General features: G+C 39.9%; 2 protein-coding genes across 2 annotated transcripts in view; both read left to right on the forward strand.

Annotated features, from left to right (window-relative positions):
- The first annotated feature begins 7605 nt into the window (after positions 1-7605).
- Positions 7606-43167, forward strand: tada2a (transcriptional adaptor 2A). Its single transcript, XM_047392542.1, has 15 exons — positions 7606-7784; positions 8442-8548; positions 10391-10450; positions 10536-10627; positions 12267-12424; positions 12890-12978; positions 13183-13255; positions 13353-13416; positions 16419-16462; positions 24410-24520; positions 26357-26428; positions 31293-31425; positions 31805-31848; positions 35286-35365; positions 42851-43167. The coding sequence occupies exons 1-15, from the start codon at positions 7760-7762 to the stop codon at positions 43034-43036; spliced, it is 1338 nt and encodes a 445-aa protein (XP_047248498.1). The 5' UTR covers positions 7606-7759; the 3' UTR covers positions 43037-43167.
- A 19353-nt stretch (positions 43168-62520) lies between these two features.
- dusp14 (dual specificity phosphatase 14) overlaps positions 62521-72089 on the forward strand; it is a 10249-nt gene continuing 680 nt past the window's right edge. Inside the window, exons 1-3 of the mRNA XM_047390835.1 lie at positions 62521-62605; positions 63656-63979; positions 71258-72089. The exon at positions 71258-72089 is cut by the window's right edge and continues 680 nt beyond it. Coding sequence (XP_047246791.1) covers positions 71359-71994 — 636 coding nt within the window. The 5' untranslated portion in view covers positions 62521-62605; positions 63656-63979; positions 71258-71358 and the 3' untranslated portion in view covers positions 71995-72089. The remainder of the gene's footprint in view (positions 62606-63655; positions 63980-71257) is intronic.

Below are 72089 nucleotides of genomic sequence, written 5' to 3' on the forward strand. Positions count from 1 at the left end.
AAGTTAAAAAATCTCTCTTTCATCACGTGATCCTTTTCACATCAGTTTTTTTGATCTGGATTTAATGTTCTGGTGAACAGCAACATTTGCATCATACAATCTTACAATCTGATTGAGGTGTGGGAAGTAAGTTATACCATCCATCCATTCATCCATCTATCCATTCATCCATCTATCCATTCATCCATCCATCCATCCTTCCATCCATCCATCCATCCATCCATCCATCCATCCATCCATCCATCCATCCATCCTTCCATCTATCCATCCATCCATCCATCCATCCATCCATCCATCCATCCATCTATCTGCACCTGCTTAATTATCTTCAGGGTCGCTAGGCTGCTGGAGCCTCCCCCAGCATTCCTTGGGCGAGAGGCTGGTTACACCCAGTACCTTACAGAGATGAACAGGACAAACAAAGCAAAGAGCTTTTATCAACATAACATGCAAGTTTTTGGACTGTGGGAAAAAGTCAGAAAACCCAGAGAAACCTACAGTTGCATGGCAAGAAGATGCCAACTCCAAACAGAAATTGCTGAGCTGAGCTTCATATTAGTGACTTATAGCTGTGAAGTGGTTGAGTTTTGCTTTTTTACTTAAATTAGATGCTAGAATGTTTTTTTTTTTTTACATTTCTTTCATCAACAGGTCAGTAATATGATTGGGTATTGAAAGAGTTTTCACATAACCTGAGTCTATCAGAGATAAAGACAGAGGTGTGTTCATCTTCAGTTCAGTCCAGTCATCTTTCGTTCATCATTTGGCACTTTATGGGAACTAAAAAATATCTTTACACCAGAGACTGGACTGAAATCCTACAATGAATGGGCTTTGCTACCTTCAGCCTCTATGGAGAAATTAAAAACAGGAATAGTTCTATGGTTCAAATGCCTGGATGGTCTGAGGAGGTGAGATTCTCTATCCAGCAAACTGGTGGCACCCAATACCAAACCAAGAATCCATCAAGGAATAGTCCAAATAACATGTGCAGTTTAAATACAAAGGACAAAAGAGTTAGTTTAGAATCATCCTTGAGGAACCAAAGACTTTGTTAGAGTGTACACGGGGAAAGGCTGGCTTAATTTGCTTAAACTTCAAACTGCCACATAAAAAGGAGTTCTCTTCAAAGACACACAAATTCAAACGCTCCCAGAGGATTGTTAAACAAACAGTTTCAACGGTGAGCTGGAAATAACACAGAGAGGGGAAGTACATCGCTTTTGCCCCACCCACTTTATTATGCACTGTTTTGCGTGCTGGACATGTTGGACTTTGTTATCACTAATCTGGTGTTTCGAGCCCGCGCTCTGAATGAATCAATTCAACGAGTTCTGATGTAAATCCAGAGGGTTAGGAGATGGGATGTAAGCTATGCTGTGGCTGAACACGCTTGTCGCTGTAGATTGTCTTCACAGAGAATAGGAGGACATTCATTTAACCCAATGTGCACTTTAGGTTCATACACAACCTTTACTTTCTAGGCTCATAGCTCCTACTGCTTTTATTTGCTCTTATTTAGCCAACTAAACAAAGAAAATAGAAACAAATAACCCTTTTTCTAACTAACACATGCAATTAATCAGAGGGTACACTTAAATATAAAAAATATATGTCTCCCTTATACGTTTAGTGGGTCTAATGCATGCAAAGCTGCAGTTTTAGGCATTGAGTTGTAGAGGTATTAGTTTTGCTGAAGCCCCTTTTGTGCTGACATCAATTCTCCTTGATCTGCTGCTAGAGTTCTGGGGCCAGAGCTGGAGGCGAGCTCTGGAAAATATCTATAACAGGATATTTATTACTTTATTATATTAAACTGAAGTGTTTTCAAACCATTTTCAGGCCAAGCAAATCTTTGGGAAGAGCGTTATTGAGGACAAAAAACCGTATTGGGGCGTGATAGGGTGAACTGTAACATCCATCTCATGTCTTTCCACTTTGCAGCCTAACAACACAGACACAAGGCTCAAGAGGCGGCCTGTGCTGTGAGGGAAAACAAAGACTTGCAGGCATTCAAGGTTTCACACCTGGGCAAGGGTGACGCCTGGTGGCAAGATGCGGAATTAATACTTTTTTGTCAAATAAGTGTTTTCTTTTTTGTTTTGTTTTGATTGTAAAATTATTCTGTAGGAGTTTGTTAATGGAACTGAGAGCAAAAAGCTTGAGACGTTTTTTTACTGTCTGGCATTTTAAAATGTAATTAATCTGATTGTTTTTGGTTGTAATAATTTGACAATAAACAGCAAGTTTAATTTTTTTTTGCTAAAGACAACAGCTGACACTGAATGAACTATAAGAATCTGGCAACCCCAATCTATTAGTGGAACTTCATATTTAAGCACAATGCACAGAAACAAATAATCATACATATGATATAAAAACAGCACACACCCACAGACACACCTAATGTGCAAGTGTTAAGACTTGGAAAAAAATACCATAATGCTTGTTTATTTTTTTATTTGATATATACATCAAGGATATATATATATACAAATATATATATATATATTTTTTTTCTAAATTAATTGCACATGCTTAAATATACAGGGGTTGGACAATGAAACTGAAACACCTGTCATTTTAGTGTGGGAGGTTTCATGGCTAAATTGGACCAGCCTGGTAGCCAGTCTTCATTGATTGCACATTGCACCAGTAAGAGCAGAGTGTGAAGGTTCAATTAGCAGGGTAAGAGCACAGTTTTGCTCAAAATATTGAAATGCACACAACAATAGGGTGACATACCAGAGTTCAAAAGAGGACAAATTGTTGGTGCACGTCTTGCTGGCGCATCTGTGACCAAGACAGCAAGTCTTTGTGATGTATCAAGAGCCACGGTATCCAGGGTAATGTCAGCATACCACCAAGAAGGACGAACCACATCCAACAGGATTAACTGTGGACGCAAGAGGAAGCTGTCTGAAAGGGATGTTCGGGTGCTAACCCGGATTGTATCCAAAAAACATAAAACCACAGCTGCCCAAATCACGGCAGAATTAAATGTTCACCTCAACTCTCCTGTTTCCACCAGAACTGTACGTCGGGAGCTCCACAGGGTCAATATACACGGCCGGGCTGCTATAGCCAAACCTTTGGTCACTCATGCCATTGCCAAACGTCAGTTTTAATGGTGCAAGGAGCGCAAATCTTGAGCTGTGGACAATGTGAAACATGTATTGTTCTCTGATGAGTCCACCTTTACTGTTTTCCCCACATCCAGGAGAGTTACGGTGTGGAGAAGCCCCAAAGAAGCGTACCACCCAGACTGTTGCATGCCCAGAGTGAAGCATGGGGGTGGATCAGTGATGGTTTGGGCTGCCATATCATGGCATTCCCTTGGCCCAATACTTGTGCTAGATGGGCGCGTCACTGCCAAGGACTACCGAACCATTCTTGAGGACCATGTGCATCCAATGGTTCAAACATTGTATCCTGAACGCGGTGCCGTGTATCAGGATGACAATGCACCAATACACACAGCAAGACTGGTGAAAGATTGGTTTGATGAACATGAAAGTGAAGTTGAACATCTCCCATGGCCTGCACAGTCACCAGATCTAAATATTATTGAGCCACTTTGGAGTGTTTTGGAGGAGCGAGTCAGGAAACGTTTTCCTCCACCAGTATCACGTAGTGACCTGGCCACTATCCTGCAAGAAGAATGGCTTAAAATCCCTCTGACCACTGTGCAGGACTTGTATATGTCATTCCCAAGACAAATTGACGCTGTATTGACCGCAAAAGGAGGCCCTACTCCATACTAATAAATTATTTTGGTCTAAAACCAGGTGTTTCAGTTTTATTGTCCCCTGTATGTTCAACTAGTGACATGCAGACCACTTGTTTCACAAGTACAGGTCCTTCTCAAAATATTAACATATTGTGATAAAGTTCATTATTTTCCATAATGTAATGATGAAAATTTAACATTCATATATTTTAGATTCATTGCACACTAACTGAACTATTTCAGGTCTTTTATTGTCTTAATACGGATGATTTTGGCATACAGCTCATGAAAACCCACAATTCCTATCTCACAAAATTAGCATATTTCATCCGACCAATAAAAGAAAAGTGTTTTTAATACAAAAAACGTCAACTTTCAAATAATCATGTACAGTTATGCACTCAATACTTGGTTGGGAATCCTTTGGCAGAAATGACTGCTTCAATGCGGCGTGGCATGGAGGCAATCAGCCTGTGGCACTGCTGAGGTCTTATGGAGGCCCAGGATGCTTCGATAGCGGCCTTTAGCTCATCCAGAGTGTTGGGTCTTGAGTCTCTCAACGTTCTCTTCACAATATCCCACAGATTCTCTATGGGGTTCAGGTCAGGAGAGTTGGCAGGCCAATTGAGCACAGTGATACCATGGTCAGTAAACCATTTACCAGTGGTTTTGGCACTGTGAGCAGGTGCCAGGTCGTGCTGAAAAATGAAATCTTCATCTCCATAAAGCTTTTCAGCAGATGGAAACATGAAGAGCTCCAAAATCTCCTGATAGCTAGCTGCATTGACCCTGCCCTTGATAAAACACAGTGGACCAACACCAGCAGCTGACACGGCACCCCAGACCATCACTGACTGTGGGTACTTGACACTGGACTTCTGGCATTTTGGCATTTCCTTCTCCCCAGTCTTCCTCCAGACTCTGGCACCTTGATTTCCGAATGACATGCAGAATTTGCTTTCATCCGAAAAAAGTACTTTGGACCACTGAGCAACAGTCCAGTGCTGCTTCTCTGTAGCCCAGGTCAGGCGCTTCTGCCGCTGTTTCTGGTTCAAAAGTGGCTTGACCTGGGGAATGCGGCACCTGTAGCCCATTTCCTGCACACGCCTGTGCACGGTGGCTCTGGATGTTTCTACTCCAGACTCAGTCCACTGCTTCCGCAGGTCCCCCAAGGTCTGGAATCGGCCCTTCTCCAAAATCTTCCTCAGGGTCCGGTCACCTCTTCTCGTTGTGCAGCGTTTTCTGCCACACTTTTTCCTTCCCACAGACTTCCCACTGAGGTGCCTTGATACAGCACTCTGGGAACAGCCTATTCGTTCAGAAATTTCTTTCTGTGTCTTACCCTCTTGCTTGAGGGTGTCAATAGTGGCCTTCTGGACAGCAGTCAGGTCGGCAGTCTTACCCATGATTGGGGTTTTGAGTGATGAACCAGGCTGGGAGTTTTAAAGGCCTCAGGAATCTTTTGCAGGTGTTTAGAGTTAACTCGTTGATTCAGATGATTAGGTTCATAGCTCGTTTAGAGACCCTTTTAAAGATATGCTAATTTTGTGAGATAGGAATTTTGGGTTTTCATGAGCTGTATGCCAAAATCATCCGTATTAAGACAATAAAAGACCTGAAATATTTCAGTTAGTGTGTAATGAATCTAAAATATATGAATGTTAAATTTTCATCATGACATTATGGAAAATAATGAACTTTATCACAATATGCAAATTTTTTGAGAAGGACCTGTATTTGTACTACAATGAGCTAATACAGGCAGTAGCCTGGGTGTTTAGAGTGCTTTAAAATGTTCTAAGCTCTGTTCAGGTACCATGGCAGCGGAGTGTTGAGAAGATTGGACAGAGACCTATCTATGATTTATTCTGTAGTGTGAATCGCGTGATGCAGTCACTTTTTGTCTGCTGCTGTGCAGAATGTGTATTGTAATCGCACATGGTGCAAGTACTTCAAATCTCCACTGTGTGAAATTGTTTTGCACAGTAATAAATTATACAAACAAAATATGTAGACAGGTTGTACCCCGTTGAAGAAATGTGTTTTCCTGTCAAATATAAAAATGTTAGTGCCATAAAACCTTTAAGTGATAGGCAACAGAAAATCAGATATTAAGAGAAGCCGATACCGGTTTATTTAAAACAATAATCAAGCCTTGGTGCAGGCAGACAAAACCTAAGTTGGAGTCTGGAAAGGATGACAGCGGACAGGCAGACAGGGATGAAGCTTGAGACAGGTCCGTAAGACAGGTGTGATCTCTGACAGAATTGAATGTCCAGAAAACAGAAGCCAATGAGGTGTCCAAACATGGGCAAGGGGAGACAGGAAAATCCAGACAAAAAAGATTTGGTCAAAAATAAGCAAGGCAGGCAAGGAACGCTGGACATTTACTCAATTTGAAGCTTTCAAATAAACTGGCAACATTGAACTCTGGAAGCTCAGTATACAGAGGAAAAGGAACAAGTGTAGAGATTGAGCTGCTGGCAGAGAATCACAGGTGCAGCCGATGAACCTGACTGCTGAGTGCAGCAGCAGATACCCAGGCCAGAACATGACAATTAAGCATTAGATAACAGTATAAACAAAAACACATTGGAATAACTTTCTGGGTGAGGTGATTTCTGTTAGGTTAACGGTTAATAAGCACAAAGCTTGCATTATGTTCATTGAGTATAACTAATGTGTAATGTGACCCCTACAAATGTCTTATTGTTGCATTTACTCTCACAGATCCAGTGTGATGTATGTGACCGGTGGTACCATGCCAACCGTGTGGCAAATCCAAAGCCCAGCAAGGTGTACATATATACAGCTTGCTGAGATGGAATCGTCTTTTCTTCCCCTACTTTGTTGTCATATATTTCAATGTTGTTGTTCATTTTTATTGTATTGTTTGATATGTTTATCTTGAAAAATACCTTTTTATTATTACTGTCATTATTATCATGATTATTATTATTATAACTGTACAGTTATGAGGAATTACTTTACAATTTTTATTTGGAAGAGTAGATGTGCAGTTACATAAGAAAGAAATACTTCTTATTTTGTTTTGATCTTTTAAAGATGATTAATTTCAACTGAAACCTTTGTATGTTTGAAACTGTAACTTTTGAATAAAAAGTACACGTTTAGGTGAAATTCTGTAATTTCCAATGGCTTTTGTATTATACTTTGCTGCATGTAAACGGGTTAATTGTACATGGAGAAAATTGAGTCATGATATAATCTGTTATTTATAGTTTTTTTTTTTTTTTTCATACTATTTTCAGTAAGAGTTTTGAAGTCAGTTATCAAAAGTGTTTTTTGTGCTTTGTAGGAAATAAAAAGTCACCAGAAACAGTTTGGTTCACTTATTTAGTGTTTTACTATAAGTTACAGTACGGTCACAATATATGGTAACTGCTGTCATATCCTGTGACCGTTTATATTTCAATAATAATCAGGATGTTTGTGGTCAAATGTTACTTTTTAGTAAATATAGTAAGAAAAGAGTCACCAGAAACAGTTTAGTTCAATTATTTAGTGTTTTACTATAAGTTACAGTACGGTCACAATATATGGTAACTGCTGTCATATCCTGTGACCGTTTATATTTAATGTCATTGTAAACAAAAGCAAACACAAGTGTCAACACAAAAGAACTACTAGAATATGTTTTGACAATAGCAATAATAATACGAATGTGCATGTGCACTAGTCCTATCGTGTGAGAACTGAGTTTAGAATTTTCTATGCAGGTTACCTTTTCAAAAAAAACAAGGATTGCTCAGATTTTTCTTTGCGTTTGTTAGCCCCACTCTCTCTTTTTTTTTTGTTTTTTTTTTGGCCAAGCTTACGCAAGATACGGTTTAAAAACGCAACAGCGCCTCCTATGGTCACAGAATATGGTGTAACGCCGGACTCCTTAGAACCCCACAGTGTCCACATCGATCGATAGGCACTCGATTAGCTTTGACTCGAGCTTTGAGAAATAGATCCTTCCTAAACCTCCATTCTGGGTTTTATGTATCTTCAAAACTTCATAAAATGGATTGTTTAGCATCTTTTGCAAGTAAGTGCTCGTAAAAACATGCAGGCATAAATAAAGCACAACAGCGGATCTTGAGTCTCGCCATCTTTTCTGATATTTTTGGTTAGCCGTTGAAGCTTCACGCCGTTAGTTAAGCTAACAATAGCTTTCAGCGATGGAAAAAAAAAACGCTGTAACTGTTTAAAAATAACAATCAAACAGTTCAGAAATGCTGCCGCTGTTTATATGTTACTCTTACCGAGTTATGCTGGGATCAAAAACCTCACAATCAAATCTACGTTACCCCCAAAAAATAAGTTAAACTAGACTAACTTAGCATTTAGCGTTAATGAACTCTGTCAATGTTTAAACTAAAACATTAAACTATAAAAGCACATAATTCATGGATGCCACCTTTGATTGTATGTAACTTTTATCTGTTGAAGATATTTAGACATCAGGCTAGAACCAAGACAGAAAACTGAAGCTTAGTAACATCTAAAAAACATTAGCTAGTGTTAAGATTTGCAGCCAAATGTTATATTATGGCCTGAATTGAAGTCCGTTGTAAGTTTAGCTGACCAGTGAAGTTTTATTTAATGATCGTATTCTATTTGAACTTAAGTCAGCTTATTTATACAGTCTATAATCTGATTAAACTGTAACCATGACCTTTAATTATGATGTCCCTAACTGCAGATGACCCCTTTGATAAACCACCCTGCAGAGGCTGCTCTTCATATCTGACTGAGCCATACATAAAATGTGCAGAATGTGGACCTGCACCTTTCCTACTCTGCCTCCAGGTCAGTGGCTAACAAACATTCAATGTTAAACATGTGGTTCATCAGCAGATCACTCTGACTGAAATCAGTATGGCTGATTGGTTGTATTTGTCTTCTTTGCACTTGCTATTGGTCTAATTGTATTGGTTGTGAACAAGGTTTTTTGTTTGTTTGTAATTCATTAAAGAGATTAACAGGTTGTTGCCTCTTTGATATTTAAATTCCTCATACTCCCAAATTATCTCTGGACTGAGATAAGAAGATGCTTCTGGATGTGTGGTTTGCAGCCAGTGGCTCCAGAAGTGGCTCTGGTTCTAATAATAAAGATTAAATTACTGTACCTTGACTCATGTAGTTATTATATTAGATTATAATGCCTATATTCCTCTAAACATATTTGTCCAGTCTAGGTCTGGGTCTAGGTCCATCTTTTCCTTATACTGTGTCTGCTATTTAAAATCCTTTTACTAAGATGTCTGATTAAAAACTTCAAGTGTGACTTTTTCTCTGGTTTTATGGAACATAGTGTGGCCTATCCCTTCTCTTTCCCCACCTGTTGCTGATCAACCTACTATAAGAAGGTTGGCCAGAAGAATATTATGTACAATAAAGACTTGAAAGCTATTGCCAAATTGTGCAGGTGCTTCTAAGTCAGTGTGTTGAAATCAAAATAATAAATAGATGTTATCCACCATATTCCTTTGTGTTGTACGTGGTGTGAATTCTGTTGGCAGTTTCCGGTCAGCCATTTTTACGTTTGTACCCGAAGACAAAAACTTTGATTATGTTTACCCACATGTGTGTTCGCCAAATTAACCCCCCTACAACAGACGAGAACGGAGCAAAAAATATTTCTTTCTATATTAATTTGGTGTTTTCTGTGCTGTTAAATCACAGAGGGCACGTTAGTTGTATATTTGACTTGTTTACGTGATCATTTTCTGTTGTATGTTGCGAACGAACGTAAATATGTTACTTGTTATTTAAGTGAACCAATTTATGGAAAATAATCCACTAGTCGCAGGAAAAATCCACCTTTAACGCGCACCTGGTGAACCCACAAGTAAAGCTTTGCGTAAATGAAAATGCAGCCGCAAACAGCACAACAAGTAGCCGTGTTTGGACGCGTCCAGGCTGCGTAAAGACGTAGGTGTGGGATTATCCTAGTGGACTAAAGATACGAAATTTAGCTCAACTGCTAACCAGTCACTGCATGCTAAAACAAACAGCTTTTCTGCAGCCGCTGTTATTATACCAGATGTTGCTAAAATGATCAATGATGAAGCAGCACCGCCAGGAATAAGGTGGATCGATAGTATTGGTGTAGCTGCACTTCAGCAGCAATAGGATTAATTGTTGCTTTTCCTTTTAAAGCAAAAGCACGTAGACCAGGTTCTAAATTTGTTTCATGTTTTGGTATAAACAATGTGAAATCATATTTGAACACAATTATCATACGGTAAGATTCTCTTACCAGCCCATGCGTCGTCTAATCAAAGGTTGATGGTTATTCTCTAAAAGTGAAGATTTCTGCATTGAGAAAACTTCTGTTATATAAATGCAGATTATTCGAAGTAAGGTTATAAAAGAGCTATTTGTAGGATTCATTTTCTCAAATTGTGCCAAAGGAGGTTGATTTTACTGGGATCTTGTTAGATAAGCACTGTCAATAAATCCTTGTCAATGCAAATGTTATGGACATTAAATAATCACGCATACGTAGGTCCTGAAGTTGTTTTCAGAGGTGATTTTCTTTCGATCTAAACATCTGATGAGATATCCTAAACATCTACTTTAAGTGTGATTTTTTTCTTTTGCATAAACAGTTTTTTCCTCTCACTCCAACTGTATGAATCTTTTCAGTGTTTCACTCGGGGATTTGAGTACAAAAAACATGAGAGTGATCACAAATATGAAATCATGGTGAGTATCTATTTTCCTTCTTAGCTTTGCACACACTAACACACTTCTTTGAGATGTGTTTTTGCCATGTTTCCCGACCTCACAGACATCAGACTTTCCTGTGCTGGAGCCGGGGTGGACAGCGCAGGAGGAGATGGCGCTGCTGGAAGCTGTTATGGACTGTGGTTTTGGGAACTGGTAAGCAGTTACTCACTTTAATTTCAGATGTGAACAAAAGTCTGTCTGCCTGATTGTTCAAAGAACAACATGTGTGTTATTTTTCTCCCCTTTCCCACGTTGTCATTATTTAAGGTTTCAAGGTTTGTTTCTGAGTTTCATCGTCTCAGGGTTGAAACTCTTCATCACGGTGCTCAAACTCTGCTGTAGTTTTCTCCCAAGTTAAATATTAAATGTTTATCTTGTACAGTCAGTCTTTTGGGGACATGAACTGAGGTTTATAATGCTTTGATATGAGTTTAGGGTTTTGGTCCTTGAGGACATTTTCTGCTGTTCTATTGTCTAAGTATGGTTTCCATTTGTCTGTCTATCCACCTATACATTAGCCTCTGTTCATCCATCCAACCATCAATCCACCTGTTTGTTCATCCATCCATTCTTTGTCCTTCCGTCAGTCCATCCATCTATACATACACTAGTGGTCAAAAGTTTTAAATACACTTTCTCACTTAATAGGTCTCTTTATTTTCATGACTGTCTACATTGTAGATTTTCACGAAAGGCATCAAAACCGAATGAACACACATGGAATTATATAGTAAATAAAAAGTGTGAAATTACTCTAAACATTTTTATATTTTACATTCTTCAAATTAACCACCTTTTGCTCTGATGACTGCTTTGCTCTCTTGGTATTCTCTCCATGAGCTTCAGGAGGTGGTCACCTGCAGTGGTTTTCCAAAGAGTCTTGAAAGAACTTTCCAGAAGTTCGTTGAGAGACGGCCAAAGGTTAACATTTCAGTCATTGCAGCAAAGGGCGGCTACTTTAAGCAATCTAAAATCTAAAACACATTTAAAGTTCTTTTTACAATTTCTCATTTGCTGCATATTTCCATATGTGTTCATTCACCGTTCTGATGCCTTCAGTGGGAATCTACATACAATGTAAACATAGACAAGTATTAAATGAGAAAGTGTGTCTAAAACGTTTGACTAGTAGTGTACATCCATCCAGTAGATTTATTGTGATCTGTAATTTTTGTTAAAATTGTCAAAACTGGATTGAGCACCGAAGAAGCCTTTCATCACTTGCACTGGAGTCAGAGGATGATCTCAGTACCTTTTTCAGGAACACTGTCTGCCTGCACACTGGAATCTGGATCATTACTTGTTTGGGTTGTTTGCGTTGATTTCTTCATTTCAAGCGCCATAGCTTGCAATATGCTTTGTGCTTTGAATACATCATCAGGAGGTAAAAACTTCAATCTCCTGAATCTTAGATCAAATGCAGCAACAATCAAGATAGTGTTGGGACATTCTGGCTTGAACACAAGGATTTCGTCCCACCTTGATTTAATTTCTTCTGCCGTACGGGTCTGGCCAGCCTTTACTGGTGCTGCTTCAAAGTTTCAATCCTGTGTGGCTTTAAAGTTATAAACCAGTTGTGGGAGTGCAGACTGGGTTGCATAGTTTTAGTTGGCTGAATGCAATCTTGTCCTCTTCTACTCCTAACTTAAAGAAAACACAGAAAATATAAACAATCACAATGTTTGCCTTGTTTCCTACACTTGTCAGCCTGGAGTATCCGTTTATAAAGCTGAGCAAACCTTCCTGAGTGGACTTAAATGATGATCTTTTTCTTTCCTTCTTACCTCTTCAGGCAGGATGTAGCATATCAGATGCGCACGAAAACCAAAGAAGAATGCGAGAGCCACTACATGAAGAATTTCATCAATAACCCGCTCTTCTCCTCCACCTTGCTCAGCCTGCGGAAAACAAAAGACTCCCGTTTTGCAGATGGAGCTATTCCCTTCAAATGTAAGCATTCACATGTTTTGTTTCTTTCATTTTTCTTCCCACACAAAGCTGCAGCAACACAATATCCTGTTTTCATTTTCTTTTAAAAGTATGGTAAATAGTTTTGGTTAAACTTCCACTCATAGAGTTAAGTTGCTCAACTCCACTAGTCTCTGACACCACTTTGATTATGTGTCTATGAGATTAGTCCTACGTAGGATTTCAAGGTAGTCTTAAAAATTATGGAAATATATAACATTTGATCATTTTATACAATAGAGTATGAAAAATGTTTACAATTAGAGAGAACTGAATATACCTAGAAGCTCCATCTGCCACGGCTTCTGAGCTCTCAGCATACTTTCCATTTTTTTTCTGACTAAAAAGACTAGATTATCAGATTTTGTACTGTAAATCATTAAAAGCAACTGAAGCATTTTTGTTGTTTTGTATTTTATTTCGTCTTGTATTCCCCTTACTTCACAGCCTCTGATGATCCCCCTCGGCCAACATTTGAGTCTGTGCTGTCTCGAGACATGGCAGGTTACATGCCAGCCAGAGCAGACTTCATGGAGGTGAGGGGATCCAGTTCTTTAATCACTTGTCCACACGAATGGATCAGTTAAACCGCCACTAGAGGGCTCAGCATTAAATGTTAGTGAAACAGTGACTCACCATTGTTGGCGCCTCGCAGTGAGAGACTCACTCTGTCATAATATTGTCATCATTGATTGGCTGCGTGAAAACTTGACTCTGACAGTCATTTTTATCTCTCCTAGGAGTTTGACAACTACGCAGAATGGGATCTGAAAGACATTGACTTTGTGGACGATGACTCAGATATACTGCACAGTAAGTGTATTTGCTTTATATTTTTTAAAGATCATTGTGTGTTGTACCTGCTGCCTAACTAAAGACTTAAACTTTCTGCTCTGGCCTTGTTTCACAGCTCTGAAGCTTGCAGTCGTTGATATATATCATTCAAGATTAAAAGAAAGACAAAGAAGGAAGAAGTAGGTGTTTTTTATTTATTAAAAAAGTTATGAAGCTGTAGTAGGTAGCATGCAGTGACTGTAGTCTTGCAGCAGATGGCATCAGAAGCTTCTTTATTCACCTTTCAGAGCCTCCACTACCCTAGTGTATTTTACACTTGGTTGCAATTTGCAACAACTCTTTGCTTACTTAGTATCAATTAATTCAATGCACTGATCTATTTCAACATTGTAGGATTTTCTGTCAAAAGAACCAGTCCTAGGAAGATGGGATTCTCACTGAATGTATTGCTGATAATATTCCAATATTAACCCTATCTCTTTAATTGCTGCTGCAGATCAGGTCTTTCAGGTTGAATTTATAAGTTGCAGGGTGTATGTTCAATCCCTGAAAATATTTGGAAGTCAGGATAATTCATTGTTCTTCTGCTAATATGTGAATGCCGGTCTGTTTGACAACACACCCGGTCTTAGAAATGGCGAAACGTTTATCCTCCCAGCAGGAGGAAGAAACGTCTTTTATCACGAAAACTGTCTCCTCACTCATATCCCTGAATTATCTCCTTTTTTTTTTTTTACACACCAAGATTCTAGCAGTCCTGATTTACTCCCACTTTATTGGTTCCAATACTCAGATATACATTTGATTATCAAAGTTTTTCTTACTCCAGCTAACTTTGTTTTATATTGGCCAAACAAAAAAAGTCTGAAATCTGAAATGATCATTTGATTCCGTCATCATCTCAAGACGTCACAACAAAAACTAAACTTCTTTTATCGCTGGACTAAAACTGAGTGCCGGACAAACAAATTACATCTTGAGCGTCCATAAGTACAATGCTATGCCAAATTATTCATGACCTTTTCATTTCCGTGCCTTTTGTCAGATTAAAGCCACAAATTTCACAGTATTTCTTTGTACTTCAAGTGATAAAAAAATACAAGTTAGTGCATAATTGTGAAATAGAAAAACAGTCATGCAAAAATGTGTTTTCAAATAGAAATCTGAAAAACGTGGTGTGCATTGAGCTCCCTTCACTCTGATACCCCTAAATAAAACCAACTTCACCTGATTGCTTTGAGAAATTCCTTAGAGATGTTTAAAGCAGGACTGGGTTATGAAACAAAATCCCAGGCTTTGGCCATTTCATAGAGCACTGCTCAATACATCATCCCATAATAGCAATAAAATCCCACAACTGCACACCTACCTAGACATGACATGGCTGTCCAGGCTGGACAAGGAGACCTTAATCAGAGAAATACCCTAGAGGCTTATGGTGACTCTGGAGGGGCTGCAGAGATGCACAAGTTTGGTGGAAGAATCTTTCAGCAAGACAATTATTAGGCACACCTGTTAAAAATCGGCCCCGTATGGAAGAGTGGCATGAAAAGCCAGAAGGTCCTGTTTAAGATCTGCCACACACCATTTAGGGGACACAGCAAGTATGAGGAAGAAAGTGTTCTGGTCAAATGAAACTAAAAGGAATTTCCAGGCCTACATGCTAAATGTCTTGAGTGGCAGAAAACTTAAACTGCACATCACCCTGAACACACCACCCCCACCTTAAATTGTGGTTGAAGATTTATGCTGTCAGGTCAATTTTCTTCAGCAAGGAAAGAGAAGCTGGTCAGAGTTAAAGAGAAGATGGAAAAAGCTAAATGCAGAACAGTCCCAGCGGAAAACCTGTTATTGACTGAGGTGGAGGTTCACCTTCCAGCAGGAAAAGAACCTGTTACGCAGAGCTACGATGAAAGGGTTTCGATTAAAGCATGTTCATGCATTAGAATGGTCCAGTCAAAGTCCAAACCTGGATCCAATCGAGAATCTGTGGCAAGACTTGAGAATTGCTGTTTACAGATACTCTTCACCCAGTCTGACTTTTCAGCAAAGAACAGACAAAAAGTTCTCTAGATATGCGCGAGTTATGAATAGTTTTTACAAGACACTGTGTGACAAAGTCCTTGACTGTAAACTGAGTGAAGATTTCACTTGGTTTTAAAATAACACAGCAGATATATTGATGTATATGTCTTAACAAACACGTTTTTAATGTAAAAAAAAACAGTTTTCTCCATCCTCATCCTGCTAGCTTTCCCTCTTTGTCACAACACAAATAGGTCCAAGTGCAGTGCATCCTTCAGCAAATCAACTTTAATGAGTTTGTGTTCCCTGAACTCTGTGGAATGGCATCCATGGCTGGGAAGGCGTTTTCCAGCTACTTCCACCAGTAAAGCTCCTATTTCATCTCTGCTAACTTGTCAGACAATCCTGTCTGACAAGTAGATGTTTAGGATATCCGATCAGACTTTTAGACCTCGAGACCAATGAGTGATTTAGGGTTAACTTAAAAAAAACAGATTGGCATGCCTAATATAATAACACTATAAAAAAAAAGATTGTCATGTGTTAGAAGTATACACCGACTTGTGAAAGTATCTGTACCCCACAGCATTTATCATGTTACAACCACAAAATTCAATGTATTTATTGGGATTTTATGTGATGGATATTTATAATATGATTTAATTACGCCCAAGTGGATTTTATTTCTTGGTCGCACTGCGTTTTATTTAAGGGTATCAGAGTAAAGATGACTGAAAACAAATGTGTGCCACACTTCCCAGAATTTAAATTGTAAACAAGTTTGAAAACCATATATAACTTTTCTTTTTTTTCATGTTTATATGCTATGTTTTGTCCGTATATTGCATAAAATACCGAAAAATTCATTGTGGTTAACAAAATGTGGAAAAGTTCATGAGGTATAAATAGCATTTTAAAGGCATTGTGTGTAGCTGAAAAAATCCTATTATTTGTTTCACATTTAAATTGTCCTAGTTGCCATTTGTGAATGTTGCCAGAAATGTGGAGTTGCTCTCAGAAGTGCAATTTAACCCTGATTATATAAATGTTGTTAATGCGTTATTACCCGCACAAGTTAATTTTGAGGTTCTTTTTTTGTACGTCTCCTCAGCGATCAAAGGATAGTTTTCTAGATTGATCTGTTCATCTCTTTCAGGATCATCCGAGACCACGGTTTGATCAACCTGCGCAAGTTCCAGAGTGAGTTCCCTCTTGAAGCTCGTATGAGCTCTGCTGAAGCATTCACAAAGGCTTGGACAGACATTTCATAGCTGACGGCCAAATTGCTGCTCTGCTTTCTGATGAATGTGTGCAAACAAAACTCTGCTGTAACAACCTTTATTCGCCTTTCAGGGTTGCCACACAGTCATCAAGTATCTAAATAGTTTTTTGTGTTTTTTGGGTCTGGATAAATATGAAAAATAGATGTTTCTTTCTATTCGTTGTTTAAAAGACTAAAAAGCTTTGTTTTTAACCTAAAGAGTGTTAAAAAGTGTTCTTTCAACTGAAATAGTCACTGTTTATTTCTTGTACCTCATTGAGATTTCTGTTCATTGTCTGCGTTCTTTGTTTAATGACACAGAACCAACACAGATCCAGACAGCTGTAAATGTTCCAGTCCATTTCAGGAATAAATATTAATATCTTTTTAACTCTCAAACCTTTTTGTTCACTATGAATCATTTACATGCACTCAGCATGGGCTTAGATGACATATACGTTTGGGGCTTTTTATGATGCATTTGAATTGCTCTTTTTTCAGGATGAACAAACCTGAAAAGCAACTTCAATGAATTTGTTGTGAATTCTGTGGACATTTTGTTGTTTCACTCCCTGTTTGTGTCTTGATTATCATTCTGTACATTGGTTTGGTCATAATGGATGTGTATGACCTTAACTAACTATAGCTATGAATGGCAGCATAATTATAGGCAATGTTTAGACCTGAACATAAAATCTAATTTTTGAAATAAACAGAAAGAAATCTGGAAAGCTTGGTGTCAGGCTGGCGGTATAAAGTCTGTTGGAGTGAGCGTCTATCGGTATAACCTCACTCCCTGTTTGAAGGGCGTTGCTGCAGAGATCTCTGCACGGTTGCATGATCCACCTGTTACAGGATGGATTCCACTGAGCTCAGTGATATAATTCTTTGCATCTCTGGGGTTTTGATTTCATGGCAAGCCTCCGCTATGAAGGGATTTTATCCAATTATAGTGCCTCGTAACTTTCTCCACTGTGACGTCTCCACGAGTTGCTCTGTGGAGCTGTTTGTGGCTTGGGAGTTGGAATACTTCTCCTCTCATGTTTTATTGATGTTTCCCTTCAGCCCACCGGTTAGCCCTGCTCCCTTATCTCTGCAGCCTTTCAAGACAAAAGCCAACTCAGTCTCGAGCTGCACACTGGTTGCCATGGAGACTGTCAAAGTGTGTGCGTGCGTGTGTGTGTGTGTTCATGCGTTTGTCACATGCAATAATGGAAGTGGAATCCATAGCCCGGGAGGCTGGCGGTATCATGTCTCAGTGATGCTGGAGGCAGAGTGACCAGGTGATCAGCTTGTTGTCTGCTGTTTGCAGTCAGAGTTTGGACGCTGGTATAAATCTACACAGAGGTCTCATCTCCTTTAAATCGTCGCTCTGTGTGTGTCCGGTGTTTTGTTAGGAGCATGACTTCATATTCTCCGCCTGAGACGGCAGCTGTTAATTAGTGCTCACATGTCGCAGTCTGAACTCACAAAGAGCCTCTCCTCTCGGGCTTCGCCGCTCGTCTGTTACTCAGCAACGCGGCCGAAGCTTTCAGGCGAACACAACAAGTCTTAGAGTTTGTGTCCATGTTCAGGGAGTTAGATGTGTGAACACACACCAGGAGAGCGTTGCTCTTGCAAATTATGCGGACAGGGATGTGTTTCTGTTTTTCATGCAGGAGAGATGCTGAATGTTTCATTGAGTATAAGATGTATTTTTTCTGCAGTGGATTGTAATCTGAAAGGATAAGAAAAGGAAAAAATCTGAAAGGAAATTTTGATTTACAGTTTATGTGTCCTCTAAGCTCAGTTTGGTTGTTGGACAGCTTGTAAATCTTGAATGTTTACGGTTTATTTGCAAAAGTATTTATCCCCCTTGAACGTTGTCACATTTTGGACCACAAACCTCAACGTATTTAATTCTGATTTAGATTGGTTTATTTAATAGACCGTCTCAAAGTACACATATTTGTAAAGTAGTAGAAAAACGGCACAGGATTTTCAAATTTTATTTTTATAAACCGGAATCTTAAAAAAGTGACAAGCATTTATATTGCCTTTAAGCCAGAATTTTGTGGAATATTTCAGGATTCAAGGATTTTTATTGTCATACCAGCTCACATTTACATGTTAAGGTATGAAATTTGGACTCAGGTCCTGATTAAGAAGGCTAATACGTAAGTAAAAAGAAAACTTATTACTTAAGTATTTCTTTGTTCTAATTTCATCTTTTGGGACATGTCGATCCAACTTTGCACATCTAGAGAATGAATATTTTGCCAATGCATCTTCGCAAAACAGCTCAAGCTCAGTCAGAGTGGATGGAGTGCATCTGTGATTATCAGTTGTCAAGTACTGCCACAGATTCTCAGCGAGATTTAGGTATGGACTTTGACTAGGCCATACTAACACATGAATGTTCTTTGATCTAAACCACTCCAGGTTCTATAGTTAGTGTTGTTCCGGGTTTAATATTTCTGGATGTTGAGCTTCACCACTGTAGCCTCCATCAAGTTTTCTACTATGATTGCTCTCTCCCTCTCTCACACACACACACAGTGTTTTGCATGTAGACAGAAAAATTTCGTTTTGGTTTATTGATCACGATCAATCCGTATTTTCGTGGCTCTTTTATTTCATTGCATTGTGTCTATCACAGTTTGTGAGCTTTAAGATCACCACTACCAGAAATGTACATCAAATGTGGGCATTGAGGACAGTGATAATCTATCCCACAGGCCAAATATATCAGTGCCACGCACAATTCGCCTGCATGACACTTAAAAAATAACATCCTACCAGATATTGCATTTAAGCATTCCTTTGGGATCGCAGTATTGTACACGAGCATTGTAATGATGGTCGCAATTTGATACTTTGTGCACCTTTGCTGCCCTGCTGGTTTTCTAGTCAGTTGTAATCAAGACCTCTTTTTGCTTTCTTCATGCTAGCCTTTGATTGAAGCCATGTTTGTGGGTTGCGTAGCAAATAGTTGTCCTGTCAACAGATTCTCCCACCTGAGCAGGGGATCTCTGCAGCTCCTCCAGAGTAACATTTCTGGTTAACGCTCGCCTTGCTGGACCATGGAGGTTTAGCTGAACAAATGTCTTGGTTGGATTGCAGTCGTGTCATATTCTCCTCAGCCTTCTCTGCTGTGTTCTTTTGTCCTCTTGATGCCGCAAACCTCTGAGGCCTCCACAGAACAGCTGCATTTATGCTGAGATTAAATTAAAATTACTTTTTCCCAACGCAAATATGGACTGGACTACTTTGTGTTTGTTTATTACTTAAAATCTAATTAAAGAGCACTGTGGTTTGTGGTTGAATACTTTTGTGAGGCTCTGTAGTGTACACGTCATCCTCTGTTATTATTTACCTAAAAACAAATCCACAATACCTGTCAAGGATTTTAAGCAGGTTTCTCTGATTTTGGTTGCTTAAGATGCAAATAAATGTCATATGAAAAATCTATGTATCTGTGACAGTAAATCTATCTTTTAGAAGTTTTACTGCGGTGTCTCACCGTGCTGGAACTAATGTGTCAATAACAGACGTATGCTGGAGTGGATCACCACTTGATTAGCTGATTAGCACTTGATTAACTCATCAGTTATCCGTTCCTTCCCGGGGTTTTGGCAAACCTACTTCAGGAGCATTTTATGTGTCTGTTCCCTCCCTCAGTGTGACTTTAGGACCAGGTGGTGTTTTTACAGGGAACAGTTGTAATCAGTTTTAGTGCAGCAGGTAACTCCCAGCTGACTGGTTCAGTTGGCCTTTTATTTCCTTCACCAGATTAAAAACGACGCACCTTGGAAATCAATATTTCTGATAACGTCTTCCTCTCACATTGCAAATAAACAATAAACAATAATAAGCAATAAACAAAAGAGGAGAAATTCAAATCCCCCGTTATCAAGCAGTTACTGATGTTATTTGTTTGGCATTAACGAAGCTTATGATCATCTTAAAATGTTACTGCATTAATGATTTCAATATTTCCCCACTCCAAATTGAGTGCTTCGAGAGGAAAACTCATACATAGTGTTGAAAATTTAAGATTATTTCTTTGTATTGACTGTACTATGCAAACAGAGCTGTGTAAAGATACCCTGAGTGTTAATAGCTTTTTGTATATACAGTTGTTTTTGATAAGAAGGAAAGATCCATTCTGCTACAGAAAACAAAGTCTCTCCCTTCAGCAGCCTCAGGAGATCCTATCAGCTAGAGTATCCACAGCGTGGTGGTGATAACAGGAAGGGTTTTATTCTGATCACTGTTCCATGAGCGTGCATCCACACCAATGCTCTAAACCTACCCGTGGGTCTGTTGAAGTCACACTTTCATTCCTTTAAATCCTAAATCATTCCTCTTTTTATCCCTAATTTGACCTCCATCAACCCTGTTTACTGCTGCATTTAATTGCATCACAAGCTTGTTTTATTTTTATTTTGTTTTTTAATTATCGTTCGGTAGCAGTTTGGAAGATTTTTCCTAATACTTTCTATTTTTTGACATTTGTTATGATGCATTGCCATGGCAACGGGGTTGTTTCTTACAACTGGGAGCAGCTGATTAATATCTCAAAAGCTACAACCCCAAATCCCTGATGAGTTGAAAAGGAGACGCTGTGGATGCAGAGCAGGAGCTAAGAGAAGAGAGAGAAGGAGGAAGTTCAAACCATCTCTTCCATCGATCATGATGGGCAATGTGAGATTGTTGGGAAACAAGTTGGATGAACTCCAAGCCCTACAAAGGACCCAGCCAGAGTACCGGACATGCAGTGTCATGTGTTGTACTGAGACATGGCTGCAGGATCATATCCCCGACTCCAGCGTCTCTCTGCCGGGCTTTTTAACCATACGAGCAGACAGACATTTAAAGAGGAGCGGCAAATGTAAAGGAGGTGGACTGGCAGTACTTGTGAACAACAGATGGTGTAATCCAGGACATGTAACTGTGAAGTGTCATCTCTGCAGTCCAGATATTGAACTGTTGGCAATAAGTTTTCATCCATATTATTTACCCAGAGAGTTCACCAGTGTTATTTTGGCAACAGTTTACGTTCCACCTTCCGCTGTTGCCGACACTGCATGTGATGCCATCAGCTCAGTTATTGCTAAGCTACAGACACAACACCCCAATGCTTTTGTGGCAATTTCTGGTGATTTTAACCATGCTTCACTCTTTGCTACACTTCCAATGTTTCAACAGTTTGTCAGCTGCTCTACCAGAGAAAACAAAACATTGGATTTGTTTTATGCAAATGGCAAGACCTGCTCTAGGCAAATCAGATCACAATCTTGTTTTTCTCTGCTCGAAATATAAGCCCCGTGTTCAGAGGCAACCTGTAATAAAGAGGACTGTGAGAAAATGGTCACATGAAGCTGAAGAAGCTCTGCAAGGTTGCTTTGAGGCTACAGACTGGGACGCACTGTGGCAGCCACATGGAGAGGACATCAATGCCATGACTGTGTGTAACCGACTATATAAACTTCTGTGTGGATAACATCATCCCCACCAGAACTGTGAGATGCTTCCTCAAATTTTTTATCCTCCACCTCAGCCCTAGACCCTTCTGCTTCTACATGTCTACCTTCAACCATATCAGAAGATGCTGATGCTTCCTTTGCTTCCCCCTTCCACCTGTGTGTCTCAAGAAGTCAGGTGAAGAGACAACAGAAGAGACTGAACAGGAATAAGGCTGCAGGTCCAGATCATGTCAGCCCTAGAGTCCCGAAGGCCTGTGCAGAGCAGCTCTGTGGGATTCTGCAGCACCTCTTCAACCTTAGCCTGGCCCAGACGAAGGTTCTAGTGTTGTGGAAGACCTCCTGTCTTTTTCCGGTACCAAAGAAAACTCACCCATCAGTCCTCAATGACTATAGACTTGTTGCCCTCACATCCCACATCATGAAGGTCCTAGAGAAACTCCTGTTGGCCAACCTGAGTAAGCAAACAGTAAACCATCAGGATCCCCTTCAGTTTGCTTATCGCTGTGGAGTTGGAGTTGAAGATGCCATCATACACCTGCTTCAACAAACCCACTGTCATCTGGATAAAGCCAGCAGCACTGTGAGGATCATGTTCTTTGATTTCTCCAGTGCATTTAATACAATCCAACCTGATTTGCTTTGTCAGAAACTCCAGAAGACTCAGGTGGAGGCCTCAACAATCTCCTGGATCAAAGACTACCTGACAAACAGACCACAGTTTGTGAGACTGAAGGGTTGTGAGTCTAAGCAGGTAGTCAGCAGCACAGAAGCACCACAGGGGACTGTACTCTCACCATTCCTCTTCACTATGTACACCTCAGACTTCCAGTACAAGACAGACTCCTGTCATCTGCAGAAATACTCAGATGATTCTGCAGTCGTGGGGTGGATCAGAGATGGACAAGAAGCTGAGTACAGGAAGGTGGTGGACCGCTTTGTGGCATGGTGTGGAAACAATCATCTCATTTTGAATGTGATTAAAACAAAGGAGATGATTGTAGATTTTAAGAGAAACAGGAATAAGTCAAAAACTATTTCTATCATGGGAGAAGAAGTGGAGGTGGTGGAGGAGTATAAATACCTCGGTGTTCACCTGGACAACAGACTAGAGTGGAGATGCAACTGTGAAGCCATCTACAAGAAGGGACAGAGCAGACTGTACTTCTTGAGGAAGCTTAGGTCCTTTGGTGTTTGCAGCAAGATGCTGCATATCTTCTATAAGTCTGTTGTGGAGAGTGTGATCTCTTCTACCATCATCTGCTGGGGAAGCAGCATCAGAGCCAGGGACTTAAAAAAGCTCAACAAGCTGATAAAAAAGGCTGGCTCTGTTCTGGGGACTCCTCTGGAACTTCTGGAGATCATTGTGGAAAGACAGATTCTTCATAAACTGAAGAACATTATGGAGAACCCTGAGCATCCTCTTCATGAGACTGTCCTACAACAACAGAGTGTCTTCAGTCAGAGGCTTCTTCAGATCTGCTGTAAGACGGAGCGCTACAGGAGATCCTTCCTGCTCACAGACAGCATCTACAACGGCTCTTTTAGGAAACCTTCATAATGAGCTACAACAACATTTAATTTCCCTTTGGGATTAATAAAGTATTTTTGAATTGGAATTGAATTGAATTGGAACATCTAGTTGTGATCTACATTCCAAAGTTATTCATACCCCTGACAGATTTAGATGTAAAATTATTTCTAAAATTGTTTCTAAAAGGGACAAAGTCAGACATTTCTCAAAGGATGATCATACGATGTAAAAGGAGTATCAATTTAGAAAAACAATGATTTGTTTTTATTGGTGATGAGCTCCAAGTCTTTGAAGCTGGAAGCTGCCATCACCCTAATCTTTTTCTCCCTCCACAGATTCCCTATTCCCTTATTCATGTGAACCTCATCATTTCAACCAAGAAGAGTGGTCAAGTATCCTGGTAGCCATATGCCAGAAGCTTGGGAATAAGTGCAAAAACCATGGTCGAACTGCAGCTTGTTATGGGAAATATACCAAAATGTTAATATGTATAATTATGACCCTGTGTGGTTTAGGAAACATGCACCCCTGCACTTTGAACTCTCCGAGTAGTCTGCATGACTGGAAAAAGTGCTACTCACCAAAAAAACCATTTACTGTTACTCTTGTTCTGTAAAAAAAAAAACACAAAAGTTAAATGTTTTTTACCCTTTTGAGAAATAATTGTTCAAATGCATCATTAAAAGCCATTAAATGACATCCATGCCTGTTATGATTGGATGTAAACTTCAGGCCAGAGCTGTATGCGGTCACAGGTTTGTTCTCTGGTGTTTATTAAACTGTCTAAATGTATCTGAGGGGGTGGATAGTTTCTTTCATGTTTCTGAGTTATATTTGTCTGTATCTGCTGCCCACTCACTCCTCTCCTCTCTTCTCTCTTTTGTTAGTGCTGGAGCGATGCTACCCGAAGGAGGTGCAGGAGCTGTATGATGTTATGAGAAGGTTTGCCAGAGTGGTTGGACCAACCGAACATGACAAATTCATCGAAAGTCATGCACGTTAGTATTTGGCTGAGTGTATCTGGCTCGTTCACAGGCAAACATGCCCAGCATTTATCCAGCAAAAATCTGGCCAGACTGTGTAAACCTCGCTTGCAGATTTCGCTCTGAAAGGATGTAGCTTTTAGGTTTGGTGGTAAAATGAAGTGACATTACTGCTTTCTGTTTTTAGAAAGTGTGTTTGTATTTGACTTGACGAGAGCCAGAATTTGGCTTTAATCTTTTGATGGTTTTCTGATGGGTTTTTTTTAAGTTTTCTTTGGATTTTACAAGATTAGAAGAAAATGTTGCTCTTAAGAGGATGCACTTTACTATACTTCTTGCCACAGATATTGTGCTTTAGGACTTGCCCTTATTCTTGTATGGTGAACAAACCTGGGCTGATGTAATATTCCCTGAACACATGCCTGCTTTCTGAAGGCATGTCTGCATTCAGCAGTTTGAGGCGTGACATGTAACACTGCAGCGTTTGCGCCTAGTGTGGCATGATCTGCTCAGCCTTTTACACACAGCTGTAGCTCTGTAACGTCCTTTTCTTTCTGCCTCTGCTGGTAACTGTGAGTGTTGTGTGTGTATTTGTGTGTGTGTGTGTGGGGGGGGGAGGTGTCTCTAGCTGCAGCAGGTGCTGCACGCATGATTCTGGCTGAAGTTTCTGAAAATGTGCCGTAGCGCTGATTGCTACTTTTTTTTTTTTTTTAAGATTTTCAGACTTGGCAAAGACTCAATATTTCTTCCCCTGTATGGGTAGATGCAGATTTCTTGTTCTTGTCGTTGAGCAACACCAGGCAAGGTGTTTTCTACTGATTCCTGTCTTTATATGTTTACTGTCACATGAAGTGTAAATACACACATAAGCTTGTTTGTCCAGCTGCTGTACGGGTTGGAGCTTGAGAACAAAAGGCAAATGTCTTATATAGATGTGGGGTAAGGCTGGTAAGGTAGTGTTGTTCTCAACAGTTAAACGAGTCCTGTACCGACATGTGCTGAAAGGCCACTCAGAGAGGAAGAAGCCAGTACTCCGAAAGCAACATAAAAAAGCCAGATTACAGTTTATACATAAACTTGGAGATAAAGACCTTTGTTTCTAGGGGCATGTCCTCTGGTATGATGAAAATTTAACCGTTTGGCCATAATGAAGGTCTAGGAGAGTGGAAGGCTGGCAAACCTGAGAACACCTTCTCACCGTGAAGTAAGGGGCTGGCAGCATTATGTTAAATGCTGCAGGAGCGACTGGTGTAATTTACAAATCAGATGGAATCATGTGGAAAACACATTATGTGAAAATATTGGAGCAGCATCTCAAGACATCAACCACGAAGTTGAAGCTTGCAAAATGGGACTTCTAAATGGAAGGTGACCCTAATCATACAAGCAGATTAGTTACAAAGTGGTTGTTTTGGAGCCGTCACAAAGCCCTGCTTTCTGTAGAACTTTTGTGATCAGAGATGAAAAGGTGTGTGTGCTAGGTGGTGCATAAACCTGACCAGTTCTGTCTGGAGGAATGGGGTAAATATCCATCAAGCAAGTAATGTTTGCTTATTCTAGCATCAAGCAAATAGTAATAATGTTGGTAATCTTAATTGACCTAATTCGATGACGGGCAGTGAGGAAAAACGGTTTTGTCTTTTTATGCAACGTGTATAAGCATCTGATTTTAACTGTACTGTATATATTCAACCAAATGAACAATCTAATTCAATTTTTGCATCTGCACAACTGTCTTGACTTGCTTTTGTGTCTCTGAATGTGGATTTATTGTGCATCATGTTCCGGACTGTTTATGGAACAGTCTGTGCAGATTTGCATTAAACAGCCTTCATCACTTTCTCTTCACAGTTGAGTTTGAGCTGAGGAGAGAGATCCGCAGGCTGCAGGAATACAGGAAAGCAGGAATCAAGTCCTTCTGCAGTGAGTTGAGTTGGATGTTCTCAATTTCTGTTTAAAAACACCTTCCACATATAAGCCAGAGTTTGTTTATATTTAGTTCTCATATTTAGGGCAGTTAGGATTGTTTAATGTTATTCAGTAAAAAGCGATGATTAGAAATCTTTGATCAGGTTGAGCTGTGGAGCAACATAAAGTAAACTATAAAATTCCTGAAAAGGTTTTGATAGTGCCTGCCTCCTGGTACTCTTTTAAATCATAATGCCTGGTTTATCCTAGTAGATATGAATTGTGGCCTTTAAAGGCCATGAGGAACTTTAAAGTACCTTTGTGATGATTGAACCGTAAAAGGAAAACTTTCTATTTTAAATGTTGCAATCACAGATAATAGACAAAAGCAAAAGGAAAGCTGCTGCAAATATGAAAACAACAGCAAAAAGCAAAAACAGCAGCAAGTTAAGAAAAGCTGCAAACTCGCTCCACAAAACGGAAATGCACCAGACCACTAGGGGGAGTCGCTCACTAATATTACCGATGTAAATATGCTGCTATAATAATAGGAAATATTATACGACCACTTACCATTTTTCTTTTTCAACGTTTTTCTGTTGCATAAATTTTTTTGTGTTTGTGTTTTGCAGTTTGCAATTTTCACATGTGCCCATGTGTTCAATCATCACAGAGGTACAAACACACAGCAAATGGCTAAACGCACTGCGCACATGTGTCGGCCACCATACAGGTCCTTCTCAAAATATTAGCATATTGTGATTAAGTTCATTATTTTCCATAATGTCATGATGAAAATTTAACATTCATATATTTTAGATTCATTGCACACTAACTGAAATATTTCAGGTCTTTTATTGTCTTAATACGGATGATTTTGACATACAGCTCATGAAAACCCAAAATTTCTATCTCACAAAATTAGCATATTTCATCCGACCAATAAAAGAAAAGTGTTTTTAATACAAAAAACGTCAACCTTCAAATAATCATGTACAGTTATGCACTCAATACTTGGTCAGGAATCCTTTTGCAGAAATGACTGCTTCAATGCGGCGTGGCATGGAGGCAATCAGCCTGTGGCACTGCTGAGGTCTTATGGAGGCCCAGGATGCTTCGATAGCGGCCTTTAGCTCATCCAGAGTGTTGGGTCTTGAGTCTCTCAACGTTCTCTTCACAATATCCCACAGATTCTCTATGGGGTTCAGGTCAGGAGAGTTGGCAGGCCAATTGAGCACAGTGATACCATGGTCAGTAAACCATTTACCAGTGGTTTTGGCACTGTGAGCAGGTGCCAGGTCGCGCTGAAAAATGAAATCTTCATCTCCATAAAGCTTTTCAGCAGATGGAAGCATGAAGTGCTCCAAAATCTCCTGATAGCTAGCTGCATTGACCCTGCCCTTGATAAAACACAGTGGACCAACACCAGCAGCTGACACGGCACCCCAGACCATCACTGACTGTGGGTACTTGACACTGGACTTCTGGCATTTTGGCATTTCCTTCTCCACAGTCTTCCTCCAGACTCTGGCACCTTGATTTCCGAATGACATTCAGAATTTGCTTTCATCCGAAAAAAGTACTTTGGACCACTGAGCAACAGTCCAGTGCTGCTTCTCTGTAGCCCAGGTCAGGCGCTTCTGCCGCTGTTTCTGGTTCAAAAGTGGCTTGACCTGGGGAATGCGGCACCTGTAGCCCATTTCCTGCACACGCCTGTGCACGGTGGCTCTGGGTGTTTCTACTCCAGACTCAGTCCACTGCTTCCGCAGGTCCCCCAAGGTCTGGAATTGGCCCTTCTCCACAATCTTCCTCAGGGTCCGGTCACCTCTTCTCGTTGTGCAGCGTTTTCTGCCACACTTTTTCCTTCCCACAGACTTCCCACTGAGGTGCCTTGATACAGCACTCTGGGAACAGCCTATTCGTTCAGAAATTTCTTTCTGTGTCTTACCCTCTTGCTTGAGGGTGTCAATAGTGGCCTTCTGGACAGCAGTCAGGTCAGTAGTCTTACCCATGATTGGGGTTTTGAGTGATGAACCAGGCTGGGAGTTTTAAAGACCTCAGGAATCTTTTGCAGGTGTTTAGAGTTAACTCGTTGATTCAGATGATTAGGTTCATAGCTCGTTTAGAGACCCTTTTAATGATATGCTAATTTTGTGAGATAGGAACTTTGGGTTTTCATGAGCTGTATGCCAAAATCATCCGTATTAAGACAATAAAAGACCTGAAATATTTCAGTTAGTGTGCAATGAATCTAAAATATATGAATGTTAAATTTTCATCATGACATTATGGAAAATAATGAACTTTATCACAATATGCTAATATTTTGAGAAGGACCTGTAGTATGAAATATTGACTCTTTTATTATGAAGAGTATATTTAAGCATTATTTTGAAAGGCCAACAACATATCAAATTCAATTCAATTCAAAAATACTTTATTAATTCCAAAGGGAAATTAAATGTTGTTATAGCTCATATTATGAAGGTTTCCTCAAAGAGCCGTTGTAGATGCTGATGTCTGTGGGCAGGAAGGATCTCCTGTAGCGCTCCGTCTTACAGCACATCTGAAGAAGCCTCTGACTGAAGACACTCTGTTGTTGTAGGACAGTCTCATGAAGAGGATGCTCAGGGTTCTCCATAATGTTCTTCCACTTGGTTCCAATAGGAATGTGGAATCAACATTTTTTCTCACCTTCAGCTCGCCTGAATCAGATAATTTGGTCATTAACAGGACTCTGTAAAACCTGATTGTATGGTGAGAAATAATTTAGCCATTTGATTGATCTTTCAGACCAGGCCCTTAAAGTTTGTAATTCAACACCCCTGATCTAAACTGATCTACAAATTAAGGCTTTTATTTTAATAAAGTATCTGCAAAGTTTAATTTTGAAAGAGTAAATTACCCTGTTAAGTTCTGGTGTAGAATCTAATGATAATCAAAGATTAGAGTCTCTTACTTTGAAGTGTATCTATTGGCTTTATTTTTAAACTCCATATTACTCCCTTGTTGACCTCTAGCATTGATACATTAGGAATTTGAAACCTACTCCACCATATATGTCTTTTTTTAAGTAGGATCTATTACCTTTATTTTAAAAACATAATTAAATCGCTTTTTCATTGCTGGTTTAAGACCATTAGGAATTTGAAGTCTTTATTTGTTCTGATCTTCGCCCTACGAAAAGAAGGACACGCAACATCTATGCCTATACTGGAACTCTTTGGTTGTCATGGTGATTTCCTCCTTTTTAACTTAGCAGAATGAAGAACAGAACATGAAGCACCTCAGTTTTTCTTATAGACCCATTGCATTTTTATGTTTCCTTGGCATCCGCACTGCACTGGTCTGCAGACACCAAGAGACAACTGTAAATCAGGGCTAAAAAATTAATATTGCAGAGAGAAAGCATTGTTTGTTTTTTTTAATAAACTACGATATGTTTCCCAATCCCCATTCAAATCTGAGTTAGGTGATGGAAATGTGCTCAGCAAGGGTAAAGACATTTTTTATTGGACATTTATTACTTTATCTACCCCTGCGACTTTTTTCACAGCAGTATTTTATAGTTTGAGACGTCAGAAAATGCATTCCTGATTGTACCTTAGCAGCCGTGTTAGCATGGATGGAATTCCCTTGCATCAGTAAGTTGTTCTGAAAAATTATTTACATTGTAGTTTTTTACTGTTAATGCCTTCCATAACAAACAGAGCTTTAGTAACTTCTGCGACCCACAAATATATAACGCTATAGCCTAAGCTAGCTAAAGCCAGATCAGCTATTTATAGCTATAGCACTGAGACAAATAATTACTAAAGGAAAACATTTAAAACTGTCAGAGATAACGATGAGCTATGGGGATATTTTACATTGTTTGTACCAATTTACACTACCAACCAGCTCCACACCCTCTGATCAGGGAGTTGCTTCCCCATGCCGCCAAGGTGGGTGGACAGGAAGAGGTTTCGTGCTACAGCTAGGCGCCTTCAGGCGTTACACAATGAGCGACACCACTATAGTGTCGGGCAAAATCATAATTAAAGAGAAATATTCCAGTAAACAAATGTAAATATAGCTGTAATAAAAAGCAAACACCACATTTGATCGTGATCTGAAGGTTTTGATCTGAAGGTGTTGTATTGTTTTTAATGAACACTATCTTTCTAAACCTTAGTGTGTATTCATGTGAACAAGTGTTTGGGATTTGGGACGTCTTAGCTTTCCTCTGAGTTTCTCGCTCTTCTTTAATACAGCATTGCACTGTATTATTTGGGCCAACTAGAGGGAGAATGCTGCAATGGGTCTATGAAGACAAGTGAAATCATACCAGAGGTATAGGCCCAAACAAATGCTGTTTGAACTGTGGGTCATTTTAGAAAAATGTTTTGAACTGTAAGCAGCGGTCTCTATATGATTTGTATGGTGAGGTAAAAACTGAGAATTTCCCGATATCCAAGAATCTCCCTACACTCTAGCAGCAAAATCTGTACTTTATACTCTAAAGGGAAAACTTTCCAAAATATTGATCCTAACTTAAATGATTAATTTAATGAAACCGTAGCAGTTATGAAAAAGCTGTCTTCATTGTTTAAGAGACAATTTAATGTGTACAACAATCCAAAGGTCAAACTGTGTCTCTAGGTGGAAATATGAGACCGGAAATTTAGGTGAAATGTAATCATTTTTCTTGATCTCTTAATTCCTGTAACATTTAGGGCGTGTTTTCTTGCAAGTTATGCCGTCAGAACTTGGCAATGCTTTGCACCGCTTTCCATTCATGACTCTGGCACACAGCCAAAAATTAACAATTATCGTTTGCTGCAGCTCTTTATTTAAACCCTTTGTCATGCATTTTGTGTGCCTTTGTCACTGCCATCAGGTGCGAAGGTGTACGAGAGGGTGAAGAGGATTCGCGAGGATGAGCGGAGGAAGAGGACCATGTTGAATGATGTTCTGCAGTACATTCAGGACGGCAGAGCATGTCAGCAGTGGCTCAGCAAACAGGCTGCGATGTGAGGCTCTGATCGGTCCGCCTGTTGATCAGCGTGTAATAAACAGGCCGGTGGTGCCATTGCTCCCCCGGAGATGCTGACCTATGTCATGCTGAGATGAATCAAGCAGACATTTGCAGTACTGTGGATCCTATTTCCATCTCAGTCTGTGCTGCCTTTTAACATGTGCTGCTCTAGTTTATTTTGTCTTCGTCATTTTCTTTGGCTGATATCCAAGTTCCACCTCTAAATAAAAACTCAAACATAGTGATTCATCTTTTTTGGATGACATTCTGGAGTGAGAGAGAAAAAAGCCCAGAGATGCTGCATGTAAGTGGGATGTGTGTCTGCATAAACACGGCAGCAGAGATAATAATGCTTTTTCCCCTCTTTGTTACAGAGATGCTGGCGTCACTCCAGCTGTCACAACAATCACAGTGTCAGGTACAAAGTTTCCCTTCCAAGTCTTCCTCTGTGCTCCATCCTCTGTGTCATCTTAGCATGGCCCCAGGCTCAGTCACAACAATAGATCCTCTGTCCTTAAATACTCAGAAATACATGTCTGCATGCATATTTATGCTACTCTTTCACTCGTTTAAAACACATTTTAGAAAACTCTTAACCTTTAATTTCAGTACATTAATTCAGTGGGGAAAATCACAAGTTAAGAAATAATTATTTTAAACAAAATCAGCGGTGCTACACTTATCTTGGGTCTTAGTCTTCTCCTATATCAATAAACAAGGTTTGAGGATACAGAAAGAGGAATGTTTGACTTTTCCTCACCGCAAAGTCTCTCTAGATCATGCAGAGTCCTCGGTTCTCTCTGTTGCTGTCTTCTCTTCTGCTCACCGCAGGTTTTCTAAAATGGCTATTGAAGAATATTGATTCTGTGTCTGATAAACCATTTATGTGTTGATTTGGTCATATGTTTTTGATCCTTATCCTGTCAAAAGCGCCATTGGAAGCCAATATTTAAAATCTCATTGTTCATGATGCCTTGCAGTCTAACAAAGTTCAATTCAATTCAGTTTATTTATATAGCGCCAATTCACAACACATGTTGTCTCAAGGCAATTCACAACAATCAGGTACATACATTCCAATTAATACTAACAATTGAACAGTGCAGTCAGAGTTAGTTATTTATTCAAATTGGATAAAAAGTTTTTCTGTCTAAGGAAAGCCAGCAGATTGCATCCAGTCAGTGACTTGTAGCATTCACTCCTCCTGGATGAGCATGTAGAGACAGAGGACAGTCACTGGTGTTGACTTTGCAGCAATCCCTCATACTGAACATGCATGTAGCGACAGTGGAGAGGAAAAACTCCCTTTTAACAGGAAGAAACCTCCAGCAGAACCAGGCTCAGTGTGAGCGGCCATCTGCCACGACCAACTGGGGGTTAGAGAGAACAGAGCAGAGACACAAAAAGAACACAGAAGCACTGATCCAGGAGTACTTTCTATGGGAAGGAAAAGTAAATGTTAATGGATGTAGCTCCTTTAGTCGTTTCATCTAGAAAGAAAGAACAGATAAACTCTGAGCCAGTTTTCAAGGTTAGAGTCTGAAAGAGAGCACATAGAGTTAGTCACAGTAGATGCTCAGTCAGTAGCCATGTCTAGGAGAGAGAAAGGGTTAAACACTAAAAGACAGGGCCATGTGGAGGGTGAGCATTAAGTTGTTGCCAGCAGAAGCTCGGACGATTCCCCTCTCCAGAAAGGTGACACAGTCAGGCCAGGTGTAGCTTCTAGGAAGAGAATAGAGAGAACAAGGTTAAAAGCTGAAATAACAGCAAATAATGCAAAATTGGAGAGTAGTGTGAGAATGTAGCGAAGAGGGTGAAAGTGGTCGTTATGTCCTCCAGCAGCCTAAGCCTATAGCAGCATAACTACACAGATAGTTTCAGTTCAGATTATTTAGTTAAACGGCGCTTATTTACAACAGTGTTGTCTCAAGGCAGGGAGGGAGCCTTCCTCCCTCCCTGTTAAATTAAGCCACTCTAACTATAAGCTTTATCAAAAAGGAAAGTTTTAAGCCTAGCCGTAAATGTAGACAGGGTGTTTGCCTCACGGACTAAAGCTGGGAGCTGGTTCCACAGGAGAGGAGCCTGATAACTAAAGGATCTGCCTTCCATTCTACTTCTAGAGACTCTAGGAACCACCAGTAAACCTGCAGTCTGAGAACGAAGTGCTCTGTTAGGAACATAGGGAACAATCAGATCTCTGATGTATGATGGAGCTAGATCATTAAGGGCTTTATATGTGAGGAGGAGAATTTTAAATTCTATTCTGGATTTAACAGGGAGCCAATGAAGGGAAGCTAAAATAGGAGAAATATGATCTCTCTTTTTAATTTTCATCAGAACTCTTGCTGCAGCATTTTGAATCAGCTGAAGGCTTTTAACTGCCTTTTGTGGACATCCTGATAGTAAAGAATTACAATAGTCCAGCCTTGAAGTAACAAATGCATGGACTAGTTTTTCAGCGTCACTCCTGGATAGAATATTTCTAATTTTGTCAATGTTCCGGAGATGAAAGAAGGAAATCCTAGAAACCTGTTTAATATGGGATTTAAATGACATGTCCTGGTCAACAATAACACCAAGGTTTTTTACTTTATTATCAGAGGTCAATTTAATGCCATCCAGGTTAAGTGATTGACTAAGCAGTTTCTTTTTTAAAGACTCCGGTCCAAAGACGACAACTTCTGTCTTGTCTGAATTTAGAAGCAGAAAATTTAAAGTGATACAAGTTTTTATGTCTTCAAGACATGCTTGTAGTCTATCTAACTGGTTGGGCTCATCAGGATTTATGGATAAGTAAAGCTGAGTATCATCAGCGTAACAGTGAAAATTTATCCCATGCTGCCTGATAATTTGACCTATTGGAAGCATATATATAATAAAGAGAATTGGCCCACGTACTGAACCCTGTGGTACTCCACAATTAACCCTGGAGTTTAAAGATGATTTATCATTTACATGAACAAACTGGAAACTGTCAGACAGATAAGATTTAAACCAGCCTAGCGCTGTTCCCCTGATCCCTACAGCATATTCCAGCCTTTCTAAGAGAATATTATGGTCGACTGTATCAAATGCAGCACTGAGATCTAACAGAACCAGAACAGACACAAGTCCATTAAAGTTCCCAGGTTGGAAGAGATTGTGAGAGAATGGTCTGAGAATGGTCACATTATATAGATGAACTGCACACAAATTGACGTTTTCAAGTCTTTATCTCTGTTATTTATGAGGATGTTCTGCTTACAGTGAATGAAAATACAACATTTAAGATTAGAATATTACAACACACCAATAAAAAACTGTTTTCATACAGAAATGTGGGCTTTTTGAAAGGTGTGTTTTATAAATGCTTAAAGGTTGTTATTTTTAAAAATATTGGTAATCTGACAAACAATCCTCACTGGAACACATAGTATTTTCTTTTAATAATACTGTATACTAAAAGTAAAGGTTTGATTATAAATCATTAAGAGATTGTACTACAGCAAAAATATTTCTTACACATTTTTACCAGGGCAAATTTAAAGGTTTAGAGGGCATCTGAAATATTTAAAAAAGTCAGCGGAAGAAAGGAGAACAAATTTTGTCTTTGTTTTGACAGCAAGTGTAAAGACATTTGCTAGTAACCAAAAGATCCATTTTCAAAGAAATTTCAATAAAATGTTTAAAAACATATGCTAAAACCAGTTAAGATTACAGGGAAATCTGTAACCAAACTATAAATAAACCAATGATCAGCACAGCCAGTTCATGCTTCGTAATGTCTTGTTCTCATGACGATGTGTTGTCTGATGCTTAAAGCAGCGTTGTGGTGTTAATTGTCTGTTTGAATGTTATTTAATTTCTGCTGCGCAGCAACAGGCAGGCGGAGCGCCCCTCCTCTCAACCTGACTGGACTTCCAGGGACAGAGAAGCTCAACGAGCGTGAGAAGGAGGTACAGGCGTGGCAGCTCACACACAGACATTCAGGATGCTGCAGATGATGATGATGATGCCTTTCCTGCCCTCAGTGTTGTAGCTTCACTGATTTTTAAAACCTACCCAACAGGCTTTAGGTGCATTTAAATGCTCTTTTATACAAAACAAAATGGGTATTTGTCTCTATAAGCTGACATTTTAGGATTTCTAAAAGAGAAAGCTGCTGAGTCAGTCCAAGTTTAAAACTCTGGCAACGTGTTTGTCTGAATAGGCAGAAAGGAAATAGCTCTCTGTTTTCTAATAATGTAATCCAAACATTTACTCTTAAATTCACATAAAGCTTTATCTTTTCCTATGCAGCCACTTCTCTGCCAGTAGGAAAACTTTGATTAGAAATGTTGATGTCCTATAATGACTTCAGTTAAGTTCAGTTCAGTTTATGTATATATCGCTGATTCACAACAAATGTCTCGAGGCACTTTACACAGTAAACAGATCCAGTTCATATACAGATGTATACACAGGCACATCTGAAAAGTTAGAATATTGTGAAAAAGTTTTATATTTTTGTCAAATTTTTAAAACATGAAACTTTTATATAGATTCATTACACATAAAGTTAAATATTTCAAGTCTTTATATCTTGTACTTTTAATAATTATGGCTTATAAAAAAAAACAACAAAAATTAATGTCTCAGACAATTAGAAATCAATTAAAAAGGATATTTTAAATAGAAATGTCAGGATTCTAAAAAGTATGTTCATTTTAATATTTGGTTGGGGCTCCATTTGCATATTTACAATTTAAATCTGCACGTTTTATTTATTTATTCATACTGTGTTTAACCAGGAAAGACCCACTGAGAACCCGTTTACTGAATGGACATGGTCACATTTGATGTGAACATTTCTAGGAAGATGAATGTGTCAGTGGATTGGTCGTAGCGACAAAGCTGATCGTACAATGCTAGAAAACAACAAATGATGAGTTTCAGATTTTTCCTAAATCTCAGAGCTTTGTAGTGGACTGTCATGAGCGATTCTGTAAAGAGAAATGAATATAAATTACATCTTTGTAATCATACCAACAGTTGAAAGTAGTAGATCCTGGTCTTTTCTTAGCCCTTAAGAGAAAGAAAAAACTTCATTTAGAAGAAAAACCTGAGCTTTAGTTTGTTATTTTTGTTTACCAACTACTTGATGTGGCACTTGAAGGGAAAGAATAATCAATCAAGATTTATGTGACTCTTTAGCTGGAAAACGTGCTGAACATCACACTAGTTAACTTCAATGCACTCAAGTTCCTGTAAATATTAACAAGTAGCTTCGTTATTCAGTTAACCAAGATCTCAAAGCTGTTGTTGTGCTACTTTTGTTGCTCAGGAACATTTGCTACAAGAACAGAAGTTCCCATGGCCACCCTAACCTCAAGTGTTAATTTCAGTAACAGGTCCAGCTGAACTTGTTTGCGTTTCAGTGTCTGACTTAGAAGCGTGGTTAGAAAGTTTTGTACTGTCACAGAGGCAGCCATTATACCCATACTGCTTCCCTGGTGCTGACTAATTGTTGTGTTTCAGAGTTTGCAGCTGTAATTTTACAGCAGTGAATCTCAAAGTGCAGTGGTGGAAGGAATGCGTTCATATTTCATCAGGCTCTATGTTTAAGAGACGCATAAAACAAACAATGTTGTTTCTCTTTCTCAGTTGCTGTGTATTGTAACTGTCTCTGTGTATCTTTAACTTATAACTCAGTTATAAGAGGTAAGATTTCTAAGAACATTTTAGCATCTCATACTCAGCCAATCAACATTTTTTTTCTGTCAACCAGAGATTTTAAAATAAAGTTACATGGATCTGTTCTCTGAGCTGTGTGTCATGTAGAGGTAAGGTATTCCACAGTCTTAGGGCGGCCACAGCGAACGCTCGATCACCTATATTTTAACTGTGATCTCAGAACATCTGGTTGGCCGGAGTGCTCTCCAAAGTTTGTGGATGTTGAGGAGATCACGTAGATAGGATGGGGCTAGACCATGTAAAACTTTAAAAATGAGCAACAAAATTGTAAAATTAATGCGAAGACGGACAGAAGGACAGTGAAAAGTTTCAATACTGGACGTATGTGTTCTTGCTTCTTTGTACCAGTTCAAAGACGAGCTGCAGTGTTAACTATCTGTAAACACAGCAGGGATAATTAGTCCAGCCCGTCAAAAGACTTACAATAGGCCAGACAAGAAGTGATGAAAGCAGGAATAACCTTCTCAAGAGAGAGATAATTCAATTCAGTTTTATTTACACACATGGACAAAATAGTAGGTACCCCTCGGTTAATGAAAGAAAAACCCACAATGGTCACAGAAATAACTTGAATCTGACAAAGGTAATAATGAATAAAAATTCTATGAAAATGAACAAATGAAAGTCAGACATTGCTTTTCAAACATGCTTGAAGAGAATTATTTAAAAAAATAAACTCATGAAACAGACCTGGACAAAAATGATGGTACCCCTGAAAATAATGTGACCAAAGGGACATGTTAAATCAAGGTGTGTCCATTAATTAGCATCACAGGTGTCTACATTCTTGTAATCATTCAGTGGGCCTATATATAGGGCTACAGGTCGTCACTGTGCTGTTTGGTGACATGGTGTGTACCACACTCAACATGGACCAGAGGAAGCGAAGGAAAGAGTCGTCTCAGGAGAGTAGACAGAAAATTATAAACAAGCATGTTAAAGGTAAAGGTTATAAGACCATCTCGAAGCAGCTTCATGTTCCTGTGACTACAGCTGCACATATTATTTAGAAATTTAAGATCCATGAGACTGTAGCCAACCTCCCTGGACGTGGCTGCAGGAGGAAAATTGATGACAAAGAGACGGATAATATGAACGGGAACAAAAGAGCCCAGAAAAACCTCTAAAGAGAATAGAAGTGAACTTCAAGCTCAAGGAACATCAGTGTCAGATCGCACCATCTGACGTAGTTTGAGACAAAGTGGACTTAATGGGAGACGACCAAGGAGAACACCATTGTTGAAAACAAATCATAAAAAGCCAGACTGGAATTTGCCAAACTACATGTTGACAAGCCACAAAGCTTCTGGGAGAATGTCCTTTGGACAGATGAGACAAAAATGTAACTTTTTGGCAAGGCACATCAGCTCTATGTTCACACATGGAAAGATGAAGCATATGAAGAAACGAACACTGTCCCTACTGTGAAACATGAAGGAGGCTCTGTTATGTTCTGGGGCTGATTTGCTGCATCTGGCACAGGGTGTCTTGAATCTGTGAAGGTATAATAAAATCTCAAGACTATCAAGGGATTCTAGAGAGAAATGTGCTGCCCAGTGTCAGAAAGCTTGGTCTCAGTCGCAGGTCATGGGTCTTGCAACAGGATGAAAACAGCTGAAAAACACCCAAGAATGGCTAAGAGGAAACATTGGACTATTCTGAAGTGACCTTCTATGAGCCCCGACCTAAATCCTATTGAGCATCTTTTGAAGGACCTGAAACATGCCGTCTGGAAAAGTCACGCTTCAAACCTGAGACAACTGGAGCAGTTTGCTCATGAGGAGTGGACCAAAATACCTGCTGAGTCATGCAGAAGTCTCATTGACAGTTATAGGAATCATTTGATTGCAGCGATTGCCTCAAAAGGTTTTGCAACAAAATATCAAGTTAATATCATTTTTGTCCAGGTCTGTTTCATGAGGTTATTATTTTTTTTTTATAATTCTGTTGAAGCATGTTTGAAAAGCAGTCTGGCTTTCATTTGTTCATTTTCATAGAATTTTTATTCATTATTACCTTTGTCAGATTCAAGTTATTTCTGTGACCATTGTGGGTTTTTCTTTCATTAACCGAGAGGAACCAACAATTTTGTCCACGTGTGTATATAGCGCCAATTCACAACACATCGTCTCAAGGCACTTTACAAAGTCAGTTCAATCAAATCACACAGATTTCAAGCCTTTTACATACATTCCAATTAATCCTAACTATCAAACATTGCAGTCAGATTCAGTTTATTATTTAAATTGGTTAAAAGTTTTTCTATCTAAGGAAACCCAGCAGATTGCATCGAGTCAGAGATTTGTAGCATTCACTCCTCCTGGATGAGCATGTAGAGACAGTGGACAGTCACTGGCGTTGACTTTGCAGCAATCCCTCATACTGAGCATGTAGCGACAGTGGAGAGGAAAAACTCCCTTTTAACAGGAAGAAACCTCCAGCAGAACCAGGCTCAGTGAGAGCGGCCATCTGCCACGACCGACTGGGGGTTAGAGAGAACAGAGCAGAGACACAAAAACAACACAGAAGCACTGATCCAGGAGTACTTTCTATGGGAAGGAAAAGTGAAAAATTTATGGTTATAGCTCCTTTAGTGGCTTCATCTAGGAGAGCAAGACAGCTAAGCAGATTAACTCTGAGCCAGCTTTCCAGTCTAGAGTATGAAAGAGAGTACTTACAGTTAGTCACAGTAGAAGCTCAGCCAGTAGCTATGTCTAGGAGAGACAGGGTTAAACACTGAAAGACAGGGCCAAGTGTATCATCTGTAGAAGGAAAACATTAAGTTGTTGGAATCAGCAGCTCAGCTGATGTCCCCCTTCAGGAAGGTGTCACAACTAAACACAGAGTCAGGCCTGATGTAGGTTCTAGAAAGAGAAAAAACAAAGAGAGAATATAGACTTAAAAGCTGAAACAGCAAAAAACATAAAACTGGATAGTATGAAAATGTAGCAGAGAGAGTAAAAGTGGTCCTCCAGCAGCCTAAGCCTATAGCAGCATAACTACAGAGATAGCTCAGGGTAACCTAAGCCACTCTAACTATAAGCTTTATCAAAAAGGAAAGTTTTAAGCCTAGCCTTAAAAGTAGACAGGGTGTTTGCCTCACGGACTAAAACTGGGAGCTGGTTCCACAGGAGAAGAGCCTGATAACTAAAGGATCTGCCTCCCATTCTACTTCTAGAGATTCTAGGAACCACCAGTAAACCTGCAGTCTGAGAACGAAGTGCTCTGTTAGGAACATATGGAACAATCAGATCTCTGATGTATGATGGAGCTAGATCATTAAGGGCTTTATATGTGAGGAGGAGAGTTTTAAATTCTATTCTGGATTTAACAGGGAGCCAGTGAAGGGAAGCTAAAATAGGAGAAATATGATCTCTCTTTTTAATTTTCATCAGAACTCTTGCTGCAGCATTTTGAATCAGCTGAAGGCTTTTAACTGCATTTTGTGGACAAATAGAAAAGGCTTCGCTTTAGCAATAAGTCTTAGTTGGATAAAGTTGACTTAAAAGCAGCACTTATCTGTTTGTCCAATTTAAGACAACAGACCAGAATAAAACCCAGATTCCTTACTGCAGAGAGACTGCTAGTAGTTAAAGAGTTAAAGAATGGAGAACACCCACTGTACGGGGGGTGGGTGATCAAATTTTGATGTCCTCAGTCTTCTCTTTGTTGAGGTTCAGAACATTTTACCTCATTCAGGTTATAACGTTTATGGAAGCAAATCGTTACCATATTTCAAATGAAAAAGCATTTTCAGAAATGTTTTTTTATTTTAAGAATGTAGCTGCATTGTTTGACTCATAAATGAAATTAGTAATCAATAATCCTATTTGCATTTTAATTTTCTTCTTCAAGACTGCTCATTCTTTCACTTAATTAAAATGAAAAAGACATTTGAGATTTATTTTTCAAAATGTACCCCAGTAAATAGATACCAAAATTCAATTTGAAATGTAAAATTTGAAAATGAAAACACATTTGCTGAAATGCTTTTTCATTTTAAGAATGTGGCTGCATTATTTGACCCATAAATAAAATTAGTAATCAATCATCCTATTTGCATTTTCTTCTTCACGACTGCACATTTTATGCCATAATCAAAAAGAAAACAAAGCAGAAATTGCTTTTTCATTTTCGTGGTCTGCCCGCAAAGTACTGCCCAGAACTCGAAAACGAAAAAGCATTCCGAGCGGCGGGCGCAGAAGAGTGACGTCAGCAGCCGCTCTTCCTCAGCTCCCTGCTGACCGAGCTACACATCTTGTTCGGTAGGGGGCGCTGTGCACGTCTGCATTGCATTACATTGCAAACGTGCCGAGAAATTGATTGAATTGCAGCAGGGCTGAGCTCAATTTGTGGCAGTGGCAGGCAGAACTGGCAGCTCTGGTGGCAGGCTGTGGCATCCTCTGGCAGCCTTATGGCCTGGGACATCCAGCATGTTTTTAAGCATTTATTTATAATTTTCTGTGAGTGACAATTCAGAATAGCTGCTCTATAATAAACCGGCAGTTTGTGCAATAAATCTTCGTCATCCTTTCAACACGTCACACATACACATAGTGCTATTTATTTTCCATGTCAAGTAAATACAATCACCTTATGTTATGGGTCTAAAGCTGTTTATTAAATAATAATCAATAATGAAATCATTATGTAAAGGTAACAGGCTATAACAATAATGACAACTCATTTGCCGATAATCAGCATCAGCTTCCACAAAAACAGCGGCAACCGCATTGGCAAGCTTTTACGGCCAGTCTGGCACCTTCTGGCATCCTCGCGGAATCCCCTGCCAACCTGCAGCAGGTCTGGTGGCAGCTTCGGTGCCAATGCAGATGTGCACAGCGCCCCCTACCGAACAAGCTGGGTAGCTCGGTCAGCAGGGAGCTGAGGAAGAGCGGCTGCTGACGTCACTCTGCTGCGCCCGCCGCTCGGAATGCTTTTTCGTTTTCGAGTTCTGGGCAGTATTTTGCGGGCAGACCACGAAAACAAAAAAGCAATGTCTGCTTTGTTTTCTTTTTGATTATGGCATAAAATGTGCAGTCATGAAGAAGAAAATGCAAATAGGATGATTGATTACTAATTTTATTTATGGGTCAAATAATGCAGCCACATTCTTAAAATGAAAAAGCATTTCAGTAAATGTGTTTTCATTTTCAAATTTTACATTTCAAATTGAATTTTGGTAACTATTTACTGGGGTACATTTTGAAAAATAAATCTCAAATGTCTTTTTCTTTTTCATTTTAATTAAGTGAAAGAATGAGCAGTCTTGTAGAAGAAAATTAAAATGCAAATAGGATTATTTATAACTAATTTAATTTATGAGTCAAACAATGCAGCCACATTCTTAAAATGAAAAAGCATTTCTGAAAATGCTTTTTCATTTGAAATATGGTAACGATTTGCTTCCATAAACTTTGGCCAGACGGTTAAACAAGGACTCAGACTCAGCATGATGTTTGCACTTTGTCCTGTTCCTGAGTTTTACAAAGAATTGACTGCAGCTAGATTGTTTTCAATCATCACCTGTGAAAAAGTAAAAAGTATCTTCACAATTCAACTTAGTAATTTAATGTAGCCAACAGAGTAACCTAGAGAAAAAACATCCTATCATCTGGAGGTTAGTTTTCCTGAAGCATACAGCATCCGTAAGAAGACACATTGCATTTTAAATGCTGTGTTTCTGATCTCCGTGTGTGTTCGTGTAGTTGTGTCAGGTGGTGCGACTCGTGCCGGGGGCCTACCTGGAGTACAAGCAGGCTTTGCTCAACGAGTGCAGGCGGCAGGGCGGGCTGCGTCTGGCGCAGGCGCGAGCTCTGATCAAGATCGACGTCAACAAGACACGGAAAATATACGATTTCCTCATTAAAGAGGGATACATCACCAAGGCTTAGGAGGTCAAAGGAGGCTGGACTGCGGCCAGAGGTTCATTTAACTGTAATCCCGCTCACGCTGACAGTATTTTTCTAGTATTATGTTGTTGTGGTTGTCAGTTTTTACATATAATAAAATTGTTTGTGGTGTTCTCTGTCTCTAATGGGCTCTTGTTGATATCAGTTATTTATTTCTTTTGTTGAAAAAGTTAAATATAATTTGATGCATCATACCTTCAATTGTTTTTCTTTTAGTTAATTGTTTACATATTTTACATGTATTCTGTAAATCTTCCTGAAGGTATAGTGAATATTTAAGAGCCTTAGGTAATTCTGATTGCAGCATCTAAGCCATTGTTTTACAGAAACAAAGTTTATGGGGAGTGGTCAAGTTGATGGAGCAACTAATATTGACATTAGGGTAAAGCACAAACATATTGCAGTTATTATCAGGAAAACATGCTTTACACCTGTACTGCTAATATAAATATACAATTCCTTGTAACTTTTTTTTCCTCAAAATTTATACTCAATCTGAATTTATAATTTTATGAAATTATCACTATCCTGGACTGCTTCTGCTGCAAAAGAAGTTAACATTTATACTTCTCATGGGAAGTTTAGGGTAGACCTAATGTCTGAAAACCACAGTCATTACCTTCATGTAAAACTGGGGTGAAAGATCTTTAGATATAAATGTAGTTCTAAGATCAAAACAACAAAATTTTAAACAAGTCTTTAATTTTTTTATCTGTCAGGAAACAACCACTTTTTTGAAACAGCTGTTGTGTCAAGATTTTATCTGCTTGATAACTGCTAAAATGAGCAGAATAATGTTTGACAGAGAAGTCTTGATTATTTTGGATCTGCGGTGTGACGTTGGGGGAACAAACTGTGACGCAGGCAGTAAGGAGGCCGCCGGCCTCCACCAGGCTTATCAGAGCTGAGAGCTCCCTGAATCTGATTATAAAGGCGGATTCAACCTTTGATGATGAAGAGACCGGGAAGGGAGCCTGAGCTGAAATACTGAAATGCAGGAATTGGAGATGCTTTTGACAAGATGTGATGGAGAAGAAATTTGTTTTTTATGCCTCCGTGCGTCTTATTAAATTAAGGCTCCAGAATAAACAAGAAGCAGCAGAGGGAGATTGTTTCTTTCCTCAGATCAGGACTTGTGGTATTTTCCTGCCAGTCTGAGCAAACTAATCAGTTTTTCTCTGTGTTTTTTTAAATCCTGAGCTCACAAAGTTGCACAAGTATAAAGTCATGTTTGTTTTGTTTGCTCCTCAAGTACATGAACTTCTGTTCTTTCCCCAAGTGACCAAGGTTAAACGTGTAGCACTTTCATCAATTTAAAAATCAATGCAGCCACCTGTCGCAAGCACATTCAATATACTCTTCTTCACTTGTTGCAATGTGCTAAATCCAATATAACAGTCTAATTATTACACACTGGGAACAGTTTTGAGCACCTTCGATAATAAGCAGGAAGCTATAATGTCAACATGCAGAGAAGAGCTGAGCTAAACCACAATTTAATTTAATGTACAACTAAATGCAACATCAGTTCAAATCATTGTAGGGACTACGGACACCCAGATTAAACCTTTCCCAATCACTGATATATTTTCTTCAAAGTACTTTCAGAATGCCCTTGCTGGACCTTTCATATTAGCCAAACAATCTCTAAGCCCTGAATCTTCAACATAAATATTTTTGAGAACTTCTTCTGGAGTAATGATGAAAACAACCATCTCTGAACGCCTGTCAACACGTCCAGATGTCCTCTGAATGTGAATCGTCTTATTTATAATTTAACATTTCAAAAATTCTGTTTATTTATATAGCGCCAATTCACAACACGTGTCGTCTCAAGATGCTTTACAAAGTCCAATTGATACCAACTGTAAAACAGTGCAGTCAGATTCAAGTTAATTAAATTGGTTAAAAAAAATTATATCTATGGAAACCCAGCAGATAATAAATAATAATTCTCATGGGAAGTTAAAAAGCTTTTAAAATACAGAATTATTTTATTCTGTTTAAAAAGCAATTTATGTGTTAAACTGAATGTAAGCCTGACCTTTTTACTCTCTGGAATGATCATGTGTGAAACCTTAAATGTGCAAACATCCTGCTCCATCAGATATTCATTATGACTACAGTTATTAGATTGTGTTTTTGACCTCTGATGAATGTGTCCAAAATGTAATAGAATCTGATTATTGGCTGGTTAGTGTAATGCGTTTTACACGATCTCTCTTCTGATTGGGTGATCTGCTCCCGGTGACGTCTCTGCCCCCAGATGCTGCAGGTTCCTGCTAGCTTTGATCTGGGGCTCCGGTTCAGACCAGAAAAGAACTTGGAAAACATCAATAAGTTATTCTTAATTGAAACAGGATGCCTTAGTCAACCGGTCCGGTTCAGTTGTGTCGTTTGCTTTAGTTTGCATTGGACCCATCTTTAAGCTTGTCTAATTTTTGTGTAAAAGTATTTTTTTTTTCCTGTTCAATTGGGCAAGCAAGGTTGAACTAGGAATGTTTCTTTTTCCCAGTATTAAAAATTCAGTTTCAGGATGTTCCAGAGTAAGAAACCACAGAAACATCAAAAGCCAGTACCAGCAGTAACAGTCAGCCAGTCTGAGGGTGACTTGCCAGTTGAAACCATAGCTATGTGTTGAGATAATTCCCACCTAAGAAGCTCAGAGATTGGAGAGTGGAAATTGCACTGGCCAGGGTCCAACGTCAGTTAAAAGAGGGAGGAAACCATAGACCATATGCTGCACAACACATCAAATTGGTCTGCATGGTTGTCATCCTAGAAGGAACTCTACCAATGATGATGTGCAAGAAAGCCTTCAAACAGTTTGCTGAAGACGAGCAGATTAAGGAGATGGATTGTTGGAACCATGTCCTGTGGTCGGATGAGACCAAGATAAATGTATTTCCCTCAAATGGAGTCAGGCCTGTGTGGCTGCATCCAGGTAATGAGTACAACAAGTGGGTCTTGTCTACATTCAAGCATGGTGGTGGGAGTGCTGCCGACTGTGGAGAGCTACAGTTCACTGAGGGAACCATGAATGCCAACATGCACTGTGACATACAGAAGCAGAGCATGATCCCATCACGTTTTAACTTGGGCAGCAGGGCAGTATTCCAACATGATAACGACCCCAAACACATCAAGACGACAGCTGCCCTGCTAAAGAAGCTGAGGGTAAAGGTGCTGGACTGGCCAAGCATGTCTCCAGACCTAAATCATATTGAGCATCTGTGGTGCATCCTCAAACCCAAGGTGGAGGAGTTCAAGGTCTTTAGGCATAAATTGGACATTTTTAATTAGAGGTGTACTCACTTTTGTTGGCAGTGGTTTAGGCATTAATGGTGATTGTTGAATTATTCAAGGAGACAGCAAACTCACACTGTTATACAAGCTCTACACTTTCTACATTGTATCAAAGTATCATATCTTCAGTGTTGTCCCATGAAAGGATATAATACAATATTTTAAAAAATATGAGGGATGTATTAATTTTTGTGAAACTACTGTATTTTATGCCATGCGGTACGACTACAAACTTCCCAGAGCTGCTTTATGATATCCTGTGAGACTGAAAAAAGAAAGCATTTAGCTACAAGATAGCCCTGAAATACCAGCTAATCAATTCAAGAGTTAATCAGCCTTTTTATGTGCTGTGTTAACTGGATGTTTATTTCCTGAGCAGAATCCAATCTTAACTGGAGCAAATTCATCACCTGTTGTCCTCCATGCTGCACATGTTTCAGAGCAGCCTCCTCTCCATCACTGTGGATTCGGCGCTGAAGTGGCAACAGATGGAGCAGATGTCAGTGTCAACGCCCGGCTTGTGCACAGATATGCCGCACTTTCTCAGACCACCCACACACTTTCTCCTCAGACCGACTGCTTCCTGCTCTCTGCTGGGCTTAAACTCCTTGCTGTGGTAAACTGCCGCTGACCTCCTTCAGGAGAGAAACCATCAGTGCATCAGTGTTTAACGTGTAAACTATATGTTCACACAGCTCATCCTGACGCACACAGGTTAAAAATTATAATAAGGCTGGATAATCAGAGCGGACACATACTGGCACATTATTTTAAGTGAGGAACTCACTGAAACAAAAAAATAATATATTATTGGGTTATGAGGACAGATGGACCCTGAAAATAGACATTAAAGAAGAAATATTGTTTCAAGGGTATATTGAGCACAAATAAAATCTGTTCACACCCTCTTATATACTTCATTCGCACCTTTGATTTATGTTTTATTTATGTTCACACGTTGTAGTTTTGGTTCATTGTTATATCATTGTTGTCGCACAATGTTGGAGCTATTTCTTTATTTGGGTTGCCTGTCTGGCCTATTTTACTTATTTGGTTTGCAAGATGGAGGGTTTGTTTACTTGTTTTACTGTCAATTTGTTTTAAAAAAAATAATATTTCAGTTTAATTTGATTGTGTCAAGTAAGATGATTAAGAAACATTTTCTCCTCTTTATATCATTCAAGGAAAAAAGGCTAATCTGCTGTACTAATTCTGTTCTTGGGTCATTCCACCAAATGGGTGCTATTGGCTGTATTAAGTCTCCAAAATTAGATTTTTTAAATTTATTTTTAAGCAGAATATGGCAATATACATATCAAACTATTCAAAATTGGCATTGGTCAATCACAGGTGATTTTATTTCATTTTTTTATAAGCCAAAGATGGTTGCATTTTTTTTCAGTCCTGTTGCCAAAACTCGTGACATTAAAAGACACGTTTAAAACCATATCAACTAATTCCATTGTTTACCTTTAAGAAAGTCTTTATTTTTAAAGGAATGGTTGATTATACACACAAATAATTCATATTTGTGACTAAAGCATCCCCATATTACAGGTCCTTCTCAAAATATTAGCATATTGTGATAAAGTTCATTATTTTCCATAATATAATGATGAAAATTTAACATTCATATATTTTAGATTCATTGCACACTAACTGAAATATGTCAGGTCTTTTATTGTCTTAATACGGATGATTTTGGCATACAGCTCATGAAAACCCAAAATTCCTATCTCACAAAATTAGCATATTTCATCCGACCAAAAAAAGAAAAGTGTTTTCAATACAAAAAACGTCAACCTTCAAATAATCATGTACAGTTATGCACTCAATACTTGGTTGGGAATCCTTTGGCAGAAATGACTGCTTCAATGTGGCGTGGCATGGAGGCAATCAGCCTGTGGCACTGCTGAGGTCTTATGGAGGCCCAGGATGCTTCGATAGCGGCCTTTAGCTCATCCAGAGTGTTGGGTCTTGAGTCTCTCAACGTTCTCTTCACAATATCCCACAGATTCTCTATGGGGTTCAGGTCAGGAGAGTTGGCAGGCCAATTGAGCACAGTGATACCATGGTCAGTAAACCATTTAAGAGAATTTAAGTACACCCTTTCATCAAACGTTTTGACAGGTGGGCGGGACTTCCGGTGGGCGCCATGTGGGTGCCATGTGGGCAGGAGGTCACGTGGTCAAGCAGGTGGTGTGTCCACGGGGGCGTAACCGTGGATGCTGGTTGCTTGTCCTCATTAGGGGCGATACCTTAAACAGTGTATAAGAAGGGGGACCGGAGGGTGTGTTCCAACTACAGGGGGATCACACTCCTCAGCCTCCCTGGTAAGGCCTACGCCAGGGTATTGGAGAGGAGAGTCCGACCGATAGTCGAACCTCGGCTTCAGGAGGAACAGTGTGGTTTTCGTCCCAGCCGTGGAACACTGGACCAGCTCTATACCCTCTACAGGGTGCTCGAGGGTTCATGGGAGTTTGCCCAACCGGTTCACATGTGTTTTGTGGACCTGGAGAAGGCATTCGACTGTGTCCCTCGTGATGCCCTGTGGGGGGTGCTCCAGGAGTATGGAATCGGGGCCCCTTTATTAGGGGCCATCCGGTCCTTGTACGAGCGGAGCAGGAGTTTGGTCCGCATTGCCGGCACTAAGTCGGACCTTTTCCCAGTGCATGTTGGACTCCGGCAGGGCTGCCCTTTGTCTTCGGTCCTGTTCCTAACTTTTATGGACAGGATTTCTAGATGCAGCCAAGGGCCGGAGGGGGTCTGGTTTGGGGACCAGTGGATTTCGTCTCTTCTTTTTGCGGATGACGTGGTCCTGCTGGCCCCCTCTAGCCAAGACCTACAGCATGCGCTGTGGCGGTTCGCAGCCGAGTGTGAAGCGGCTGGGATGAGGATCAGCTCCTCCAAGTCCGAGGCCATGGTACTCGACCGGAAAATGGTGGCTTGTCCTCTTCAGGTTGGAGGGGAGTTCCTGCCTCAAGTGGAGGAGTTTAAGTATCTCGGGGTCTTGTTCAGGAGTGAGGGAAGAATGGAGCGGGAGATCGACAGACGGATCGGTGCAGCTGCCACAGTAATGGGGGCGCTGTGCCGGTCCATTGTGGTGAAGAGAGAGCTGAGCCGAAAAGCAAAGCTCTCAATTTACTGGTCGGTCTACGTTCCTACCCTCACCTATGGCCATGAACTTTGGGTCATGACCGAAAGAACGAGATCACGGATACAAGCGGCTGAAATGAGCTTCCTCCGTAGGGTGGTCGGGCACTACCTTAGAGATAGGGTGAGGAGCTCTGCCATCCGGGAGGAACTCGGAGTAGAGCCGCTGCTCCTCCACATTGAGAGGAGCCAGTTGAGGTGGCTCGGGCATCTATACCGGATGCCTCGGACGCCTTCCTCGGGAGGTGTTCCAGGCACGTCCCACCGGGAGGAGGCCCAGGGGACGGCCCAGGATATGCTGGAGGGACTATGTCTCTCGGCTGGCCTGGGAACGCCTTGGGCTCCCCCTGGAGGAGCTGGAGGAGGTGTCTGGAGAGAGGAACGTCTGGGCGTCTTTGCTGAGTCTGCTGCCCCCGCGACCCGGTCCTGGATAAGCGGAAGACGACGAACGAACGAACCTTAAATGAGTCAATTAAAACACAGGGGGTGTGTTTAAGGGTGTTATTAATAATCTGTATGTTTTTTCAGGCGTTAATACATCTAAAAACAAAAAAAAGACATGCATCCTTTTATATTTTAAAGGTATAATCAACTTAATGTTGACCTATCACATGAAATCCTAATAAAATGAACTGTGTAACCTGACAGAAATTGTAAGTTCATTTTGCTTTTACAGCAGGACCTATTTTGTTGAATATATGAGCCAGTCTAAATCAGTTCAAAATAGAAAAGACCTAAAAAGTAAATTAAAAGATTGTGCTTCACTACATCGATGGAACGAGAAAAAACCTTCAGCTTCTGCGTCAACATACTGGAAAAGCAGCTGAAAGAGGTAAGACGAATATGAGATTAACAGAAAAAAAAAAAAAAAGAGTATACTGTTTCCAAGTTATAAATTGACTAGCAATGATGTGTTTGTTTTTGAATCATGAGAGACTCCATTTTTGGAAAAAGGAATGATAATTTTAGTTACCTGTAGCTTTTCTAAAACATTTACTTTTTCATCTTAGAGTAAAAGGTTATTCAGGGAGTTACAGTTATACTATATCCAACTGTTAGGCGCGATGTCAGGAAGGGCAGTTAGGTCTGTTCCTTAGATAACCATATCACCTTTGAACTGGAAAAGCAGCTGAAAGAGGTAAGACGAATATGAGATGAACAGAAAAAAAAAAGAACTTCAGTACAGGTCCTTCTCAAAATATTAGCATATTGTGATAAAGTTCATTATTTTCCATAATGTCATGATGAAAATGTAACATTCATATATTTTAGATTCATTGCACACTAACTGAAATATTTCAGGTCTTTTATTGTCTTAATACGGATGATTTTGGCATACAGCTCATGAAAACCCAAAATTCCTATCTCACAAAATTAGCATATCATTAAAAGGGTCTCTAAACGAGCTATGAACCTAATCATCTGAATCAACGAGTTAACTCTAAACACCTGCAAAAGATTCCTGAGGCCTTTAAAACTCCCAGCCTGGTTCATCACTCAAAACCCCAATCATGGGTAAGACTGCCGACCTGACTGCTGTCCAGGAGGCCACTATTGACACCCTCAAGCAAGAGGGTAAGACACAGAAAGAAATTTCTGAACGAATAGGCTGTTCCCAGAGTGCTGTATCAAGGCACCTCAGTGGGAAGTCTGTGGGAAGGAAAAAGTGTGGCAGAAAACGCTGCACAATGAGAAGAGGTGACCGGACCCTGAGGAAGATTGTGGAGAAGGGCCGATTCCAGATCTTGAGGGACCTGTGGAAGCAGTGGACTGAGTCTGGAGTAGAAACATCCAGAGCCACCGTGCACAGGCGTGTGCAGGAAATGGGCTACAGGTGCCGCATTCCCCAGTCCTGGGCTACAGAGAAGCAGCACTGGACTGTTGCTCAGTGGTCCAAAGTACTTTTTTCGGATGAAAGCAAATTCTGCATGTCATTCGGAAATTAAGGTGCCAGAGTCTGGAGGAAGACTGGGGAGAAGGAAATGCCAAAATGCCAGAAGTCCAGTGTCAAGTACCCACAGTCAGTGATGGTCTGGGGTGCCGTGTCAGCTGCTGGTGTTGGTCCACTGTGTTTTATCAAGGGCAGGGTCAATGCAGCTAGCTATCAGGAGATTTTGGAGCACTTCATGCTTCCATCTGCTGAAAAGCTTTATGGAGATGAAGATTTCATTTTTCAGCACGACCTGGCACCTGCTCACAGTGCCAAAACCACTGGTAAATGGTTTACTGACCATGGTATCACTGTGCTCAATTGGCCTGCCAACTCTCCTGACCTGAACCCCATAGAGAATCTGTGGGATATTGTGAAGAGAACGTTGAGAGACTCAAGACCCAACACTCTGGATGAGCTAAAGGCCGCTATCGAAGCATCCTGGGCCTCCATAAGACCTCAGCAGTGCCACAGGCTGATTGCCTCCATGCCACGCCGCATTGAAGCAGTCATTTCTGCAAAAGGATTCCCGACCAAGTATTGAGTGCATAACTGTACATGATTATTTGAAGGTTGACGTTTTTTGTATTAAAAACACTTTTCTTTTATTGGTCGGATGAAATATGCTAATTTTGTGAGATAGGAATTTTGGGTTTTCATGAGCTGTATGCCAAAATCATCCGTATTAAGACAATAAAAGACCTGAAATATTTCAGTTAGTGTGCAATGAATCTAAAATATATGAATGTTAAATTTTCATCATGACATTATGGAAAATAATGAACTTTATCACAATATGCTAATTTTTTGAGAAGGACCTGTATACTGTTTCCAAGTTACAAATTGACTAGCAATGATGTGTTTGTTATTGAATCATGAGAGACTCCATTTTAGGAAAAAGGAATGATAATTTTAGTTACCTGTAGCTTTTCTAAAACATTTACTTTTTCATCTTAGAGTAAAAGGTTATTCAGGGGGGTTACAGTTATACTATATCCAATTGTTAGGGGCGATGTCAGGAAGGGCAGTTAGGTCTGTTCCTTAGATAACCATATCACCTTTGAACTCGAGAAAGGGTTTTGGTCTTAAAAACATAGAGTCTTTGCAGTTGAGATAACACTCGTGTTCTGGTATAAATACTGTGGGTAAATGTTGTCCGGGGGCTCTGTTTCATTGGCTAACCTCAGTGTCAGGGTCTTCAAATGCTGAATGTCTTTGAACCATAACACTTGTTACATTGAAAATACCAGTGCTGACAAGAAAAAATGTCGGTAAATATTTCAGGAAACCCGGAAATTGTGGAATCTACTTCTGATAATAATTCACAAAAGTACAATGACATCTTTAAAAGTAAGTAAGTAAGTAAGTAAGTATTCATCTTTAAGAAATCATTAAATGCATGTGAATGTTCTCAAATTTTGTTTATATATATTGTTTATATATATATATATATATATATATATATATATATATATACATGAAAATATAACCCCAGCTGCCAACCAGGCCATATGGCTCCAAAGACCATTCTTCCTGCAGAGTGTCGAACGGGGGTCTTTGTACCCTGCAGATGTAGTATGTTGATTTCTTAGGAGCATTCAATTCACGGGATGAATGCTGGTAGACAGTCACTGGGGTTTCGCACAGAACTGACATACCTCTTGGCCGACCCGAGGTCTGATTTTCAACCATGGTTGTTGAAGTTGATGTTGGATCCTCATCATCGGTAGAGTATGTTATGACGGGAATTCCGATAGGTATCTCAGATGAGGAAGTAGATGATATAGATGATGCAGTTGCTTGTTCATCATCATCTTGGCACGCGTTGCGTTTCTCCTCCGCTTGACGATAAACTCTTAACTTGAACGGGTGTTCTTTTCCAACGAATGCTGCATGTAAAGAACAGAGTTTTATCTCTGTATTTAAAGTAAACACTAAAGCACGCCCTATTGTTTTCATTGGGTTATTCAAGGTTTAATGATGCTTACAAACACATTTTTAATTGGTGCTGATGCCAAACAGTTTCCGATAATACCATATTTGTCTTGTTCTATTTATAACAAACACACCCCTGTGTTTTAATTGACTCATTTAAGGTATCGCCCCTAATGACAACCAATCAGCATCCACGGTTACGCCCCCTTGGACACACCACCTGCTTGACCAAGTGACCTCCTGCCCACATGGCGCCCACATGGCGCCAACCGGAAGTCCCGCCCTCACCGGATGTCCCGCCCACCTGTTAAAACGTTTGATGAAAGGGTGTACTTAAATTCTCTCATTTACCAGTGGTTTTGACACTGTGAGCAGGTGCCAGGTCGTGCTGAAAAATGAAATCTTCATCTCCATAAAGCTTTTCAGCAGATGGAAGCATGAAGTGCTCCAAAATCTCCTGATAGCTAGCTGCATAGACCCTGCCCTTGATAAAACACAGTGGACCAACACCAGCAGCTGACACGGCACCCCAGACCATCACTGACTGTGGGTACTTGACACTGGACTTCTGGCATTTTGGCATTTCCTTCTCCCCAGTCTTCCTCCAGACTATGGCACCTTGATTTCCGAATGACATGCAGAATTTGCTTTCATCCGAAAAAAGTACTTTGGACCACTGAGCAACAGTCCAGTGCTGCTTCTCTGTAGCCCAGGTCAGGCGCTTCTGCCGCTGTTTCTGGTTCAAAAGTGGCTTGACCTGGGGAATGCGGCACCTGTAGCCCATTTCCTGCACACGCCTGTACACGGTGGCTCTGGATGTTTCTACTCCAGACTCAGTCCACTGCTTCCGCAGGTCCCCCAAGGTCTGGAATCGGCCCTTCTCCACAATCTTCCTCAGGGTCCGGTCACCTCTTCTCGTTGTGCAGCGTTTTCTGCCACACTTTTTCCTTCCCACAGACTTCCCACTGAGGTGCCTTGATACAGCACTCTGGGAACAGCCTATTCGTTCAGAAATTTCTTTCTGTGTCTTACCCTCTTGCTTGAGGGTGTCAATAGTGGCCTTCTGGACAGCAGTCAGGTCGGCAGTCTTACCCATGATTGGGGTTTGGAGTGATGAACCAGGCTGGGAGTTTTAAAGGCCTCAGGAATCTTTTGCAGGTGTTTAGAGTTAACTCGTTGATTCAGATGATTAGGTTCATAGCTCGTTTAGAGACCCTTTTAATGATATGCTAATTTTGTGAGATAGAAATTTTGGGTTTTCATGAGCTGTATGCCAAAATCATCCGTATTAAGACAATAAAAGACCTGAAATATTTCAGTTAGTGTGCAATGAATCTAAAATATATGAATGTTAAATTTTCATCATGACATTATGGAAAATAATGAACTTTATCACAATATGCTAATATTTTGAGAAGGACCTGTAGTATGAAATATTGACTCTTTTATTATGAAGAGTATATTTAAGCATTATTTTGAAAGGCCAACAACATATCAAATTCAATTCAATTCAAAAATACTTTAATTCCAAAGGGAAATTAAATGTTGTAGCTCATTATGAAGGTTTCTTCAAAGAGCTAATATTTTGAGAAGGACCTGTATACACAGAAATAGTGTCTTTCTAAAAGATCCAAATGCACATTATCGGTTTAGGGAGACCAAAAGCTCAAGGTCATCATATTTCTTCGCATTTAATTTATTAAACAGTAGGATAAACTATAGACAATACATAATTGAAAAAAGTAGTTTATATTTTTATTTTTTTAGAAAACACAGTTAACAGGAATGAACAATGCAGCAGGAACAGGTGCCAGATATGCGTCGAGTGGTGTGATAGTCTGTGTGTGTGAGAAAGAGATAGTTTTGTATGAAAAGAAACTTGTGTGGCCTTTTCTAAGTGGCCCTCTCTAGTTTAGCCCAGACCTCATTTTCAATTTCCAAATAGTGAGCTGTGACCTGCTTCAGGAGTGGGATGATACTCAAAATATCCTCAAAGAGATACCACAGTATGCCTTCATGTACTGGCCAGAAAAAAACAATTGACCCCAAATTTGTGCATGCAAAGAACCTCAATATGCATTTCACTTGTATCTGTGGTGACACCTGGGTAAAGGTCACCACCATAATTCACCACACTATTTGCCAACAACTTCAGGACTTTGCCACAAAATTTCTGTGGCTGTGTTTTATTATCTGTTGATGATTGAATGTGAAATGTTTTGCATTTAGACATTCACATTTCAGAATTTGTTTTTGTGCACAAGCAGGTGACATCCCTGTATGTCAGTTCTCATTGGGCAGGGTCACCACCTGATGTATGCTCATAGTGGTTGGAATCGATGGCACATCTCTGGGCATCTCCTGAGCTGCTTTCTCTACTGCTTCCTCATTGACAGAAAACAAATTGATTGCTGTTTCTGTCTTTTGCAGCACGACAAACAGCTTGAAGCATCAGGAATATCTATACCTTTGCTGACCAGACTGTCGACCTTTCTCTTCAGGGCTGCATTGTTGAATGCATTAAAATTGGAGTCTACTCACTCATGTTACTGGTACTCAGTTTTGTTAGTCTTTATAAGAGTAACAGAGTTTTTAGCATAGAATTAGCAAATACATGAAACTTAGCCACATGGCATCCTTACTAATAGCATGAGGACACGCAGCACTTTCTTGGAATTTACCAAAACCTTGTATTTTTTTAAATAAACAAGTAACAAGTAAGATATAATTGAGGTAACAGGACATTATGTTGAGATTAACCTTTTCAGTCATAGTTCAATTAAATTCAGTTTTATTTATATAGCGCCAATTCACAACACATGTCTCAAGGCACTTCACAAAGGTCAGGGACATACATTCCAATTAATCCTAACCATTGAACAGCACAGTCAGATTCAGTTATTTATTCAAATTGGATAAAAAGTTTTTCTGTCTAAGGAAACCCAGCAGATTGCATCCAGTCACTGACTTGCAGCATTCCCTCCTCCTGGATGAGCATGTAGAGACAGTGGACAGTCACTGGTGTTGAGTTTACAGCAATCCCTCATACTGAGCATGCATGTAGCGACAGTGGAGAAGAAAAACTTCCTTTTAACAGGAAGAAACCTCCAGCAGAACCAGGCTCAGTGTGAGCGGCCATCTGCCACGACTGACTGGGGGTTTGAGAGAACAGAGCAGAGACACAAAGAAGCACTGATCCAGGAGTACTTTCTATGGGAAGGAGAAGTAAATGTTAATGGATGTAGCTCCTTTAGTTGTTTCACCTAGAAAGAAAGAACAGATAAACTCTGAGCCAGTTTTCAAGGTTAGAGTCTGAAAGAGAGCACAGTAAAAGCTCAGCCAATCGCCATGTCTAGGAGAGAGAAAGGGTTAAACACTGAAAGACAGGGCCATGTGGATCATTGGTAGAGGGTGAGCATTAAGTTGTTGCCAGCAGAAACTCGGACGATTCCCTTCTCCAGAAAGGTGTCACAGGTAGACACAGAGTCAGCCCAGGTGTAGCTTCTAAGAAGAGAATAGAGAGAACAAGGTTAAAAGCTGAAATAACAGCAAATAATGCAAAATTGGAGCGTAGTGTGAGAAGAGGGTGAAAGTGGTCGTAAGATAGTTAAGATGTGATCCAATATACAGAACTGATAGAACTTACTTTTGGTCTTCCCATTATTTTTAGAAGACGGATTCGACTTCCTGTTGTACATGTGACTTCTGGAATGTTCCAAATTTTTCTGATGGGGTTATAAGTTAGGGTAACAGGATTGAGTGAAAACTAAAATGTGTATTTTAACAAAAATATTATAGATTAATCGTGAAAGAAATGTATGTAAATCATAGATGGGATGTGCAACTACACAAAGATTAAGATTTTATTTATTATGTTTAATTTTAAAAGTGTAACATTATAGAGTGAGAACGGGTGACAAATGCCGTTTTTTCAGTGGTCGAGGTAGTTTTTATTAATCTTTCCTATTATACATCTTCAATTTGCAATTGGATCACATACAGGATACTTTGCTTAGTAAGAAAATGTGTTTTACAAGTAGTCTTCGTGTGCATTTATAAATATAAGTTCCAGGGGACAGAAATGGAAACCCGTTCGGTGGAATGGGTGCCATTCATGCATTGCCAGTTTTGCATTTGTTTATCAATGCATTTTTGTGTCCCTATCATTATTTGTGAAGATGGAAGGAAGAGGCAGGAAGGACCATGGCGAAGTGTTTTTATTTTGTTATGTTTTTTATGAAAAGCTTAAGGAATAGACCAATAACAAAGATCACATGGAGGGGAAGTCACAGAGACGAGTGTAGCAGTGAGACACAGGGCGGTAACAGTGGGATCTGACAAGGCTTCAAGCAAACCAGGAGCATAAGCACAGAGGAAGGTGATTAGTGAACAGGTAAATCTGATGAAGGGATGTGAGGGAACATGAAAGTGTAAATACTGTAAATGAAACACAAGGACTAATGTGACAATAACTAAACACAGAAAAACTCAAAAGAAACCAATAGTGAAATAAAACAGTAATCATTCATACAAGAACATTAAGATATGTCCCTTTTTTATTGCTTTTGTCCATTTTACAGGACTTAGAAGTTTGAGAGTTTATGGATCAGGACAACACTGGTTTAGAAGGGTTTTTACATTTCCTGAAGAGAAAACCATTAAAAAGCCTTGACAAATTTTGAATCTGAAGGCTTTAAAATATTACAACAAGCCTGGAGTTCCTGGAAGACTAAGGACAAAGAAATTATATCTAATTTTCTTCTGATACAATAAACTCTGTACAGCTAATTATGGGATTCTCTCTACTTCAGGTATGGTTACCTTTGGTAGAAATACAACAGTATGATGATATTTACTCAAAAATATACAACAAAAACCATGATGCTTTTATTCAACAATTTTTTCTACTAAAATAATGTACTACTAATTATGAGTTATTATTACAGGTATTTTATATATAACAATTTATTACTGTTTTGATTTTGACTGAAAAAAATAGCCCAGGCACCTGTTTAATAGAAGTTTTCAAGTAAATGTGCTTATTTTGCAGAATATTAAACCTTTATGTTGTTATAAGTATACCAATCTTATATTAATCTGCAATCAGTTTAAGCATATTTTAGCTGTGTATCAGCTCATAGTTGGCCAAAGGGTTTTTAAAAACATTATCTTTGTAAAAGGCATGGGTGACACTCCTTTAGTTTCCACACCATGTCTCTGTGCAAATATTTCCACGTGGTCAAACATGAAGTACGCTTCCTTCAGCCAGCTGACCATCAGTGCATGGCAACACGTGGGAAAGGGGGGACACTGCATGCTAGTCTGTGCTAGAAACAGCCAGAGAAATCTTTGGTTACTTTGGCATTTCATCTCGTTTTTATACAAGGAATTTAAATCATAGAACAAGTAAAGCTTGACTATAGATAATTAATATTTAATGTTTATGTTGAATCTTCTATAATTGCTTTCTTTTTATATTTTCCCCTTTAAACCTTTCTAATGAGTTTCTTTTCACCTGAAAAAGTTTATATTCACACCATCAAATTGACAAGGAAGATGAGACACTGAACCTTCAATAAAGACTTCATTATTATTATTATTATTTTTATTTTTATGGCTGCAGCATAAACACATTAAGACACTTTCTAATCCTGTGGTTTAATGTTTTTTATTAGATCAGTGAATCATGTTTTTTTTTGTTCTTTTAGAAAATACAAAAAGACACCACAAAGTGCACAAGGAGAGATCGATCCATTGGTTTTAGAGCTTCTCCTCTGCTGGTGCCTTATTGATTTTTAACTTTGGTTCTATTCAGGGAAAATGGAGGGAGATGTCTCCCACGTCTTTGCTCTGTGTTGTTGTATGACTCTTTAAAAGGGCAAACACACTGACATACACACACATGCTTCTGTCTCTATCTTTGTGAGGACCCCCTTACACATGAATGATCACAGCTAAACACATCTGTCTTCGCATTGACTAGTCTAAATTGGTTCCTCACAGAGAAGGACACACACACATACATATCCCCTCTCTGCTCTGGCTGTTATAGCTGTCCGCTGATTAACATGGAGGTAAACCCATCAACAGGAGGAGAGGAGGGGCAGCTCACATTCACCCTGTTGCTCACACTCATCTGCCGGGCAGAGGAGTCGTGACTAACCAGAGCAGCAAAGTCTGCCATACCACCCCCCCCCAACCCATCTGTGTCCTTCCTTTTCTCACTGACTCACATTCAGAAACAAGCCGTGCAGGACTCGGAAAGATAATCTTAATGAAATAAGATGAGAAACCTCCACTGCATCAGGTTCTGTTTCATCTGCACAGCAGCAAATATGTGTGTTGGATGTGAGAGCAGCTCTGATCAGGATGACGGGGAGGAGTCGCCCTGCGCTGAGCCACCTCGCATGTTGCCACAGCAAACATTTATATCCCATGTCTTTTTCACCGCCATCACAGCTGGAGCAATAAGGGGGGCGCCTGCGGGATCAGTAGCAACTTTATTTAGACCTACACACACACTCCTGCATCTCCACCTCTGCTGACCACAAAAAAACATTTCCATTCCCCTCATCTTACAATCATCTCGCTCTCTCAAACACACACACATCAGCACAGACAGAAATAAACATCACTAATGTTACAAGCCAGCAGGGATCATCTCATCCACACTTTGGTTTGCTTTCTCAGTGATAATAATTCTGATTAGTTGACAGCACTGATGACCACTGCAATCATTTTATAGCTATTAATCTGCAATCAGTTTAAGCAAATTACTTTTGCTACATAAAACAAAAAATAGGCTGGGCCAGTCAAAATAAAAAAAAACATTAGAGGAACACATATCGTCCCCCTTAGGATCTTTAGCTCTGGCAGATGCCCTCTACTCTAAAATAAAAAGCTGTAAAAATGGGAAAACAAACCACAAAGAAAACCCAAGCTAAGTTGTACAACTAGATCACCGATGAGCCATCAAATTATTTATTTGCTGATGATGTCTAGGAGATGAGGGGTTTCACAATAAATAATGTCTACTAATGAAGAGACAAGGATTGAAATAATAAGGCAGAAAAATGACACTACTGAATCCATCCATCCATCGGCTCATGTTTTCTAGAAGATGAGGGTGTCATAAAACAATAATGCCCAGGAGCCCATGACCCCAAAGAAACCAACAAAGAAAGAGAAAACCCCAAACTCATCTTAAAAGTTAGATTCTGGACGGGCCGCCAAAATGATGAAGCCCATACATTTTTACATTTGCTGATGTTGTGTGGGGCGGTATAACAATATATTTTCCAGGAAAGTGACAAGGAACAGAAATATAAGCAGAAACAATGAAGAAAAAAATTAAAAACATTTAGCTGCTAAGTCGTCCATCCATGCATCCAATTTCTATACTGACTTCTTCCGTACAGGGTCGCAGGGGAGCTGGTGCCTATTTCCAGCAGTCTACGAGTGAGTGGCGATTTACGCCCTGGACAGGTCGCCAGTCCATCACGAGGCAACACAGAGACACACAAGACAAACCACCATGCACACACACATTTATACCTGATGGCAATTTAGAGAGACTATTTAGCCAAACAGTCATGTTTTTGGACTGTGGGACAAAGCCGGAGTACCCGGAGAGGACCAACGCATGCAAGGGAGAACATGCAACTCCATGCAGAAAGAACCCATGCTGGGAGTCGAACCCAGGATCTCCTTGCTGCAAGGCAAATGTGCTTCCAACAGCACCACTAAACAGCTGCCAATCAACCAATAATAAAAAAAAAAACAAATAAATGTTGTCTTGGAGATGAGGGGCATAACAATAAATAAGGCCCAGCAATAATAGACAAAGACAAAAAAAGAAATGCAAAATCATTACTAAACTGTGCCAAAGGAAAAAAAAAAAAAAAAACTAATGTATTCAGTTCACTTCCCAAATACTGTGCTCTCTGATATCATCTAGCAGATGAAGCCCATAGCAACAAATAACAGGTTAAGGAAATAAATCAAACCAATCAATATATAATTAGCTCAACCAACTCAGCAAACAAAGTCCTACAAAAACTTTGTCAAAGAACCAACCCATAAAAATTACACTCTCCTTCTAAAAGGAGTAACAGCACAGGATGTACCTTACCTTCCTCTAGCTGCCAGAAACAAACAAACCTGCCACCAACTAGAGAAAAAACTGGAACCTATACTCTGTTCCTGGTGGGCAGAGTGGAGTCAGCTGTGTCCAATTACCTGCAGAAGCTACCAGAGGCCTGGTACCAAGTGGACTCAGTGGAGAGGGCCATACCAGAACCACAAATGCATTTCTGCATTTAACATCTGCTGAAGCTTTCAGCTGTAAAGATGCCGGCTGAAAAAGCTGGAGACACACTTTTTTGCTTCTGAGGGGTGTTCGCTGTCACGACTTGCTCATAATTCAGGATTGTGGAGTGCTAGAAAGGGTAAATGAGAAGCCACAACTGAGCAGGTTACTGAGTGTCCATATGTTTGGGTGTTTGAGGGATACACGCAGAGTTTTACAGTTAAATCCCCATGGCAGCCCATCAGTTATCTGGTGCTACAGGCGCTCAGGGTTAATCAGTGTTACATCCCTGCTGATTCAGAGCAGACAGCTCCTTCACCAAGCGGCTGCAGGTGCTTGTTATTGCGGGCGATGGTGTCATTGTAAATTTTCAGCCTCCATGGCAGACGCTCTTCCCTGAATCCCTGACTCATCTGACATTTCGGCACGGAGCTGGTTCCCTTCTCCACACCTCCAAACATTTTTAACTTTTTTACTATACTAATTCCTGATGCAGTTTCCCCATTTTCTATTATCTTTCCCCTGGGAGAAAAGGTTGCAATCAGACACAGTTTCAGAAATATCTCAGACATGCTGGTTTATCCCTAAAATGCAGAAAAAGTCCCCCTCGAACTGTTTTTTTTTTTTCTGCTTTGGTACTGCTGCGTGTTTCGACGTGATTGAACTGGGAATGTAATTAGGAATGACTGAGACAGGGGCCATAGGTTTACAGGGAGCATAATATCTCCCCCAGGGGCTCTTTGAAACAGGATTGAGTTTAGAAGGCATGTCTAATTATGGCTCTGCACATGGATGTATTCACTAAGGGCTTGCACAGAGAGCCCTGCAGATGCAGCTGCGATATTGAAGGTCTCAGAGTTATGGCTGTTTCTTTCAGGGCGCCAATAAAGAGATTTGAAATAACGGACCCAAAAGAACGGTTGGTTTATTTGTTTTCTCTGTACGCCTGCAGCCCACAATGCCAAGGTAACATTTAGATTGCTAATGTGTGTGGAATTGCTGCATATAGACACATTGCCTTAGCTGCAGTGGACTGCGACCCTACACTACACACTGCATAAGAGTTCAGGAGCTGTAACATGATCACACGGGTCTCTGCTGATATTCAAATGTAAATATGTTAGATGTTGTTGCTGTATAGATTGTCTGTCTGTGCTCTACAAGGTCAAAAGAGAAGGAAAAATCATTCAGTCAGCTGGAAGGAAAAGAAGCAACTTCATCTGAAAGTAATTTGTTAAAAGAAAAGTTCTTGTGCAGTTTTTACTCATTGCTCATTGATTATTTGTGTTGTTTTGAAACTATAATTCAAGCCACTGCAAAGATAATGTATTAATGCAAAGATTTGGACCTGAGATTTAAACTTCCGGAGGTTTGCAGCAAATCAGTAATATTTTATCTTCAGATAAAAAATAAAAAACGATTAAGCTTTGTTACTGAAATAGAGCAATTATCAGGATTTCCAAGATTGCTGATTCTTTTTCTTTCTTTTTTTATTTTAGCAGCAATTCACAACAGCTGTCATCAAATGTCACATCAAAACACCTTAGAAGACAAACATGCCCATTTTCGTGCAACTTCAATGCAAATTGTTCCTGTTCATGGGAATACATTCCATATTGTCAGGTTCTGATCCAATTGCATTCAATAGCTTTTTCCAGAAAAAAACAGGGTTTGTACCATTATTACAATAGTATTGGTACCATGAAGCAATTTACTGTCATGTAACTTTAACTCTGTTCTATCATGGGATAAATAGTTTGCATTAAATATTTTCCACTGTGTCTTCATATTTTATTCGACTAAATAGTAAATTTTGACAATTAAAATTCAATTAACTAAAACCTGAAAACAACTTAAATGACTACAGATTTCTAAATTTAACTACACTCGCATTTATTTAAATGACTGAGTAAAACTAAATTTAAAAAAATTAATATTGTGGAACTTTGACTCCTCCTTTGCCCAATAGAAAAGCTCCTCCTCTTGCCCCGCCCCCTGTGAGTGGCACGGATCACCCGTCATACCGGAGGCAGCGCTGCTCGGTAGACTGTCTCCCGACCCTCAGACAGCGGCGGACAGGAAACTGGCGGATGTACTGATGGATCCTGTCTCCGCTGACTTTCCCGTGATGTTGGCGTGTGTTTCGGCTTGTTGTCGCCATCCTGCCGGCGGTGTGTCCGGTCAGACCGACTGACGGTGGATGTGTGACGGCAGCGATGCGCTCGGCTTATTGCTTCAGGCGTTGAAGGCGCTTTAAAAACACCTCCATCAGTCCCCGAGTGAGAGGCGACTGGTAAGTTGAGTTTGGCCACTGATGTGGGCACTATGTCAGCATCATGTTGACCCGAGTTCAGATTCTTTAAAAATAAACACATATTTAAAATGTTTACATTTGTTTTATGACGTGTTTTAGTTTATTTATGTAATATAAATAAAACTGAAAAAATTCCCGCAGAGGAAAGATGACTTTCATTTCAGTTTGGCAGTCTTTATGAGTAATGTTAATCTCTATTATTATTGCATCTTAACTTGGAAGCGCGCGCACATCCCGCGTCATTTCCACATGGACGAGCAGCGCGTGCGCAGAGAGGCGCTCCCCATTCACGCGCGAAGCCTTATTAATTCATAAACATGTGGATTCATTCAATGTTGCGAACCTGGTCACACAGCGGGGCAGAAACACGTAAATATCATAAAATATGAAGCCAATAAGATTTTATTCATAGGTGACCTTTTAAACAGTCAAGTGTAACACAAAGTGCTTGTTTAGAAGTTAAAACAGTCATATCAACAATCATATCAAAAAGTGCAAACCTAAATGAATAAAACCATCATATTTATCAAACTGCTTGAGTAAAATCACTTAAAATGTAGACAAGTGGATGGGGAGACATCAGGAAAGATCAGTGGCAATATAAAAATAATTCTTGACTTTCCATTTTTTATTAATTTCTTTAACGTTTTTAATCAGTCTGTGGAGAAAATATTAAAGAAAAGGCTTTGTATTGCTTTTGTGTGTAAACAAATAAGCAAATTCTCACAATAAAGAGCCAGCAAAGCCTTATGATTTGTATTTATCTTTCATAAACTCAATGATCCATGTTCAGCGCCTCGAGTGCCTTGTTGCTGAAAAGCGCTATATAAATAAACTTGACTTGAGTTTTCTTTTAATGGACACAAAGAACGCTTTGAGCCTCATTTAACATAGCTTTTAACATCAATCGGGGATAATTAGAAATGTAATTGAAGACCAGATCCATTTATCTGTTTTTCATGTCTGCTGCAGTGATAGGTGATGCTTTAACCTAGCTTTAAAATGTCTCTGAGTAAAATGGATGACAGAAAAGACAAAAGGTCTGATCTTGGCACGTCACGGTGGGTGACATTTAGTTGTCTCCCTTCCTTTTCTCTGTTATCTTTCGGTTTCTGCAACATTTAAGTTGTCAGGTCGTGGCATCTTTTTAAATATATTCTTAAATATTTGCTGTAGCATTAAAGATACTGAACTTGAAACATTTTGAATTGAAACCAGATAACCCGACGATGATGTCATGGGTTTGTAAGCTTCGAAAAGGTTATTTCCCAACATTTGAGTTAATTAGATGCACACTTTTGGATGTATTTTAAGGCAACCCCTCAGACAAGGTCTGGTTCATCCTTGGGTATAAAGAAGACACAGTGTTCAGCTTAACCCAGGCTACTCTGTTCAGGGAGGGGACAGGTTCTGTGTCCCAGATCTGAGCACGTTTTGGTGTGAAATGTGCGGACCAACTCCAAAACAAACGCAAAAGACCTTGTAAAGATGCTGGCTGAAGCTGGTATTTGGCCATGATGACCAGTGTTGCATTCTGAGGCAAAAGATGGAAGCTTGCACGTCTGAGAACACGATCTCAACTGTATAGGGGTGGCAATATCATGGTATGGGGACGTTTAACTGCAGGGGGATGGGACTAGTGCACTTCACAAAATAGATGGTATCAAGAGGAAAGAACATTTTCTGAAAATATTCAAGCAAAATCTGAAGACATCAGCCAAGACCTTAAAGCTTGGGCTCAAATGGGTCTTCTTCTGACTTTAAAGAAACAATTAAACAATCTCCATCTCATTCTGTTGTTTAACAGATAGAAATAATTTTGAAAATCCCAAATGACATAAAACAGGAAAAGTCTGGTCTGATTTTATGCAAGACAGTAAGAAAAAACATTTTACAAACATAAAAAGGTTTTGTGTTTCATTATTTAGCGTATATAAACATCTGGACAAAACTGAAAGTATACCACAAGCAACATAAGTTGGGTTTCATAGTAGTTAATATGAGGTTAGCGATTGTGACTTGTATTTTTGTTCTGTCGGTTCGGTTCTGACTCAGTGGTGTGGGAGCGAGGTCTGAGCTCTACTTTTCCAGCAGGTGGGTCATGTTTCCAGTTTGTGTTAGTGGAGGGGGAACCAGACCCCGTGTGGAATCCCATCAGTGTGGGAACAGCGGGAGGAGATTTGTGATCTGTGACCACCTGTTGACAGATACTGAAAATACATTAAAATTTCCTCATGTTGGAGTAAATTTTGGACCGCGGAGTAACCCCTCTGCTCGGGTCCTGTGACTGCGGCTGACCCTCGCTGTCGTTTGAGTCCGGCGCTCGTTTGATTGGCACTGAGCTGCAGTTTCTCCGACACACAGACTTTTTCTGTGGCGACAGCTTGTGCATAATTCTCCCTCCTCCGCTCTGTGCAGCTTCACTCCTGCCCAGCCTGGGGTATAAATAGCTACATGGATGGAGCAAATCTCAGCGAAAGTCCAGCTTTGTGCTACATAAGCACTTTGGGCAGGGCCCGTCTGAGATTATTTGGTTCCTTTATCATCTTTGCCCCTGCTGATGTCGGGTGAGTTGCCCCAGCAGCCAGTTTTTATCTCTGTTTTTTGCAAACTGATGCACCAGCTGTGAATTACAGGTACAGACTATATTTCTTATTTTTGCTACATCAACCTGTGCTCTTTAATAAAGCATGACCCCTGAAAGTTGGAGAAACAAGGCTGAATTATTTTGACGGAAGTCAAGATAGATTTTGCTGCGTTTATCAGTACTGCTGCAACTCAGCAATTCCTGACCTCTAATTAAGGACCAAATCTCTGAACTGATTCTGTTTTTTAGTGGAGATGCACTGAAAAATCTACATGTTTTTTCTTTTTCAATTAAAAAACAAAAAGTGAAATTATGAAATGAAAGATTTTTTTTTGTAGTGCCCCTAGAGATCTTATTTGTTATGACTAACCTGAGCGTTTATTTTTATGATCAGCCAATGATGATAAATATAAAAAATGAAAACAAACAGGACAAAATGTCAATATGTTCTCAGCTGGGATGCACCTGTTTAAAACATTTAATATCAGTGGATTGCCACATAAACAGAAACAGTAAGTTACTGTATGAGTGAAGTATTTTGTATTAGGTGCTGCTGCAGGGAAGTGTTTCAGTGACGCTTCGTGATGTGGTCCGCCTTGCTGTTAGAAACCCTGTTTTTGTTGCCTCATCACTAGTTTGTGTCGACAGCAGGGAATTTGCCTGCAGGGGCAGCGCTTTGAAGGCACTGTGACTGGCTAGAGGGTGTTGGCTGCCTTAGAAGGCATCCAGGACGCCGTTATTTTAGCAGCTTTTTTTTCCTGAAAACAAGTTCAGACCATGCTGATCAATACAAGTTTGTTTTTTAAAATCTTGGAAGAAGAAGAGGAAGCGAGTGAGAAACTTTGTGGCTGATTTCCGATCACGAATTTTATGAAGCTCTGGCCTGCTGATTAACAGTAGCAGCCTGAATGAACAGCCGACCTGCCTCGGTAAAAATTATCTAGAAGCTTCTTACACCTTTTTTGTTTTCCTATGATTTAATTTTTAAATACTTAACTTGTTCTGAAAATAGATGTGCCATGTACACTCAGTAACAGCTCCCCACTGAAGAGCGTTCTTGTCAGCCCAACTTAGTAGCGCTTAGGTATGGTGCCTTCACTGATCAGAAAAAGATCGGATTTATTGTCTCGTGCAAAAAATAGGCCGATTCTGGTCACCAGAAGATTTCTCTGCGCATCTGTTTTTTTTTTTCCATTAAATACAGTCCAGGGATTTATTTCTCTGAAACATAAACAAAAAACTGCCTTGGTATCATAGTGGGAAGCTGAATATTTCTTCTTCTCTTCTGAGTAGACGGTTGACAAACCAGTTCAGTTCAATTCAGTTTATTTGCACAAGGCTTGTTCACAACAAATGTCATCTCAAGGCACTTTACAAGACAAACAAATCTGATTCATCCATATTTAATTCAGTCCAATCATGTAGTCAGATTCAAAGTCAAGAACATTCATTCCACTTCGATGGTAAGTATAAAACACTGCCCTCATGTTCAGTTTATTATGCCGACTGGTAAAGTGTTTTCTATTTAAGGAAAACAATCGTCTGCATTCAGTTTATAACTTTGCAGCAATCACTCCTTCTGAACAAGAGTGTGACTACAGTAAACGGTTGATTGCTTTAACCTGGCAGCAATCCTTCACTGAGCATACACGTAGCAACAGGGGAAGGAATGACCAGCACTATGAGACTTCAGTAAAAACTCCCAACAATTGTAAAAAAAAACAGGTGACATTTGTGTAGGCGACTTGCATTTGGTGAAATGAAGCTTTAGGGCTGTGTAGGGTTCTGGCATCCATAACATGATACCACAATGTGAAGGGTTTTAGTTCAATGGTTCTAAAGCTGGGGTCCCAGATTAGCGAGTGTGGGATCTTGAGATCATGTTCAGTAATTAAATAAAGTACATAACAGATTGATAAAAGCATTTTTAGGAGAACAAGATAATAAAATCAGTACTTAGAAATGCATTAGAACAGTGAGATGCCTTGAAAAAGTATTCAGACCCCTCCTCCATTTTTTTGTCACACTGCAACCTCAAAACTTAACTTTGCTGAAATACCTACGTAAAGCCAGATTAGGTGGCAAACATCTGCAGACATTTTCAACCCTTGCCAAAGATTCTCAGTTGGATTTAGATCTGGACTTTGACTAGGTGCTTCCAAAGCATGAACATGCCTTGATTATACATACATTCAACAAGCTCTTGTTGAATGTTTAGTGATGCTGTCCTGCTTGAAGGTGGACCTTTGTCCCAGTCTCAAGCTTTTTCAGCCTCTTCCATTCTTTCACTCTATTGAACTCCACTCATCTTCCATCTTCGACTACAACAAACCTCGATGTCAATGGGTTTGACTAAGGGGATGATGTGTTCAGATGGATGCAGTGTTAGTTTGCATAGTGTTTTCTTTGTAGGTCCAAAGGTTCTATGTCGGTCCTACCTGACCAGAGCAGCTTCTTCACATGGCTGCTGTGTCCACTACATGTCTGGTAGCAAACTGTAAACTGGTGTTATTATAGTTTTCTTCCAACAAGGACATTTTTCTTGCCAAACTGTCATAAAGGCCTCACTTGTGGAGTGCAGCTCCTCCAGAGTCACCATAGGCCTCTTGGCTGTTTTTTTAATTAATGATCTTCTTGCCTGGGCACATCGCTTTAATTGGTCACCAATGTAAAAAAAAAAAAAAACTTTCTGTGTTGGTTTGTTGCATAAAATTCCAGTAAAATCCACTGAAGTTTGTGGGGTTAATGTGACAAAAGGTCTTTTGCAGTGTGCTAATTGGATGTTGAGGCATTTTGTGTCATCATTATACCATTGTTTGTTTGACTTACTACTAATGCTTGTTTACCTAATTAAGAGTTAGGATAACAAGTCTCCACCGCTGTCATTTTGTGGGTCAAGAGCTGAAAACTTCGGCAAACGTTAACTAAAATTTGGTAAATAAAAAACTGAGACAAATTCCAAATGCCCCTGACAACAGCTGGGTTTTCTTTCAAACCCCGCAGGATAAATTGAAGTTTTGTTGACCAGAGGAAAAGTAATTGTGGCTTCCCAAATGCATTAGTGGACAAAGCTGAGCCTACAGCTGTTACACCTCAGTGAAAATAAATAAAAATTAAACTCGGATCATATTGTGGCTTAAAAACCAAAGAAAGAAGCATAAATTCATATGAGCAGCAGCCATGAAGGCTAGATTCAATTTGTACGTAAGAGCCATGGATGGATGAAAATGGGATGAGGTGTGAGGTTCTTTCGTCCCCTCAGGGCTCCTCCAGTCACGAGGCAGAAGGACACACGACTCGGCCTGCAGCTCTGAGGCTGTTCCACCTGAATGCTGAAACAGCAGAGAGAGGCCGGTCCTCGAGTCCGAGACATGAAAACTAAGCATCCATGAAAACCTTTTCATTATAAATTTGTATAGTTATGCTCACAGCATAACCTCACAACAGCTTCTTTTAGAATAGATCTGGACAAAAACTCCCAGGTTTTTGTTGTTGTACAAAGAGACAAGAGACAATATTTCCTGGAAAATACCTTCGCAGTACAGTGCCCTTGGCGATGTATGTGTTTTCTTTTGTTTGATAATGTTTGCAAACTATTGAAATTTTACTCATCCTTGAGGTTATTGTAGCACCGTGCATGGGTACACCGGGTAATTAATTTACAGGAAAATACAGTTATAAAACAAATGCATTACAAATATTTGAAAAACACATAAAAATGCAATTTAAAACAGATAAATAACAAAAATGAACTAATATTTCATCCTGTTTTCCTTTGCCTCCCTAATGTTGTATAGATAGTGTTACGATAATTTAACCTAAAGAAAATTAAAGAATCCACCAGTTTTTCTAAGCCATATTTGACATCTTTAACTTTTTAATATGGTAGTACAACGATTTCCTGAAATACTTTGTGTTTTTTGACAATTTTCCACAATAGTCTTTCCTGAAATACTTTGTGTTTTTTGACAATTTTCCACAATAGTCTTCCAGATATTCTCCCTGATTTGTTTGCAACCTTCTGATGTTAAAGAAAGTAATAAAAACCTCTCTAAAAAAACTGACCTAAAACAGGAAACGTTTAATCTGATTTAATGTCAAACAGTAAGAGAAAAAGGTTCTGTTCATTTTTATTTTTCAACTATATTATAGACAGACGGTGACTAAATTACTAAGGTCATAAAGTGACATGACCATAGTCCTTGTGGCCCTTACCAGTATGGTAGGAAACTTTCTAATAATTTTAGCATATAAATGTTGAATAAAATTGTCACTAGAATGGAGCCTTGGGAAACTCCACATTTAATCTTTGTCCACTTAAATTTGTTATTGTCATACACAGTGTTCCAAAATACAGCATTAAGGTGAGAAATTTTACATGCCTTCCCCTTAAGACATTCATGTAATTTAAAACTTTACTGAACAGTGCAACGTTATTGCCATGCTGGGGTCAAAACCTGACTGTAAAGCCAAACAGAAATAGTTTTTTAATGATCTGTGCCAAAAAGGCCAGGTTCTATATGGGTCTGTAATCTTCTACGAGTTGTCCAGCAAGAAAGATTTTTAATCAGTGCAGTTTCCAGGGCTTGTGGAAATACCCTGAGTCATTGATGAAACACAAAACTATTTAATTTGGAACAACAGTAAAATTGGGTTTTCATGTCTTTCAGGAGCTGTCTGGTGGGTCCTCCTTGGCTAAGATTGTGAGAACCTGAAGTTTTTCCCTTTTTAAAGCTTTTCCATCCCCTCCTGAATCCTGCTTGATTCCTCGATGGGTTCCCGCAGCCAGAGCTTCTTCCACCATCATCACCACCACCACCATCGCAGCTCCATGGTTCCCGCCACAGTGCCAAGGCTGCTGCCAGAGAGCGGGAGTCTGCTGGGGGGCATCGCTCAAATCACCCCAAACCTATTCCTCAGCAGAGGGAATGTGGCGTCCAACCGCAGCCTGCTGTTGTCCAAAGGCATCACCTGCGTGGTCAACGCCACTATCGAGCTGCCCAACTTCAACTGGCCACACATGGAGTACGTGAAGGTCCCCCTGGCAGATATGCCCCACTCCCCCATCTCCTTGTACTTCGACAGCGTGGCCGACAAGATCCACAGCGTGGGCCGCAAACGAGGCGCGGTGCTGGTGCACTGCGCGGCCGGGGTGAGCCGCTCGGCCTCGCTGTGCCTGGCGTACCTCATGAAGTACCAGCGCGTGTCTCTGGCTGAAGCTCATGCTTGGGTAAAGGCTCGCCGTCCCGTCATCAGGCCCAACAGTGGCTTCTGGCGCCAGCTAATTGAGTATGAGAGGATGCTGTTTGGCAGGAACTCTGTTAAGATGGTCCAGACGCCATACGGGATCATACCTGATGTTTACGAGAGGGACCGCAGAACCCTCGCTCCTTACTGGGGCCTCTGAGCATCTGCGCTGACTGTCCATTTATAGTGAGGGATTAAGGTGGAAAGTGAACCTCTTTTTCCCGCTTGGACTGCAGGTTTCAGGCCTGTTCTTGT

The sequence above is a fragment of the Girardinichthys multiradiatus genome, chromosome 18 (assembly GCF_021462225.1).
Source record: "Girardinichthys multiradiatus isolate DD_20200921_A chromosome 18, DD_fGirMul_XY1, whole genome shotgun sequence".
Lineage (NCBI taxonomy): Eukaryota > Metazoa > Chordata > Actinopteri > Cyprinodontiformes > Goodeidae > Girardinichthys > Girardinichthys multiradiatus.

Coding starts and splice junctions, on each gene's coding strand:
- tada2a (XM_047392542.1), top strand. CDS start 7,760: ATGGATTGTTTAGCATCTTTTGCAA. Junction 16,463..24,409: donor CAACCTGCGCAAGTTCCAGA/GTGAGTTCCCTC, acceptor CTCTTTTGTTAG/TGCTGGAGCGATGCTACCCG. Junction 24,521..26,356: donor ATTCATCGAAAGTCATGCAC/GTTAGTATTTGG, acceptor TTCTCTTCACAG/TTGAGTTTGAGCTGAGGAGA.